Here is a 72,089-nt window from a genome sequence, read left to right on the forward strand (position 1 = left end):
ATGCAATTTTGATATTGACGATATGCTTCAGCAAAGACGCATACCAGTTAAATGGCCTCTCTATCAGTTTCTAAAAGTAACATGCTAAAATTTACTTGACTCACATCCAATAATAAAAATAAAACATAAACTCAAACATGACTCACATCTAATAATTAAAATAAAATATTAAGTTAGATTTTTAAAAACATTAAGGAACGCAATAACTAGTCATTGCATCCAATCCTGACAGCAAAAGGACTTGAATTTGAAAATCTAGATTAACTACTTACTATTTAGTCTGCCTCCGAACACTCACATGTATTGCCTCATTTGACCAATCAAACTCATCCCATTCAGTTGTTCGACCATAATAAAGAAAGAGAAGTATGGTAAAATTCCCTGAAAACTGTTGGAATCACATTTTTAGTCACAACATGCAAAGTTCAGAATCACAAGCCATAAGAAACTCCATCTCACCTCAGCATCCTGCCTATCTTCCAGAAATGCCTCCAAAAAGATGTGTATAAGGATGCACCCTTCACATATACGTTCAGACACAAACTCATGCATACTTAATGCACACTAGAAAGGTTATGCTTTATTAGTCAATGTGGCCCAGTTGCTGCACACTACCAATGTGGCCTTTCTCCACACCTCTAGTAGGACTATCAACAAAATGCTCCTTGCCACGACAGCCTACACATCGATGGTGGTTCCCAAAATGCTCATCCACATTAGCAAATCCACACTAACAAATCATATGCAAAAGGAGAAAGCAAAAAGGAAAATGAATGTATTTTTTCCATTTTTAACAAGGGTTACTATAAAACCCAAATAAAAATGTAAACGAGGGGGAGATTCAAATGTAGAAGAGGGGGTTGACTTTTTCTTTTCTTTTTCTTCATCTTTTCCATTTTAGAATAAAAACAATGAAACAATGTAAAGATCTCTTTAATTCTCTTGTCGAAGAAAAGAACTAAGCAATAGAAAAACAAAAAAAATCTTTTTGTATTTGTTGTTCTATTTTCAGTTCCATATTCGAACTATAAAAATGATGGGTCATTTTATTTCTTTGAGGGCCAACGAAATAGGAAGGGAGAGGGGATTGTTACCTCGTTCGCTTGAACCTCTCACCGAAGTCTAGAAATCGTCATTATTCGTCGCTTGTCATCGAGAGGAGGTAGACTGAGGATCGTCGGAGCAAGGACTGAGTGGGTTTATAACTTTCTTAGATTTCAGTTTAGAATCAATATCACTTTTTTGGAGATTAGACAAGGGAAATCTAGGGTTTTATTTGGTTTATGCTTTGGGAGTCTTCTCAATGGCCACCGGTTGTCGACCGTAGAGAGAGAACTGCATCGATGAACGATATTTTAAGCTGGCTTGGAGCCTTTGGGGGTCTCACGATCGCGTGGGAGGAAAGCTTCAACCTTTCTAGTCATGAGGGTTGGTGGTTGGAGAAGAGGGGCTTCAACGAGTACGGTGGTCAGAGCGACGGGTTTTGGTCTCTAAGGGAGAGGCGACCGTGTAGAGAAGTAGGATATGAGAGTTTAAACAAAAAGGGTTTTATTTTTTAGGGGTTTCTAAACTTTTTTACGTGAAATAGAAATCAAAGAAGGCTATACTTAAAATTTGTAGCATTTTTAAAACCAAACGCCACAAACATACCAAACTGTTGCGGCGTTTGTAAAAAAAACGATGCTATAGTACTACTCTATTGTGGTGTTTTTTGAAAAAAAAACACCACTATAAATGAACCCTATTACGGCATTTGTATAAAAACTCCACTAAAGTACTACTCTGTTGCGGCGTTTATTAAAAAAATGTCACTATAGATGAACTCTATTGTTGCGTTTGTACAAAACGCCGCTAAAGTAATACTCTGTTGCAACGTTTGTTGAAAAAATGCCACTATAGATGAAACCTATTACGACGTTTGTATAAAAACGCCGTTAAAGTACTACTATGTTGCGGCGTTTGTTGAAAAAAGCCACTATAGATGAACTCTATTGCGACGTTTGTATAAAAACGCTGCTAAAATACTACTCTGTTGCGGTATTTTTTGAAAAACACCACTATAGATGAACCCTATTGCAGCGTTTGTTTAAAAACGTCGCTAAAGTACTACTCTATCACGGCGTTTTGTGTAAAAACGCCGCTAAAGTTACCATTTTGTGGCGTTTGGAATATAAATGCCGCTATATGTTTAAAGTTAGCGGTGTTTTTTCTCAAAATGCCGCTAAAAACGTCGTTGTAGAACAGTTCTGCTGCTGTAGTGTGTTTATTGGTTGATGGAAAACAAACCCATTGGTTAACACCAAGGGGAGCTCGAGTTCCATATGTGACGAACCACGTATAGTATCTATATGGATTTTCTGCACCGGCAAAAAGGACAGTAATGCAAGCCAATATTCCAAGTAAAAATTGCAGGAAAATGGCATGTTGCATCATTTTTATCTTCGATTTTTCCCCACTCTTTGTTGCCCTAAAGATTCAAACAAAAAGAGAACCTGTTTGAGTTCTGTGATGTCAACAAGAACACAACTCATTGCCTTATATACATGCATTAAGATCATGCAAATGGAAGCATGGACACGATTATCCATGCATGCAGAAGCTGTTTTGCGGCGTACTTCATGCTAAAACTTGAGATCCCAGTAGTTTTTGCATCACATATGTTCAGCTGAAAATATTCCCAATAATTTAACTCCACAAGTTGATCATACTTGAACTGGTGTAGAATTTCTTGAAAACAGCAGATCCATAACATGGATCAATTCTTTATTATTATTATTATTATTATTTATTCTATATTGAATTTCTTTGTGGATTAATATTTAAGTAAGCATTATTTTTGGAAGGTCCGTTTTGGCCTAAAAGAAACGGGGAGGGCGGGACGAGTACGGATCATAATTAATTATATGTAACATACTACATATAAAATAATTAAAATAATACCGTATATCTAATGTGATAATTTAGATATTTATGTAATATCAATAAATTAATTACATAACCAACAATCAATTTATTTAATGAGATGAGACACTAGATTCTTTCAACAAGGTCATAAGTTTAAATCTTAGTATTTGTGAATGGAGTAAATTGGGTTAAAATAATTGTTCTCATGCTCCCGACATATGTAGTACCTTATCTGAATTAATCGATTAATAAATTAAATATTAATGATTATATTAAATATAAATTAATAATTCCTATCATATATATATAAACGCAATAATTTTAAAATAAAGAAATATAGATGAATTATATGAAATAAATTTCGATCTATATTTTTAATCCCCTGTAGTCCATAACTAAGTGAAATTTAATGCAAGTTATGGATTTCATCTGGAACACATACACAACACGTGCCTAATAAATTCTCACGTGTTACCTTCACTAACACTTAAGTTCAGTGATCGCCACACTACATTAATGTACTACACTTGATTACTTTTTTAAAGTATTCTCGATTCCGGTCTAAAGTAAAATGAAATGAAGCACTTTCAATTTTTGTTTAAAGTAGAACAAAATGAAGCATAACACTTTTGATTCTCGTTGATTCACCTAAGTAGAAGGAAGATAATTTTTAAAGGAGTTTTAGATTAAAGAGAGAAGAAAGTCGGAATGGTGAATGAAGAGAAAGTATATTTCTATATTGAGAACCAGCTCATTGTACCAAATCAAGTGTCTAAATTACTGGTTGCATATTTTTGCAGCACTTTGTTTGCATCTTTTATTCAAGAATCAACTACAAAGAAGATCAAGAGCATGAAGAAAGAGGGCGAGTGAAGACATCGAGTGTGAGAGAAGAAAAACCAAGGTTGAATGGAAGGAAGAAAACATTTTCTTTTCGGGTATCACGTTAGATGACAGCAGGATGTTGACTGATCAGAAGATTTTTTTTAAAGAAAATTAAGAATTTGAAGCAGGGAGAATCTTACAAATAATTAGTTGTTAATTTGTTTGAGGTTACTAATTAATTAGATCTCATTTTGTTGGGTTGTTTCATTTCTGTTAGTAGTCTGGGTTATATAATCATGCATATTGTAATGGTCAAAGCACCCCTTTTTCTTTAATAAAGTTTCAATAATAATTCTTCATCAATCTTATATTTTCTTTCTCTACTCTTGTAAAATTAGATCCGTAAAACACTTGGCGGTTGCACATCTATTTTTTACACACCGATCACTGTCGTTCATCGATTGTCCAGCCACCAATGACTGCTTTCTCACACTTTTTGCAATTAATACTTTCAATGCTGTTGCATCTCTCAATTTTCTACCCTAAATAATTTCTCATTTTTAGTTTAAATTTTATTAAATTCCCTCTCTCTTTTTTCTTATTCCGAGTTTAATTTAATTTTCCTTCCCCCACTTCACGCAAAAAGAAGATTAGAAGACCATCCCGCCAAAGAAAAACATGTCTTTAATCTTTATTACTAAAAATAATAAAGTATCTTGATATAATACATGAATTTCACCAAGGTAAAAAAAAATCACATTTCTATAAAACCCTAAAGAGAGAGTTTAAGTGAAGGTATATAATCCCATAATAATTCTTTCTAAATAGATATAAAACATTGTCAAGTCCATGTTAAAAAACTTTAAAAAGGGATATATATATATATATATATATATATATATTCAACTGCATAAAACATAACCAAGCAAAAAGTACACGAACAAATTCCAAAATACAAATGAAGAGGGTTCGACGATAGTTACCGACATGTGGAAGTTTGGGAGATGATCATATCCAACAATGAACAATCAATCTTTTTTTCCCGGTGATCATCCCCTGTGAATTACTATTAAAAATCATTTTCTTCCACAGATTTATACTCAACGGACCATGACAATTTGGAACCAGCATTGTGCAACTCTACCATAAATGCAGCCATGTATGTCTTCACGCTTAAGATTGCAGGGAACAACTGCACCACTGCAGGGAAACTGTTTTTTTTCCTTCCATATTACATCGCGTAGACTATCTCTCCGCTGCTATCAACATCGAGTTCGGATTCAGAATCAAGGTCATTCATCTCTTCGTCATCAAGGGGGTCAAGCATGTAATGGTTTAGGCTTGGGGCTACCGCAGCTGGAATGGTGGCCTCGGCAATAATCTGCATAATCGTGTCTGTGCTCTGCATAGGTTGATCAGGCTCATCGAAATGGCTACCCATTGTGTGTTCATCCATCAGGTCAGCAGGAAGATTCTTCAAGAACCACTTGTGGTTTCTAATTTCTGGAATTGTGATTCTCTGTTAAACAAAAATCCATAATCAGAATGGCTTAATCACTTCCGAATCACCATAGTTTTCAAAAGTTACCACAACATGCAAAACAACGCCACTCCTCGTTTCCCTTCTTGGATGTTCATGTACCAAGATAAAAAGTAAACTCTGAGAAATTGAAGAATAATTTACGAAGTTGAAGCAAACAGAAATTACTCACAGCTGTAGGATCTGCAACAAATATCCTTGAAATCAGGTGTCGACACTCGGATGATATTTGGACAAAATCAGGAATTGCATACTGTACACTAAGGATTCTCTGTACAAAAAAAATGAGCAAACAGATTCATTTTCGGGAAATGAAAAAAATGACCGATGAAATAACAATATCGGACGACATACTTGTATTGTCTTCCGAAAGTCTCTTGGCTCCTCAGGATCCTCAAAAGGGTATGCCCCAACCAGCATTACATACAAGGTAACCCCGCATGACCATACATCTGCAATCTGATATCGCACAACAAAGTCATTAACTCATTTTTACCAAGTTCATATTCTTAACATAAATGCACAGAAAAGTATGACTCACTTGGACAAAAGACAACCAAAGGATTGGGCGACACTAACTCTGGTGTTTTTATTTGCCTTTGAGTATCAATAAGTTAACTATTGCTCAAGGCTTGATGCCCAGTAAGAAAGAAAAATTAAAACGTCTATAAAGAAAAGTACAACCAAAAGACCCATTCTTATTCAACAAGAAATAAAAGAGTAAATAAACTCTTATATGGGGTAAACGCTCCTGTTGAAGCTGGCCATATTACATGGTTTACCACTCTACGCATCCTAGCTACGGACTGACTACAAGGAAGAGGATCATCTATATCCAGCATCTTTTGCAACTGTCATCTCAAACAGGGTATGAATACTAAATTGAAGTTTAGATCAACTAAAGGTGAAAACCATCAATTCAATGACATTTTCACCCTAAATACAACCAGAAAGCAATGAACGGCCCATTGAACATATACCCTTTACGTCTTAACCAGAATTGGGTGCATATTGTAAACCGACATTCTAAACTAATTTGAGCGTCTCGTAAATATACCTTGCCGTCGTATTCTTTCCTTAGGAGTACTTCAGGAGCAATGTATGCAGGAGTGCCAACAGTGGATTTTGGTTGCGAATGAAGAACTGATGACTGAAAAGGACAAGTGAACACAAAAACACGATAATTAGAAAACCAAAGGGAACATGTTTCAAAAAATAGAAAGTATAAGCCTTAACCATGCCAAAAAGAGGGATAACAACAAAGGTATATATACCTTGGAGTACCCAAAATCACATATCTTAAGCCGTGGAGCGGGACTTCCATCTAACAAAGTGTTTTCCAACTTCAAATCGCGGTGGCATACTTGCTTCATCAAGTAAAACAAACCAAATCGATGAGCAAAATAATCTATCAGGCTAGACACCATACAATTCAACACATTTTTACAAAGTGGATAAAGTATATCTACCATCTCGTGGCAATAACTAACGCCTGATATAAGCTGTTGGAAGAAGAACCGAGCCTGCACCGAAACAATAGATATATAGAAATTAAAACAAAAACAACACACAAATGAAACGGCGCATAAACATGAATGTAAAACATAGGAAAATAAACCTCGTCTTCATTGAATCGACCGGCAGCACAAATTCGCTCGAAAAGCTCTCCTCCAGAGGCATACTCCATTACGATGGCAAGATGCGTAGGTGTTAATATAACCTAAAGCATTTATGTCCACAGCCAGTTAATCAAAACATTACCTTAATTTCACTATATATATATATAGTAGTAAAATGAATTAAGTATTAACATTACCTCCTTAAATTTAACAATATTCGGATGCCTCAATGATCTATGATTAATAATTTCTCTTTGAACATTTTCATCAATCTGTAAAACAGCAAGGTAGCACAAATTTAATGCGCAAATTATTTTTTGAAAAAAGTCAGTTAAGTAGTTGTGTTGTGAGAAACCAGAGAAGTCGGTCCTTATGCGTTATATCTTTTGGAATGATAATTAATTAATATACCAACAAACAAACATCAAATAAAATACTTCCGAAATTAACATCGAAGTTATCCAAACGAATATATTTCCAAAAAAAAAACTAAATCAACAACAACAAAAAAGGAAAGACATCGCTGTTTATGAACTAAGAAACTAACCTTATCGCCTCTCTCGATGTACTTGACAGCGACGAGCTCCTTAGTAACCTTATCTCGCATAAGCCGAGCGACTCCGAAATTACCCGATCCGATGTCCCTAACGAAATCGTACCGGTCACTATCGTGCATAATCGGCATATCCATAGCCGGTCCGACCGTCAAGTCTGCTCGATCTATTTTTTGCATCTTTTCCGGTTTCCAATTCTACCCCTTCAAAGAAAGAAGTAACTCACCGCCACATCACCGGACTCAGCTGTTTCGTAAGGAATCACTGAGTTAAAACGATCCGGTTTACAATAAAAAGAACAAGTCGTCGATTAATAGACTGGTTCAGCAACAGTAGAGGGAGGAGGGAGAATGACCTTTTGGGGAAGAGGAAGAGATAAGTCCAAGGAAATATCTGGTAGAAAAGCTGAGGATAAGAGAAGCACGGCGTCGTTTGGAGGTTGTTGCGTGGTGGGTAACCAATAGGATTGGCTGATTTCTATGGTTATCTTATTATTTTTACACCTTTTTTTATTATCTAGAACCCGAAAAATCACATTTTTCATTTAATATTTTCGATCAAACACCGTTCAGATTATATTTTTTAAATTTAACATTTTTTTACAGAAATACGCGCTCTTTACAACGCGTTTAACGTTGATTTGGCGTCACGTGAGGTAAACCGCGTTCCGTGAGGCGCGTCTTAGGCTGACATTGGATACACGTGTGTATAGCGTAGCCCCTGGGGCGCGCCTTAGGCCACGTAGGTTATAGCGCGGGGCAGGAGTCGCGCCTTAACTATGAATCTGACACAATTATATTCGGCGCAGTCTTAGGGTCGCGCCTTAGCTTTATCTGATATAATTATGTAAGGCGCGGTGCAAGTACCGCGTCTTGTATAATTATAATAACTTTTATCCGCTATAAATATCCTTCCCACGAAACTCCTCACACTCTCAACAGAAAAAAATTAATACAACAATCTGGTAATCTTCTCATATTTGATTCAGAAGTTCGTTCGATTTTTCGTTATAAGGTAATTTTTTTATTATACTTATTGTTTATTATGATTATATGAAAAAATATTATACTAATTGTTGTCAATTAATTTCTGTGTTTGTAAAATTGGAAAGTAGGAGCATACGTCAAAATAGTTTTGCGGTGCAGGTAATAATATAAAATTATATTATTTAAATTATTTACGTTTATGTGTAAAAAATTTATTGTGTTATATTTTCGTTCAAATATTATTTATTTAATTAGGTTTGTTTCAGTTGTTTTTTTTTTTGCAGATATAATATTGCCGCACTTTTAAATTTAAAGAATGGTGCGACTTTAAGTTATTGTTTATTATGATGGTGAAATTCGAGAAGATGAAATCGGAGTTGTTTTCGTATCAAATGAGCGTGTTAAAATATCATTTAAGAGAAACATAACTCTTGAGGAGCTGATAACGAAGATTTCGAGGAAGATTCATGTTGGAAGTAGTAGAAGAATGTCGTCGTTACAGTACAGATTTCCAACATCATTATTGCCATTAACTTATACAACGTTCGAACTTTCGAACAATGATGATGTTGAAATGATGGTTGAAGCTCAAAGTAATTATTCAAACGCCGATATTGAGATGTATGCAAATTTTGTTCAAGTGCGTACTGTTCGGGGTCAATCATTAAGCTCCCACTATGAGCTGGCTGAACAAGTTGACAGCCTAACGATAGTAATGTGTAATGATTTTAATGTCATAATGGGGAAACATTCATCAGCAACTCCTTACGATATGTATCGAGGTGGGTCGACGAACAATCCGTATGGCAACATCGCGTCCAGTTCAAGGGGAAGGCATTCATCTGCAAATCCCTTTGACCTTAATATGGAGATTCCATCGATGCAACAATCTGTGCAGTTTTCATTTGACATGATGGCTTCAAGCCTCATGGGGAGGCATTTGACTGCGAGTTTTTTCGATCTCAATGTCGATATGCCTTCCAGTTCAAGGGGAAGGCGTGCAAATAGTAGGTTCTTCGACCTAAATGTGGAGAGCATGGAGGAACCATCATCTCCACCAGAAGAACCGCTTCGTGAGCCTGGTGCGGATGGTGCTGAGACTGGACTATTCATTCACCCAGAATCATCGTAATTCAACTCCGATGATGATGATGATGTAGATGAAGTTCTAGGAAATGTGGCACAAACTGACCCTCCAGCACACATGTATGAAGCTGATTATAGTGCAATGTACGGGCCAGAATTTGCAGATATGCCTCATCTCAGTGACTATGGATATTACTCATCAATAAATAATGGTGAGTTATCTTTAGGCATGGATGTCGCAACCGTCTTTCGGTTGGGCCCGAAATTGGGCTTCGACTTGGGTTAAATGATTAGGAGTAGCCACCGATCATTTATTTTAAACAAAATAGGCTGACTGGATACCTTATTTCTTACATGATCTGCATCTTACTAGTGATGTGTCGGATTCGGGAGTCGGTTACAGTCAATGAAGGGTTAGCACCCTTGAACTGCCCTTTCGGTATTATGTAATTTCCGATTGTCTTAAATTAAGAAAATTGTAAATTAAAATTAAAAGGTAAAAATACGATCACAATTACTTACTTTAGATAGTTTTAAAGGTGTGTCCTTAAGAATGTCAAAAAATCATGTTAGATAAAAAGGTAAGAAATAAATAATTAAATTAAATTAAAATGAAGAAAAAACAAATTAAATAAAAGATAAGATAAAGAAAGTAAAGATAAATAGTAAGTAAAATAAATATAAAAAAATATAGAAAAAGAAGAAAAAAATATATAAATAAAACAAATAAATAAAATAATAATAATAAAGTAAAAATAATATATATATATATATAAAATAAAAAATAAAAAATTGTAAATAAATAAATAAATATAAATTAATAAAACTGATAATAATAAAATAATATATATATATATATATAATCTAAAAAAATAAAAATATATACTAAAGTAAAAAATAAAATGCATAAAATGTAAAAAAATATTACATGAAAAAAAAAGAAAAGAAAAATAACAAAACAATTAAATAAAATGAGTAACAAGGGAAATGTGCGTATAAATAAAGTTAAATAAATAAAATAATAATAATTAAAACATAAATGTAAGAGACCGAATCAAAAGTAAAAAAGATGCTACATTTTATTTCTTTTTCAAATCGTTTACAATAGTTTTGCCTTTGTATTTTTCGTGCTTTCCTTTGTATTTTGTATGTAAATCGTGTTACAAATGGGGAGGATTACATGTATTTATAGTGAAAAAAACTAACTATTTTTAGAATTCTATTAACAATAGAATCCTAATGTAACTAGACTCCTTGCTCGGTTGTTGCACGTTTGTTGGTGTGGTTGTTGCTTTAAAAGATATGGTGGTGAAAGAGTTCTCCTAGGAGAAGAACTCTTGCTAGTTCTATCTTTTAAGAAAATAGATGTCTACAGCTGCCCCTCTTTGTCCTTTTTCGTGGAACGTAAAATATGACAAAGATAAAAAGACACAAATTTTTGTTCAGTGGAGTTGAAGAATAACTCCTTGTCGAATTGAATTGCGGATGGCTCCTCCGTCGCGAAGTCGAGTCCATCTTGAAATGATTTGAATCAGAATGTGGCTTCTCATTGTAGTCCAATTTGGTCTTCTTCTCGGTTTAAAGACCTTGGCTAAAAATTCGTCTGGAAAGTAATCTCTTGACTCCATAATGTGGTTGATATGCACTCGAGCTGAATGAAACCGAACTCGAAAAGTCTTCGCTGACATATAGTTTTTCTCGACTTAAGCTATGCTGACGGGAAAAAGGCTTCTTGCTACTAAGGCACGGCTAACCCATACCTTCTTCTCGGCTTGAAAAACCTCGATTGCAGTCGAACAATAGTGTGATTGAGGTGTCATCGAGCTGAATAGAATCGAACTCGACAATTTTATTGACAGATAACCCTTATTGCCTTGAGTTATACTGTAAATGATGTGCCTTAGAGCTGAGCATAGTCGAACTCGAAGGTCTTTTTGTGACAGATAACCCTTCTAGCCTTGAGTTATGCTGTAAATGATGTGCCCTCCAAGCTGAGTGTAATCGAACTCGAGGGTTTGGTGTTTCAAGAGAAACATTTTCAAAGGTTTTGTGTGTGTGTGTTTCAAGAGAAACAATTTCGAGGGTTTTTTTTGCGTTTCAAGAGAAACTGTCTCAAGAGGGACAAAATTTGTTTCAAAAGAAACTGTCTCAAGAGAGATAAAACTTAGTTCTAAAAGAAACTGTCTCAAGGGAGATGAAATTTGTTTCAAGGAAAAGATATTCAAAGATTTTGTTTCAAGGGAAACTGTCTCAAGAGAGACAAAACTTGGAATTGTCTTAAGAGAGACAATAGTGAGCACGATTCTCTTTGTCGTGAAGTTGAAACCATGGATGGCCCATTCGTTGTGAAGTTGAGCCTTGGAATTGGATATCCTTCGTCGTGAAGTTGAAATCCAGTATACTGTTTCGAGGCCAATATCCTTCGATGTGAAGTTGAAATTGATTTCGAAATTGGAAAGTTTGTTGACAGACACTCCTTCTCTGAGTTGGATATCCTCCACCGTGAAGTTAAAATCCAATCTGGATATGGATGCTGCTTGTGTGTACGATTCCCTTCGTCGTGAAGTTGAAACCGTGGGTAGCCCCTTCACCGTGAAGTTGAGCCATGAATTGGATATCCTTCGTCGTGAAGTTAAAATCCAAGTAAGTTGTATTGTTCCGAGTCCAATATCCTCCACCGTGAAGTTGAAATTGGCTTTGGAACTGGGAAATTATTTGTTGACAACCAGTTGTCCCTTCACTGTGAAGTTGAACTTGTGTTGTCTCAAGTCCAATATCCTTCGCTGTGAAGTTAAAATTGGCTCTGAAACTGGAAAGCCCCTTCGTCATGAAGTTAAGCCTCAAAATGGCACGATATCCTCCGTCATGGAGTTGAAATCGTGGATGTGTGGGTACGATATCCTCCGTCGTGGAGTTGAAATCGTGGATAACCCCTTCATCGTGAAGTTGAGCCTTGACTTGAATATTCTTCGTCGTGAAGTTCAAATCCAAGTATTGTATGTTGCGGGTGGACACGATTCCCTTCGCCGTGAAGTTGAAATCGTGGATGACCCCTTTATTGTGAAGTTTGACTTCGAGCTAAATATCTTTCGTCGTGAAGTTGAAATCTACTCTCGAGAAAATTGTGTCGCTTTGAGTTCAATATCCTTCGCTGTGAAGTTGAAATTGACTCTGAATGAAATTGGAAAGTTATTTATCGACAGACAGTTGCCCCTTCGTTGTGAAGTTGAGCAAACACCATCAATTTCTGAATGTGCTTTGAATCGAGTATCTTTCGTCTTGAAGTTGAAACTTGACTCTAAAGCTGCAAAAATTATGTATGTGGAAAAAAATGATGCTCTAAAATGCATGCATAATGAATTAGTTCTTATTTTATTCATCGGACATAATATTCTTTTTTGTCTGCTGGTTCCTGCACGTGGAGGAAAGACCTTCGGAAGATCTGATAACTCACATCAGGATATTAAATTCCCAAAGATGCCCCAATATTCTATGTTGAATCTCAAAAAATGCCCCAAAATTTGATGTTAAATCTCAAAAAATGCCCCAGCATTTGATGTTGAATCTTTAAGATGCCCTTATTGTTCCTCATTTCTTGCTTTAGCATTGATTCTAAGCATGAGCTTGGTGTTTGAGAGCCACATGTCATTTACCAAGATCCACTCTAGAAAGATTGTCTTGTTTTGAAAAAAAATGTTTTTCTTTCTATTTTAAAGGAAAACATCAAAAAAGAGTTTCGAAAAATGTTTAATCAAAAGTTTTGAAAATATTGTCCATTTCACGGTTTTACAATTGAGACAAATCATAAAACTAGAGTTCATTGGATATCAAAGAATTAATTACATTGTTAATCCTTCAGTAAATTATAGCTATTTGACTCGTGCCAAGATCAAATCTATTTTTGGGAAATGGTTAAGTAAGAAAATGATAAAAAAGTCTCAGGTTATTGTGTTTGGTCAAAGGTTTGGCATTTTTGTTTACTTGATGCTCAAAGGTTTGATGGGGTAGCTTGCATGCTCCTCTATTGGAAGTGTTCTCCGATTCCCAGCTTTCATGGTCACGCTCGGATTGTGCGATGCCTTATCAAGGAATTTGTGCGATCGCCTCAGTTGCCCAATTTTTGTATTCGAGCCGCCTTTTCAGGTTTTCAACTCGAATCCTCCTTTGGTTTCAAGATGTCATTCGGAATTTACATCTTGAATCCCCCTTTGTTATTTTTCTCTATCATGTATTAATTACACTATTTTTGCAAATACAGATTAATCTTGATGGGCGGGATGAAATCTGAAGATAGTCTCTTCTGTTCAAAACTTCATGTATGATTAGAAGGGACTTTAAAGGCACGTAATGTAGGCTATGGTTCATGGTTATGAAAGAAAATGATAAATAGGCCCAAACAAGTATTTCAGGGTATCGAACCAATGATCAATTCATTATGATGCCTTCAATCCTGTCTTGCTCAATTTGAATTTGCTCGTATGTGTTTATCTTGATTTTCTTTGGATGTTCCATGATCTTCGAGTGAAGTGATTCTAGAATGATTGTGCTTGATCAATCTCATAATTTGAATCTCGATGCATTATTTGAATCGAGTGAATCTTTGCATATGCGTCTTGTTTTTTTTTCTTTATTTTTGCTTTTTGCTTTTTTGTTTTCTTTTTGCTTTTTGCTTTTTTTTGTTCTGATTGGATCTTCGCACTTGGCATTTAGTATCTCATTTGGATTGACGTCTTCACTCATGTGAGCTGATTTTTTCCACCTTGCCCCCCAGTGTGGAGGGTGTCCTTGGTTAGGGTTGAGTTAGAAGAAAAATACTATAGGCTCAAAAGGGGACGTAAGGGATATATATTTTCTCCTGTTGTGAAGGGATGAAAAAAGAAAGTCATTCATCATTTCATACATGGAAGTCTTCACACAAGAGGTATCCCCAAGGGGATAGATTTTCAGGATTATTTTTATTCACATGAAACAGTGCAATTAATGCATGGTAGAATTATTCCGAGTGAATTCTTCTTTCTGCTTCTTTCCCCCAACATGTCTCAATGTTCATGCTCCCTGCGAGATGCCCCAAGTTGTGTCTTAGAAGAAGGCTCATGTTCAAATTAACAACTCAATGCCTTGGGTTTTAATGGCATAACAATGTCAATTTTGAGTCTAAAAAGACAATGGTGTGACTTTATTTGACTCAAAGAAAGGTATGGGTGCATCAAAAGATAAAGGCAATGTTCAAAAGTTTCAAAGGGATGTAATGTCAAAATTTGGTCTTTTTGGTAATGATCATGAGTTATTTTGGGTAAAGAATCAAGGTATTTTATTTTGGGGTTTGAGACAGGATAAGAAAGGTATAATTTTGCCATATGTCAAAAATCTATAATTCTTGAAGAATTAAAAGAATCCTTAATTCATTTAATATTCGAAGAACTAAAGATTAAAATTTGTTTAATTGCTCCACCTTAGAAAGTGGCATAAATTCAATCGTTTAAAAGATTAAGCAAACATGAAAGATCAAAGACGTGTTCAAACAAAACAATCCTCTAAGTGCAAATGATATATGCAATGCCCCCTTCTTCGGCTGTCCATGCCCCTGAATCCATTAGGTTTTGGATCTTGCGCTTCGGTGCCTTATAGTTCTTTGAGGAGTATCTGAAGCTTCCTATATGGTAATTGCACACAGCTTCAACATCGTAGCCCTTAGGATATGGGGATTTTGTTCTCAGATCATCTTGGCAGGCTTTATCCTACAATCAGCTGATCAGGCTCCCACTGTATTGATTTCAGTTTTTTTAATTGTTAAAATCTCGCTTCTATGTGGTGTCACGTGATTAGGACCACTTCATCGAATCCTCCATGAAGAAATGTCATGTTTATGAAAATGCTTAAAAATGAAATGTAGATGCAAAAATGCATGAAATGCTCGAGGCATTGATCCAAAAACATGTATGTTATTATAAATAATCCTTATTGGGGACAAAAATGTATTATCTTTTAAGAGGCAAAAATATCCTGACAGCTTCTGACATGTTGACTAGTCTTCTGCCTTCGTCTGTCACCGGTTGAATAACCTGTCAAACTGCTCCGGCTTCTCTGGATGAACCGTGCAAATGTTGAGTTGCTTTTTGTACTAGTCCAAGAAGTCTTGAATGACTGCATCTCTGGAATTTATCTTCTGTTGAACATGTTCTCAACGAATACGTCATTGGAGCCCTCAATTGATAAGAACTATGTGAAATTCATTTGTTTATTTTTTGAATTCGTCAGCAATGGTCTCCAATTTCAGCTATCGTTTTTCCATTGTTGTATTTGAAGGGACCCCCAAGATCAGTAACCTTCATCTTGCCCCTGCAACCTCTACCAGTCAGTTCTTCCAAGATAGACTTTCATTGTGCTTGATGTTGACCCGGTTCATTATGAGTCCTTTATAATACAATAGAGTAATAAACTATTCAATTGTGGGCACCACGTCTTCTGGATTGAATGTGGCACATAGTCTCCTTGTAGACTGTCATCTGCATTTTCATCTCTTGTATTACAACCCCTTTGCCCATTAATGCAAATTATTTATGTCTAACAAACACGTTTTTGGTGGATCAACACCTCTTTTGAATGATGCAAATGATGAAAATAAAATAAAAAAGAACAAAAATGAAAAAAGTTAGTGAGACAAAAATAATTAAATCAATCATGAAAATAAAAGTCCTACCCCGCATGATATATACCCCACATGCTCATAATTTCTACCCGGACATGACCTCTATCTCGTAAGTTGATTTTGAACAAGTCCTAACCGCATAAATTTCTAGTTCACATGCTTTGAATATAAAATAAAGCATGAAATAATATCAAAGCAGTATAGGGTTTGGAAATGAGGTTTTAGGATGGGCTCTAATTCCTTGTATTCTCTTGGTTTAGGTTCTAAAAAAAAGGTACCCGAGTTCTCATTGCTGGTGCCCCCTTGGGCTTGCCAGACCCTTAGTCCTAAGCCTATTACAAGCTTGTGTGGACTAAGTTAAACTCGAGAGGACACATTCCCTTATGTCTGTGCAGTGAATAAATTCACACGAAGACATAAGGTATATGAATCCCAAAGGCTACTTGCTAGGCCTGTGCGATGAATAAATTCACACAAAGGCGTCGCTTTCACCCCTACTTAAATAGGGTTCGGAGCTCAGGTTTAGAGCCTTAAGTGAAAAACAAGTTTGGGAGGCTGAAATCATTAGAAAACGGTTAGTACAACTATTTACTCGAAAATATAATCAAAAGTAAGCAATAAGGATCGAAATGTTAACTTAAAATTTAAACTTACCCTTTTCGTTAAAAAGACAACTGGAAACTACCTTAGCCTGACTCATTTACCTGTCCCCAGCGGAGTCGCCAAGCTGTCGCAACCGTCTTTCGGTTGGGCCCGGAATTGGGCTTCGACTTGGGTTAAATGATTAGGAGTCACCACCGATCATTTATTTTAAACAAAATGGGCTGACCGGATACCTTATTTATTACTTGATCTGTATCTTACCAGTGATGTATCGGATTCGGGAGTCGGTTACAATCAAGGAAGGGTTCGCACCCTTGAACTGCCCTTTCGGTACTGTGTAATTTATAGTTGTCTTAAATTAAGAAAATTGTAATTTAAAATTAAAAAGTAAAAATATGATCACAATTACTTACCTTAGATAGTTTTAAAGATGTGACCTTAAGAAGGTCAAAAAACCATGTTAGATAAAAATGTAAGAAATAAACAAATAAAGAAAATTAAAATAAAGAAAAAACAAATTAAATAAAAGATAAGATAAAGAAAGCAAAGATAAAATAGTAAGTAAAATAAATAAAAAATAAATAAAAAAAGAAAAAAATATATAAATAAAATAATAATAAAAAGTAAAAATAATATATATATATATATATATATAATAAATAATAAATAAAAAATATTAAATATATATATAAATTAATAAAACTAATAATAAAAAAATAATATATATATATATAATCTAAAAAATAAAAATATATACTAAAGTAAAAAAGAAAATGCATAAAATGTAAAAAAAATATTACATGAAAAAAAAGAAAAAAATAACAAAACAATTAAATAAAATGAGTAACAAGGGAAATGTGTGTATAAATAAATTTAAATAAATAAAATAATAATAATTAAAACGTAAATGTAAGAGACCGAATCAAAAGTAAAAAAGATGTTACATTTTATTTCCTTTTCGAATTGTTTACAATAGTTTTGCCTTTGTATTTTCCGTGCTTTCCTCTGTATTTTGTATGTAAATCGTGTTACAAATTGGGAGGATTACATGTATTTATAGTGAAAAAAACTAACTATTTTTAGAATCCTATTAACAATAGAATCCTAATGTAACTAGACTCATTGCTCGGTTGTTGCACGTTTGTTGGTGTGGTTGTTGCTTTAAAAGATATGGTGGTGGAAGAGTCCTCCTAGGAGAGGAACTCTTGCTAGTTCTATCTTTTAAGAAAATGGGTGTCTATAATGGAGTTTTCAAGCAAAGAAGAAGCGATGATGGCTATAAAAAATTACAATATTCGTAATTCTGTTCAATCCAGAATCGACCGCTTCATGACAAAAAAATATGTATGTCACTGTGCCCGACGCGAAAACAGATGCAATTGGATGATTCGCGTATCGAAGAGGAAGAGGAAAAACAACAGATGGGAACTAACATTATACAACGGTCCTCACACATGTTATGCTAGAGGGGTCAACCAAGATCATCCCAACTTAGACTCTGAAATGATATGCCAAGTCATCATGCCCATGGTAAAAGCAAGCTCTCATATAGCTATTGATGTGTTGATTTTAGCTATACAATCGCAGTATGGGTATATTGTCTTCTACAAAAAAGCTTGGTTGGCAAAACAAAATGCTATTGTCAAACTTCATGCGAATGGGATGCATCTTACAACGAACTTCCAAGTTAGTTTAGGCTGGTGCGGGGGTTGAATCATGGGACAATTGTGGACTTCAAAACCTCCTATGCATACCATAATGATCGAGTTCTTCGCGATCGATGCCAATTCTACCGGGTTTTTTGGACTTACCCACAGTGCGTTAATGTTGTCAAATACTGCAAGCTTGTGGTCCAGATTGACGGGACTTTCTTGTATGGAAAATACAAGCAAGTTTTATTATTGGCAGTTGTCTAAGATGGCAATCGCAACATTCTTCTAATTTCTTTTGCTCTTGTCGAATGAGAAGATACAGATTCTTGGGCTTTTTTCCTCCGAAATTTGCGTGCATTATCACGAGGGAAAACATTTGTGTCATTTCATATCGCGGAGCTGGGATCAAAGCAGCAATGGAGTCTTTGGGTCCAAAGTGGCAACCACCCTTTGTCCAACATAGGTATTATCTCCGACACATTGCTGTGAACTACCATGGAAGTTATAATAAGAATGATGAGCATCAATTAATTGTGCACATGGGTAAGTGAAACTGATGTAGTTTGTTTTCTTTCGATCCTTTTAATTTTGCAAAAAAAACAAGTTAGTAAGTTATACATTTATTTATCAGGTTACGAACTACTTTCTCGAATGTTTGAATCAATGCTTTAAGATTTGCGGGCGAAGAACAAGGAAGGATACGATTACATCAACCTCATCGATAAAGAAATATAGACGAACGCATATGATGGTGGATATCGATATGAACACATGACGACCAACTTGGCAGAGGTAATAAATTTAACCTTAATGGGTGCACGTCACTTACCAGTAGCGGCTTTGGTAAAGACTACATATTTTCGTTTTGGGGCACTTTTTGCGAAGCTCGGGGGACAAGCTCAAACCTGGATGCAAGGCGGTCATGTCTATCACCCTAGATTAGTTGCAGATCTACAGAAAAAAATTTATGCATCAAATGGAATGTCTGTAACAAGCTTCTTTAGAAGGCATGAAATGTTTTGTGTCACAGAGTTGCCGCGACCTCTTCAAGGGATTGAAGTTGTGTCGTTAAGAGTAAATCTAAGTGATTGAGGATGTGGTATTTATAGGGAGGGATTGGGGTGTGAAGCATCGAGGTAAGTGGGTAATTAAACCTAAGGCGCACCACAGGGGGCGCGCCTTACTGACGCGTGGCAGATTCAAAGGTAAGGCGCGGCCCCTGCCTCGCGCTATACCCTACGTGGCCTAAGGTGCGCCCCAGGGGTCGCGCTATACACACGTGTATCCCATGTCAGCATAAGGCGCGCCTCACGGGGGCGCCTTACCCCACGTGACGCCAAATCAGCGTTAAGCGCACTGCAGGGGGCGCACCTTTTGTAAAGGGTGTTAGATCGGGAAATATAGTCTGAACGGTGTCTGATCGTGAATATTAAATGGAAAAATGATTTTTCGGGATAAACGCCCAGAACTTGTAGGTATTTTTTACTCAAAATCATCTAAATATATATTATTTATTTATCATGCACAGTTTCTACAAATATAACTGATCTAGCATCCTTTGGCAATAAAGTTTGGTCGACCAAACACACCTTACACAAGTGGATGAAAGACGCAGATCATCAAGTATATCTTCCGTCTGAGTTGATGTCACAGGGGTAAAGTATGAATCCTCATGCGCGCATTCGATGAGATTCTGACACGTGTTAGAAGGCATAATTTAACCGCCCAACCGTCCCCCTCCCTTTTAATTCCACACATCCCCCTCCACCTATAAATACTTCATCATACAACCCTCAAATCACACTAAAAATTTTCTCTTCTTTTTATCAATTATTCTAGTAAGCTTTAAGTAAGTTCTATTATCGTTTTTATAAAGTAAAATTTTATAAATATATTATAATTATTTAATTATTTTTTTTATATTTTTTTATATTTTTTTATTTTTTATAATTATAAAATAAAAAGTAAATTATTGCGTTTAGATGGAAGTATATGCAATATACATTTGATCAATCACGGAATACTGTCAAAAAGATGTTATATTAATAAAATTTAAATAAATATTATCTGACATATAAATAATATATATTTAGCTAATTTTTAAATAAAAACGCCGAATTCGTGGAATTAGAAACTTAAATGTCCTTTTGTTTGGATAATATTTTCAATCGCAGCGAGTCACGTGATTTTATGACAATTTTATTCGGCATTATGCTGCCTTTTATCTGTAAAATACTAAAATTTGATCGGGACGGTTTTGGCTTTATTATTGTCCGAATCAACACGCAACCATATCATTTTTTTATGATTATCCTCTTGCCCTTTTTTCTCTCTAGAGACTGCACCCTTTTAAGTTTAAAAAAAAAGACGGTTTTATTTTTATTTTGTTAATTGATGTCTATAAAAGTATTTTAAAAATTACTTTTCAAAATATGTATTTATTAAGGTATTTTTATTTTCAAATTCTTAAAAATGTGGGCCAAAATTGATATAATAATTTGTTCAACTTTTTTGTTGTTGAAAGATTATGTTCTACCTTAACTCTTTATGTAAAAATCACTTTTATATAATATTATTTTGCATCAAAATCGTTTATTTTTGTAATAAGTAGATTTATAGCATTGTTAAAATAAATAAATATATCGTTGTCTTTAAACTTAAATGCTATAAATTGCTTAAAAAAATTAAACACCTTAATTGATTATTTTTAAGTCATAATAATAAAGCATCATGCATCTGTCATCATGAGCTAACCATGTTTCATTGTTGTAGGTAAACATTTCAAATTGATATGGATAATTATACAATGTTACTTGATTTTTTTCACAAATTGTATAATCTTACTAGTATTTTAACAGTGAATTTATAAAGAATAAAATAAAAGAATAAAATATTAATCATTAATTTATTTTTTATATATTAATACATATAATAATATTCTTTGATAAATATGTATGTTGATTACATATAATTTTAAAAAATATTATTAGAGTTTTAACTCTAACATCTGTGGACTATAATTAAGAGTTTAAATAATCAAATTTCATTCTATTTTGAATTTAGTAATATTTTTTTTCATGCATAGTGCATATATATATATATATATAATAATCTTAAATGAGTATTTACAAAAATAACACATTTGTAGATAAACATAGATGGTCGAACATATTTTTAAAATTATGATATTGATGCATGAACTAACATACCTCAATGGTTTAAGAAATTATTATTGTTTCTAGAGGTTACGAATTTGAGAACCAACGACTGCATTAGGATGATTGAACGTTGATTGTCAAATGATTGAAATTATTTAGAACCAATAATGCATTATCAAAAGAAAATATTTTTAGTATTTGACATAAAGATATATGTTAACATAAACAATGTTAATATAATGTTTTTTTACCAACACAGGAAAAGACAAAAGTGTCTACAAGCTTAACCTATTACCAGCTTCTTCATCACAACAATCTTGGATCTCTGCTGGGACCCATTGTGAATTCGTAGACCATCGGGTAATCTCCAAGCGGTTCTCGCCAAGCCATCAGCAGCTCGGTTAACCTCCCTTAGCACGTAACATATATGAAGACACCGGCAAAACTCACGGAATTATGCATTGAAAATAAACAATTCACCATATATTGTTCTCGAAGAATTAATTGTTGAAATGAAACGATTGTTACAGATCACCATATATGCCGTGCCTTATAGGTCGCCATAGAAGTAGTGCGACCTCATCCCTGATTCTACTTCAATAATCACATGCTTAAAAAATTGGTTCCACTAATCATGACATTTTGCAGCCATTGCAATTTTATATATTAATATATTTTGTTAGTTTCATTTTTATTTTTTTAATGTAAAAGAAAGGCTAAAAACAAAGATCAGTCTTAATCCGCAAATAATATGTATATTTTCATTAAAAATATATTTTTTTCTAAAAGATTAAAAATTTAGCCAAAAAAGTATTATTAAAAATTAAATTTATCATTAAATCATTACTTTTTTAACGATTCTGATGGAGTCAACGATGAGGGTCACGAATCGACAATGGTTGATCGACTATGAAAGATGTAAAATTTGGGGGGTTTTGGTTTTTTTAAATGTATAATATTAAGTTTTTTTAAATAAAATAATTTTTGAAATTTTATATGTGTAAGAGCATACACAGGATATTATCCATGTGCTCATGCAGTCGCTGCATGTATGTATGTTGGTGTAAGAGCATACACTTATGTTGATGAATGTTTTCACCTACATAGGATATTAAATGTCTACAACTATGCGTTAAGACAGATCTCAAATGAATCATATTGGCCCAAAAAGGATCATGAAGAATGGCTGCCAAATTCAATGTTTCGTAGAAGTCCAAAGGGTCGACCTGAGTCCAGCCGTATTCATACCAGTATGGATTTCCATGCTAGAGAGAGGTCAACCAAATATATGCGGATTATGTATCAGTGAAGGTCATTCAAAAAACAAATGTCCTAATTTACCAAGATATAGGCATCCTCATTAGTAATCATATATGTATTTCTATGTTTTTTTAATAATATTTAAGTTCATTTTTAATTGAATTATTTATATTTTATTTATATTTTATATTATTATTATTTATAAATAGTCGAATTTATTAAATTTAAATTGAATTTATAAAATTTATGTATAGGTAAAATGGCCTAAATAATGCATGGGGTTATTTTTTCACCAAAATAATACAGGAGAGAATTATTATTAATAATTATTTAATAATGATTGATTGATTATTAATATTATTAATAATAATTTAATAATTATTATTAATCTAATGATTTGATATTTAATGATTTAATAATGATTATTAATAATTATTTATTATAAATATTTAATGATTTTGATTTGATACTAATGATTTAATAATGATCACTAATAATAAAATTATAAGATTTGATAATAATTTTTAATAATGATTACTATTAATTTGATAATATTTTTAATTTTTTTAAATACCAAATAAATTTGTTAATTGATTTTTATAAATTTTAAGATTATTTTCGATTCAATTTTTACTCCTTATTCAAATGAAAAAAATTTACTAAAGGTTTTGAAATTTAATCGAGTAAAAAACTCAATTTAGACTAAGTAGTATCGAAACTGATAAGACAGTACCGAAACCATAAAAACAAAACCTCAAAATGATACCGATACTACTACTGATTTATTATTAATGTTTAATAATTTGATATTTAATGATTTAGTAATGATTACTAATAATGATTTATAAATACATACCTTATGATACCCATCCTCTTCATTCATTAAGGGTATTTCAACTGGTGTTGTAAATATATTCCAACCACTATACTCTGTCATTCCACCAGTTTGCTCTTCCATCCCATTTGGAAACGATGACTGACAAATACTGGTATTTGACATCATAAATGTCATTTGGTCAAAGTCATATGTCGACTCAAACATGAGAGAGTATATGGGTGACTGAGGCTGCACAAACTCTGGTATGTATGTCGGGATAGTAGAGTCATCAAATGCGTGATACAATGATCCCGCATCTCAACAACCTGAAGCGAAAATAACACATGTGGATAATAGCGCACCACAACAGTTCGACGATGCAGGATAATAAATTTGACTATTTATAAATAATAATAATAAAATAAAATAAAAATAAAATTTAAATAATTCAATTTAAAATGAGCTTAAATATTATTAAAAAACATAGAAATACATATATGATTACTAATGAGGAGGCTTATATCTTGGTAAATTATGACATTTGTTTTTTAAATAACCTTCACCCCTACATAATCCGCTCTAGCATGAAAATCCATACTGGTATGAATACGACTGGACTCAGGTCGACCCTTTGAACTTCTACGAAGCATTGGATTTGGCATCCATTTTTCATGATCCTTTTTGGGCCAATATAATTCGTTTGGGATCTGACTGAACGCATAGCTGTAGACATTTAATATCCTATGTAGGTGAAAGCATTCATCAACATAAGTGTATGTGCTTACACCAGCATACATACATGTAGCGACTGCATGAGCACGTGGTTATTTTTATGCCTAAAAGCGACCACAATCACACGTGTCACATATATAAAATTTCAAAAATTATTTTATTTTTAAAAAATTAATATTAAACATTTTTAAAAAAATCAAAAATCCCCAAATTTTACATCTTTCATCGTCGATCAACCATTGTCGATTTGTAACCATAATCGTTGATTCCATCAGAATCGTTAAAAAAATTAATGATTTAATGATAAATTCAATTTTTAATATTACTTTTTTTGGCTAATTTTTTATTCTTTTACAAAAAAATTATTTTTAATGAAAATATACATATTATTTACGACTAATACTGATCTTTGATTTTAGCCTTTCCTACATTAAAAAAATAAAAATGAAACTAACAAAATATATTAATATATAAAATTGCAATGGCTGCAATATGTCATGATCAGTGAAACCAATTTTTTAAGCATGCGTCAATTGGAGCAGAATCAGGGACGAGGTCGCACTGCCTCCATGGCGACCAACAAGGTCGCAAGGTATATATGACGACCTACAAGGTCGTTTAGACCACCTGACGACCTATAAGATTACTGTAGCAATCGCCTCATTTCAACAATTAATTCTTCAAGAGCAATATCTAGTGAATTTTTTTTTTATTTTCAAGTTTTGCCGAAGACACCAATCACGTCTCACCATTTTCAGTACGTGCGGAACCATCGCAGCTTCGTTACCTCTTTCAATCTCACCACGGAGGATAGCGACTGCCTCCATGCTATCGGTTTCGCAATAAGCTTTCGAATATTTCGATTCCAAGCCATCTCAAGTCCTAGATAAATCCCTCATAATTCGACATCTAACACCGTACAACGGCCAATACGCTTCAAAAAACCCGTAATCCAATCATACATATGGTTCCGGATAAATCCACCACACGTTGCCCACCCGATGGATGTCTCCATCGCCCCATCAATATTAAGCTTGTACCAACCATCCGGCGGTGCAATCCATTTACCGTTCCTATCCACCTTGTGTATCTCGTTAGAACCTCGAGCTATTCTTCTAGCTACCGCTGAGGAAAACTGAAATGCGGTTTGATTAACTGAGAGTGCATGGAAATTAGTGTATACGAAACGCGCGATATAATTACCTTAGAATGGTTGTTTTGGTAAATTCAAATGGCATAGTTCGTATTAATTGATTCTATCTCTTAGGTTCTGCAGGTGATTTAACATATTAGGAGGGTATTTTGATTGTGCATGTCATTTTTTGTTGTTGTTTTGATTGTGTTGTTTCGTTATGTGACGATTGTGTTTTGTTGAATTGTTGTCACTTGTTATTCATGTGTTTGCTCCTGGTTGAAGTGATGTGTTTTGGGTTTTTTGATGCCGTATGATTTTGTCGTTTTGTTAATTTTGTTGGGATTGACTCATTTATTACCGTAGTTTATTATGCCCAATTTGATTGTTCTATTTTATTTTCAAGTATGTTTTAAAATGTGATATTGGTAGATGTTTTAATATGAAAATGTTTATGTATGTTTTCAAATACTACTAGTATGTTTTAAGATTGTATTTTGTTATTGTGAATGTTATATAAGTTTTATTAGGTGATTCTGTTTAATTTGTTTTTTTTATTTGTTTGGTAACAGTTTCAACATGTTCATAAATATGTTCGCGAACACTAGAAGAACATGTCCACAAATGTTATACGAACACTAAACAAACATGTTCACAAACGTTAAAAGAACATTAAACTAATGTTAAACGAATGTGTTCACAAACGTTTAACGAAAATGTTCGCAAACGTTAAATAAACGAACATGAACACCTTCAAAAATAAATAATCGAATTCGAACACAATATTAAAAATTTAAACGAATACAAACCAAATATAAATATCTTTAAAAAATACAAACCAAATATAATTTTATTAGTTGAAACTCAAAAGATGAAACAATAATTCATCTCCAACACTATCTCTATATTACCACTATCTCTACATTAAAACTAACTCTACTTTATTCACAGTGTTTAACTATTAATATGTTTATTTATCTAATTTTAATATATTTTTATCTATATTACAATTTAATTTACATGAATTTATTATATTAAGTAGAAATTCAAATAAAAAACATAAAAGATAAAATAAAAGAAAATAATATAATAAAAAAATAACAAAATAATAAAAATAAAAAATAACAAAAATAACAACAACAAAAATTTGTAACGCATCTATAATGTTACTCCAGATGCAGAGTATCACTGTAACTTTGTTTTACTATAACATTGAAAGTATAGATAGACTGAAATTAAAATTTATCTCAAAAGTAGAAACTCTAACGATGCGCCTGAGATTATCTTATACTGTACATCTCAGTTTCGCAAAATTCGCCTCAAACATTTTCATTTATTTCCACTCATGTCCTCTTTATTTCGCAGCTCTTCAATATTATCTTCACTACCCGACTCACTAAGTCGGGGGAAAAACGAAGCTAAGTACTAGACTTGGACCCTCACTGAAATGGTGACGGAATCGGATCTAATCTCCCTGCTCCGGGTGTTCTTGGAGGAATCGGATCTCAACACAACGACTACAGCAATTGTGCGGCGGAGATTGGAGAAGGATTTCGGCGTTGACATGTCGGAGAAAAAGAAGTTCATTAGGGAGCAAGTCGATTTATTTCTCCAAAACCAGTTCGAAAATGCCGAAGGTGAACAGCAAGAACTCGAAGAAGATGATCAATCGGAGAAAATTAAATCCGAGGAAACCGACGGCTCTGATTCGAACGAGGACGATGTGGAGAGTAAAAAAAGCCAGAAATAAAAGGGCTCCCGTAAAGAAAGGGTCAGTTATTTACAAAAATTACGTAATATTAAATAAAATGCATTCTTTTCTACAATCTGCTTATTTAGATTCCTGAGAATTTTCTACAATCTGAATTTCTTGTTTCCTTGTCAATTCATTCCTTGATGTTCTGGGAGCTGGAAAGAAGGAAATGAGTTAGTCTTAAAATGGTACAAACACCATTTTTACGTTGCAAAATAAGATAGTTAGCTTGTGTTTAAAGATTTATACCGATTTAAATGGTTTCTTATATAAAGTGCATAAGTCTTACATTTTGGGCAGACTACTTGTGGTTGCTAAAGCTTATGCAGTGCTATTTCACATTGGACAGTGAGCATATTTAAAAGTGATTATCGTGTGATGTGCTAATCTTATATCAGCAGCTTATTGTCTCCCTTGAGTCCAACTGATTTATTTAGAATCTACCTAGACTAAGAATTTCTTGTTTTCAAATTTATGGTTGTTTCATTTTGCATGCAGGTCAAAAAGAGTCGATAATGAAGTTAAGAAAAGGGGAGGTGGTTTTAACAAAGTTTGTAATTTTTCCCCACAATTTCAGGAACTTCTAGGAGTCCCTTCATTGGCGAGGACTGAGGTCCCTCCAAAGTATCCTTAAGTTTCTTTTTAGCTTATTTTTTAGTTTCGTAGTTAAGGAAGCTGCCTTGTTATAAATTTTCTGTTCTAATTTGATGCTAGGTGGTCAAGCAAGTATGGGCTTATATCAGAGAGACAATTTTGCAAGACCCAGATAACAAGAAAAATATAATTTGTGATGAATCATTGCATGCACTTTTTGGTGTTCATTACATTGATATGTTTCAAATGCACAAAGCCCTGTCAAAGCATGTTTTACCCTCGGATTCCGATGAGGGTAATATCATAACTTTCCTTTCTACCAATCCGTTTTGCATTTTGCTAACCTTATTAAGATCTTGAGCTCTAACTTTTTTACTCGTATTAAAGTTGAGTGTAAAAATTGCCTCCTGTTGTCATCTTGGAATTTTATTGTAATTCTGAATAGCATGAATTGGCCGTTGTTGTCACCTTGGAATTTTATTATAATTCTGAAAAGCATTTTCTTAGTTTTATCCCACACACTCTGCTCCTATGGCATTGTTCACATAGTTTTTGACAATCAAGGAATGATATTATTTTTGTCTCTTGGTCAATATGATGCAAATACATGTATATTAACTTAAAGCACTCCACTGTTCTTATAAAGTGCTAAATTTAACTATATTTTCTTTCATGCCACAGTTGTTTCAGCCAAGTTAACGGAGAAAGAAAAGCCAGACAAGCATCAGAGAGAAGGTATGAATATGCTAAATGATTCTATTCAGGTCTTCTACGTAGAACTCGTTTTGCATTGATACCAGTGTAGATTATACTAACAACCTGTATACCATTACTAGCATTAGCAACTTGCAGCTCGGTTTTTGCTTCTTGCTATCATTTCAACTGCGTAAATAGGCCTTTTTGGCTGCTGTTTCTTGAAAGAACCTTGTCTTAACCTTTCCATTTTTATCTGTTTTCTTCTATGCTGTTTCAGATCCGGATGAACCACAAGGAAAGGAAAAGCGACAGAAGGGATTTCTTGCACCTCTTCAACTTTCAGATGCACTAATAAAATTTCTTGGTACCGGAGAAAAAGAGCTCAATCGGGCTGTTGTAATAAAGAGGCTGGGGGATTACATAAAAGAAAATAACCTCCAGGTATATGATTGCCCACCTTTCAGGATTGCAGTATACCATAGTAGCTGTTTATTTATTATTAGAGATGATCATAACTGCATAATTAATATTACTCCGCTGATCGTACTCAGTCTCTATTGAGGTCCCTGCTATTTTCCGACTTGGATATATGAATGTACTGTGTTTAAAATGTTTTCAAACTTCGCTGGCTGTTTGGTGAAGGATCCGTCCGGCAAAAGGAAAGTAATATGTGATGAAAAGCTGAAAGAACTCTTCCATGTGGAAACGTTCCATGGCTTCACTGTGACAAAACTCGTAGTTGCTCATTTTCTCAAGACATGATATGACAGTACGAGCCCCATGCTCCGATATTTGTTGCTGTAAATCTCAAGAGAGAAGATACTTGAAGACGAGCCACACATGATACAGAATTCTTCCAAGATTTTGATTGTGCAAGAATAATACAAGAAATCCTATTCAATGTTAAAACAAAAACCAAACAGTACCCAACACCTGCCCACCGATTATTCGACCAATCATTTTCTCTATCACGTACTGTTAGATTATACAACCCATCATTCATTACTAAAATTAATTTTTATTATACTTAAATTGGGATCAATCCAGTAGGATAAAAGATTTTTGTTCTCAAATTTTTTATTTTACAAAAGCATTCTCAGTGAAAGATAAAATAGAAAGCATTTTCTTGACAATATAGGAGGGGATGCCAGTATTATAATTAGAATTCTACTTCTTGATTTAAGATTTTGATATAAATGAATAATAAAATAACATCGTATCAAATAATCATCCAAATTCAATTAAAAAATAATAAAATTTGATATGATATTTATGTGAATACAATTTTTAAATGAAAGAGAGAGGAAGGGAATCTGAAAAGAAGAGAAGGAAAAACCAAAGGATTTGGTTGAATTAGAGGAAGAGTCGATTCTTTTGTAAGAAGAGACGAATCTTTGGCATATTAAAAAAACACGGGCAAAAGAATCCATCACCTGCCTCCCACACCCTTCTTTTGTTATCTTTAAACCAATAAAAGATAAGCTTGCACTTGTCAAACAAAAACTGCTCTATTTCTTTGCTATCTTCTTTGTTACTTTTCATGGCTCAAAAAATATTATTTGTTACGTTTCACTAAATTTATCTATTATTATTTTTTATAGAGTAAAATTTCAGAATTCATAGGAAAGTATAGAGACTTAAGACTATTGTAGTCGAGTAGTTAGCGGTCACAGTCATACGGTGTAACTTCTCTGTCCTCTTTTTAATATCTTTGTAGTAATTCTCATGACTTCTACTTTTTAAGTTTCTTTTATTGGATTTTATGAACGCTTAGAATTAAGGTAGCGAAGTGATGTTGCCTTAATTTATGTTTTAACTCATTTGACTTTATTCATTCTTGTAGTTTGCTACCGTTGACTTCTGTGTATCATTCTTTTCAGGTTTCTTCTTTTTAAATTTAGTCAGATCTTACGTTTCTGTCTATATGCAGAGATTTATTTGCAGGTATTACTCCTCGTTACAAGCGCGCATATGAAGACTGCATATGAAAAATATTCAACTATGTATTTATTTATTTATACATGCATTGTATTTTATCTTTATTTTTAATTTTTCTGATTGTCAGAGGTCTTCCACGGAAGCTACTCTCAACCTTGTGTTTAGGGTCAGCCTATTACCCTACCTTCCCTTATCCCATTATATATGGGAATATGATTTTGTTGTTGTATTTTACTTGTAAAATATCAAACACCAGTATGATTTATCAGAAGAAGAAGAAAATATCAAATCTAAATTTGATTCCGATAGAATATTTGACGGTACTATTTTTGTCTTTGTAATTTCGGGTTAAATCCGTGTTTTCATTTTGTTTGACAGCAACACTTCCGTCTGTGTTGGGTAAGAAAAATATTTTAAAATAATATTTTAAAATAATTTGAGTAAATTACACTATTCTCACCTAACTTTATTATCTCTTATATTTTATTCATTATACTTTTAATTTTTTAATTTACTGAATTTTTAAATTATTCATGTTTTGATTACTCTGAATTATTTCATTATTATTTTCGTATGATGTGGGTATTTTCTTTATTATTATTTAATATAAAAATTTTAAAATATAAAATAAAAACAAAATATGGTCAGACAATACCACCAGTCACCGCTGTAGGTGATGACCATTCAGTCCCAAATTTTATGGATCCCAAAGTCCAATGAGAAATGATATATTTGATCAAAAAAAAAAATTTATAAATTTAAACTAACGATGAAATATTAATGACACAAATGTTTCTAATCAGATTCACATCATTCATATTTATCACAAGAAAGGAACCTCCAACACAACATTTATGTGATTTAGTATCTTATCTCTCAATTTTGAATAATATATGTAAATTACAAAATATTTAATAAATTAATTGTCTTAAAGGTGGTGTTTATTCGATTTCAATTAAATTTTAAATTATTTTTTTTATATTTATATTTTACATATCCATTTTTTTACAGTTTTATATTATATTTATTAGAAGATTGTGCTCTATATAATATTGATATTAACCAAATGTTTGGTGATAAATCTTTTATCATGATAAAATAATTATTTTGTTACCTATTATTTTTATTTTATTAAAATTAAATGTAAATTATGCTTTTTTATCATTTAATTTTGATTATATTTTGATTTTGATAGTTAGATTATAAAATTTTGTAATTTGATTATTAGTTTTGAATTGCTCCGGTTTTATCACTCAGACATTAAATTAGAAGCAACATTATGACGTGGTTTGTTTTTCTGCCAACATGAATGGAAGCCATCTAATTATTTTTTCTCATTTTTTCCTATTTCATCACATTCCTAATAACTTTAAATTTCTTAAAATTTCATATTCATTTCACGCTGTCTTCGACGTCGTTGTTATTCAACCCTTTAGATACTTATAAATTTGTCTCATCGTCTTCCATCACTCTATCAATTTATATTTTTTGAATCTCTTCAAAACTCGTGAAACTTCAACCCAAAACTTGAAGGAAAATAACTCTAATCTATAATCTAAATCGTTCGATCATTGTTGAGATTTGAAAAAAGATGTACCAACAACGAAAAATTAAAAGAAACCCGAAAGATTGAGTTAAAAATATGGGAAGGAAGATTTTATGGATAGTATCACAAATTAAAAAAAAAAAAGATATTTTCATAATTTTTAAAAGATGAATGTTTTATCATAATACTATTAAGTAATTAATGATGAAGTGACAAAAAAAATGTCACAACTGAATAATAAAATTAAAAGATATAAAGTTTAACTATCAAAATAAAAATATGATCAAAATTGAGTGATAAAATTCATAATTTATCCTTAAACCTAATCCAAGAATAGTTAGGATACCGTATCTTATTATAAACATTTATTATTTAGGATGAACATTAAAAAGACTAAAATACCCAAAAAAAATCATACTGGGGAAGCATCCAAAAGACGTGGGTCAACTGTTTTAATTTTATGGTCTATTTTTAAAACTGTGGACACATCCATTCTATAGTCCACACCTAACCTTAAGAATCTTAAGACACCGCAATTTCATTTCCAGTAAAATAAATTTTAGATAAACAAAAGAGAATATTTATTGGGTAAACCACATATTTTTATCATTTATTTATTATTTAATTTTTTTAATAATTGAACTATTATTATTTAAAAAATTATAATATAATATTATATTTTAGTTTTATTTTTGTCACTCATAGTTAATCTTTTAACGATGATACTGAAGTAATATTTTTTTTATTTTTAATGCTGACGTGATATTATCTTATGACAACTCATCATTATAGCTATTAATTATTTTAATAATGAATGATCGAAATATAATTAAAATGTAATATTAGGTAAGGTTTTAAAAAAATAATAGTTAAGTGACCAAAACGAAATCATGTAATAGATAGATGACCAAATAAGATAATTTACCAATATTTCTTGAAACAATTCTCCGCGTGGCTCGTACGGAACCTAAAAAATCTCACCGAGTTTATAACACCGAGTCACCGAGTTTTAAAATACGCGAGGACCCGATTGGGGGTAATAAAAGGCAGGCGGCGAATCTTGAATCTTTCTTACATGTCTATATAAAAAAACAACTGGGCCGTTGCTTGTCATGTTTATCCTGGCAATGTTAGGAAAAGAGAGAAAAACAGGAAAATAGAAGGGAAAAATAATAATGGATTTGAGCTTGGATTTGAGTCTGGTTTATGTTCCGAAAAGTATATCTGAGTTTCTGCAGGAAGTTTCGAAGATCAAAAATGGGTTTCAGAGATTATCAAAGATCAGTGATTATATCAGAAGATTGGAAGATGAGACGAAGAAAATCGATGCCTTTAAGCGTGAACTTCCCCTTTGCATGCTCCTGCTCAAAGACGGTACCTTTTTTTTCTATTTTAATTATGTACCTTTTTTTATCATTATCTGTGGGGTTTAATTTGATTTTTTTAACGGGTTACAGTGATTGAGAGATTAATGGAGGAAGAAATACGGTGTAAGGAAATGAATGATGGATCGGTGTTGCCATTGAAGGGAAATACTGAGGAAAATGGAAAAGAAACTATGGAAAACGATGGCGGTGATATGATGAACTGGATGAGTTCCGTTCAGCTATGGAACTCTGATTCCGACAACGTTGATCCCGACAAGAAACAAAACACCGTTCCTGAACTCAAACCGGTAATTCCCAAACTAACTTTTTCTCTCCTTAATCTTATTTTATGGGGGCAAAATTTATAACATTTCTGATTTGAAATTTTGGCAGAGAAGTGGAGACCAAGGAGAAGATCTGTGTAAGAAAATCAAGGGAGGGGCTTTTGTGCCATTTAAGGAACATGTTGATAAGAAAATTCCAGGCCTTTCCCTTATGACACCAAGCACTAAACTACCTTCCTGTATCTTGAAGAACAATGGCGGTTGTGGAATTGGTTCAGGCTCTTCTTTATATGCACAACAGAATCAAATCAAGATTCAGACAAAGTCACATAACCGACACGAGGAGCAACAACATCAGCAGCAGAATTCTAGGAAACAAAGGCGATGCTGGTCGCCTGAGCTTCATAGACGATTTGTTGAGGCACTTCAACAGCTTGGAGGCTCACAAGGTTAGACCTTTTTAGAAATTGGAAATATAAATGTTTCAGATTTATGGGATTTATTTATCGTCTTTTATGAACAAGGGATTGGAATCTTTGTTTTTCAATAAATCTGATTGGTTTATTTCTCTCTTTTACAGTGGCCACTCCAAAGCAGATTAGAGAATTGATGCAAGTTGATGGTCTTACCAATGATGAAGTGAAAAGCCATTTGCAGGTTAGTCATTAGCCTTTGAAAATCTGTTCATGTTTATTATCTTTATTTTGTTTCTTTTCTGCTTACTGATTTTCTGTGTGAATTCTGGTTTTTGTGTAGAAGTTTAGACTTCATATCCGAAAAATTCCGGCTTCTCCACCCGGAAACAAGCTATGTTCAGTTCAAAACCAGTCCAATGAGCACAGTAAAGCAAGCATTTCGCGGTCTGGCTCCCCACAAGGACCCCTCCTTGCTAGTGGTTCAGCTAAGGATACGTCGAGTACCGTATGTGAAAGCATGGGCGCCGAAGATGAAAATTCCGACGGACACAGTTGGAGAAGTGGGGCTGATAAGCCCGGAGAGATCAGTGTATAGTCAGATAAGTTATTCCCCTATGAATTTTGCAGAAACATGGGGGGAAAGCATCACGACACCCAGAATAATTTAGTAAACAACTAGAGGAAATTGAAATCAATATTCGGTTTGAGGTACTTGAGGAGATTTCGAAGAGATTATGCAGGTATCATAGACCGGTTTAGGTTGTCTCATCTGTGTTCCTGCTGTGATATATACGAGTCTGTTTAATTCCCGATGATGAATTGTAGGAACCAAAATGACAAAGTTCTTTCATTTATGTTTTAGACTTGACCCTCTTTTGTTTACAACTGATTTACTTATTATATATGATATTTGAGGTTTGGTTTGCTCGGTTGCCATATTTTTGTGAGTTTTCGCCATTGGGAAGATTAGTGATGACCACTCCGCCAAACATTCTGAAACCCCTAATAATGCAATTCAATGATTCTGGTTAGATGTTTGTGTCTTGGTATTTTTTTATTTATTGTTTTGCTTACTTCCTCACCAAGAATAATCATCAACCGGGTAAGGAGAAAAGAACGGCATGCATTGCTCCCAACTTTTTTGTCAAAAAAAATAAGGCGAAATTGCGGATTCAAGCCTTTCAACATCAATAAATTTAGACCAATCAATTGGCCATCAGCTTTGCATCTGCACATGTTCTTTGCATTATCACCGTTCGTCAATAATCTTCAATAAGAACCAGCTTTTCTAGTCCATTAAAAAGAGAGAAAAACTCGATACTCACTGTCAAAATTACATTACTCGGTCGGATACGAGTATATATAAGACAAAGTAAAGTTGCTCATAGGTCTCACACATGGTTATCTAAGCTCAGCTATAAATGATAATACATGCTTACTTAGGGTCAACTATAAATAACAGTGTCAATTATACTAAAACTGGATTAAATTTGATTACAATTTTAAGCATAAACAATTTATTTTTAATATTTATATCATAATATTATATATTTAATTTTTCATATAATATATAAAGATAAAAAGAAAATGACAGTGTAAAATTAAAAAATTATAAAGACTTAAACCTTTATTTTACTGTGATTTGCATCGATGGCAACCCGTCCCAATCAGAAATTAAAAACGAATAAAATATAGCTTTTCTAAACACGTATTATTGGAACTCTTAAACTTCATAAGAAACAGAAAAGTATTGTTTTTTTAATATAGTCTATGCATAAAAACATGTGTTAAATTTAATGATCGAAATTCTAAACTCAGTTTGCCAATATTTAATACCAAATACTTGCATGTAACTTTGAAAAAGACAAACAACAAAGGAATCTGATATATGTCTATTTTAATTTATATGTAATTAAATTCCATTGATTAAAGTTGCAAACAGCTACAAAGATGATTATTTCATTATATTTTCTAAGTTTAGTATTGAATTATTAATCATAAACCCAACTTCTCCCAAAATCATTACAGATAAGTACCTCCTCTTAATTATACGTTTCAACAAAAGCTCTGCGACATCCAACACCCAAATGGCTGGGGAGCTACACCATTTCCTTGTATGAGAGCCTGCAACAGAAAAATATGAAAGAAAGATCAGATCTTTATATTCATATTCGAATATGTATCGTATTTTTTTATATCTGAAAAATATTTGTATTTAACCATCATAATCAAATATGTGTTGACATTTTCAAAGGAATATAAGATATAATTTTGTATACTTGGGCAGGCTAGGGGCGGTGAACCTATAGGTTAACTGATTAATTTACTTATATTTATTGTAGCGTGCGGTACTGAAAAGCAACCTTTTTTTTTCCTCATTTTCACTGAAAACAAGGTCCACCTAAGCAAGATTAAACTTTTAAAGTTTATAGATAAATGGCGAATCCATAATCCAACAAAGGAACGATCATGCAGAAGCTGACCGGAACTTCTCGTCTCATGCAAGATTGTCAATGCACTTCTTCCAAAACACACTACTATTGTATGATATTATATTATATTTCAAGCTACTTAATTTTTTATTTTGTCGATGAAAACTCAAAATTAGGGTGTTTTGTTGGGTTGGTGAAAGGAAACTATCTAAGAAGGGCACAGTTATCTTTCAAGGAAGGCGTGAAGCAATATCTCAGAGGAAAGGTCAAGATCATGGGATTATACTCACACCAAATTCCTACAGAAATCCAATGTAGTTAACCCCTTTTGTCTCATGAATATGCTTGCCACAGAATCTACTGCTGTGATTCATTTTCTCGGAAATTTTCATCAAGGAAATAGATTAGGTAGGTATAAAATAAGAGATTCAAGTGCCTAACATATATTGCACACACAGAACCATCAAACACCCTTAATACAAGCATGAAACAGCGAGTTAATGAACCAGGGAAAATCGAAACACTTTACCTAGAATGAAAGATTGATGTCATGAAAAAGTGGGAAGGCAGGCAGCTGACATTTAATCTGCGAAAACAAAGAGAAAAAAATGAAAAGGCTTCTTGTTTAGTCAACAAGGACCAGAACTCCAGCCCTCCTCACTTTTTGATCCTTGGAGTTGTTGATTTTGTTGTTGTGGCTCAATCAAAAGCTGTGCTGGAATAGGAGGACTTCCATGAGAGGACTGATGATGGCGATGATCTAGCTGTTGTGTCTGAATCTGATAAGGGTTATCAAAGTTGCCTAAAGCCAAAGAAGGTGACATGGTGGCTGCAGTTGGTATTTGATTAAAACCAGTTGCAGTGACTGAACCAGCACCACCTTCAAACCCACTGTTAAACCTCACAATCTCTTGCTGTTGACCCTGTTGCTGCTCCTGCTGCTGTTCATATCCTCTAAGCAAATCTTGTTGTTCCCTTGCTGCTACCACTGCAGCCAATTGTTGTTGAGCCTCAAATATCTGTTGCTGTTGTTGTGGTTCTCTTATCACTAACTGTCCACCGTGTGAAACCGAAGCCGCCGTGGGAATCCCCATCATCGGCATCACATTTTGTTGCATCATGGAATTAGGGTTGCCACCGACGTGTTGTTGTTGTTGCAAAAACACAGGCGGTTGTAGAATAGGAAGCAAAGCTTGAGGACCGATGTAAGTGGCGAGCTCTTTCTTGGCGTTGGTGAGATCGTGCTGCATTTGTTTGAGCCTGTGTTGCAAGATGGAGATGAGGCCGACGCAGCCGTATACGGGGTCTCGGAGGCGGGCCTCGGCCTCGTAGGCTAAAGAGTTGACGGCGTCTTCACGTTGAGAAGGGTTGAGCTCGTTTAACAGCTTGGCTACGTTGCTGGCACCGAACACCTTGTGGACGTTCTGGAATTTCTGCGGGTTGTCCGACGGAAAATAGGGTGCAAAGACGCATTCTTGAGTGCATTTCCGACGAAGAAACTTGCATGCCGCGCAAGGAGAGCTCGACGATGACATCTCCGATATCGAATCCCCCTCTTTTATTATTATTTTTTGTACTGTAATTAAACTGAAATAAACCAAGATCATCTATATTCGATCATATTCGTGGGTTTCCACAAAATTTTAAAAAATCGAAAAGAAAAAGAGAAAAGAAGAAAGGAGAGATCTAGGAACAGTGAGCGATATGAGATTTAATGTAGTGTTAAAAGTGCATTGAGATGGGAAATCAACGAAGAAATATTAAAAACCATACTTTCTGATTCAATTTAATTATGACCGAAGAGCAAGAAGAACATTCCATGAAAACAAAGATTTTGATCTTTGAAAAACCTTACCTTTCGCTGAAACTGCCCAGATGAAATGTTCAAAAAGAGAAACCAACAAAAGTTGGTTCATTTCTAAGGATAAACTTCATTGAAAGATCGAGTCTTTGCATCTCCCAAAACTTACAGATCAAAACTTCATGTGCAAATCTCTCTCTCTCTCTCTCTAATAAAACAAAATTTTGTTTGTACTGTTGAAAACTAAAAATATTCAATAAGAATAAATCTATTATTATCACACTGGCTGACTGAGCAATCAATTTACTGGATGTGTTACCTCTTTGTCCCTGCACTTTCTGCATCTATTACCGAAATTGCCCACTTAATTAATGATGTCAAACAATGGAGAAATTGAGGAAACTAAGAGAAAGGTATATTTTTATTTTTGGTCAAGAGGGTGAATTAATTGTCAGACGAATCAAATATTGTAGATCTTTTTTTATAAATATGCAATAAATTATGATAAGGGAAATTATTGTTATTATCAATCTTGATTGTATGATAATATTAAATTATTGCATTATAATTCAATTAATACCATAATTAGAAATGGTATAAATTAACAATCGACTCTCAATTTCAGTTTGACGCATCAGTATGTCAACTCCAAGATATTGAGATTATATGGTCATGCTGCCATTATATGTGATTTTTTTTAATTTAAATTTGGATTAATACACAACACATCTAAGGTTGTGTGTGTTAGGAGGAAAGAATATAGAAAGAAAAGTAAATACAAAAATTTAAAAATAATTTATTGATTTAGATAAATATAATAATTAAAAAAAATATATGAAAAATTTGAAGATATTGTTTTTCCAAATTCAATTAGGCGGTTTTAAAAAAAATCATTTTTTCTATTTCATATTATCCAATTACACGTAAAAATTTAAACCAAAAATATCATTTTATTTAATTTTAATATATATATATATATTATTTGTTTTATTATATTGATATATTTTAACAAATCTAATATATCCATATTGTTTTATATATATATATATATATATATACCTAAATATTTATCCAACTAAAATAACTATGAATACAAATGATGCATTTTAAAAATATTTTAAATTTATATTTCTTTAAAAAATTTAAAATCTACCACTCAAATGCATTGTATTTTTTTAATAAATAAAATAATTTATTTTTTAATTAATTTTACATGGGAAACTTAAAAATTAAAATTTGATTAAACCATTGTTCACTTTCTCATGTTTTAAACACAACACAACTAATATTCATCAAGGCGACTTTCGCTTGGCTTATAACAAGGGTGTAGGGTTGGTCTGGGTCCTTCACATAGAATTTTGGGGTGTTTGTGAAGGACTTGAACTCGCGTGGAATTGTGGAATTGAGCGAATTTTGGTGTAAACTGATAATGTCGATGTTCATGATTTACTTTCACCACCTTCGCATGACAGTCTACTTTCTTTGGTTCGCTCCATTGCTGCTTCGATCGACAAAGCTTAGTTCGTGGACTTCGTCTTAATTCTGAAGGAGGTTAATTTTGCTGCTGATTACATGACTACTCTTGCAACCTTTGGATAGTTCGCTTCATGTCTTTGATTTTCCACTAGCTAATCCCTCGCAGATTCTATTAAGGGAATCCATGGCCCTCCTTACATCGTGTAAGAACTTAATTTCTGGCTTCGACTTCATATGCATTAAAAAAATGTGTCACGCTCACAAACCCATCAAGTTAGTGAATGAGGGATTCTAGAGTTTCAATTAATGGAGTTGTTCGGAATTTGGAAGCGGAAAAGTAAACTAAAACGATATCAACATAAAATAAGATGGTTCAGTCTTACTTACCTCCACAGGGGAGATGAACAATAATCCAATATAAACTTAAAGAATATGAAGAGAACAAATACATTATATCACATGTATCCCAAAACCCGATATAGATCCAAAACATCCCTACAAAGCTATCTCTATAATATAAACCCCAAAAGTCAAAAATTACATAGATCCTAAAAATGATTACATATGTCCCAAATAATTCTCTCTTCCACCATTCTAAAGATTAAGGCATAATCTCTATTTATAGAGCTAAACACTTGGTCACCAAGAATTCTTACATGATAATTATTGCCAAAAATAAATATTTACTTAATAAATCTAATTACCAAGTAATCTTCAACCACTTGAATTATAATAAAATCCAACTTAATTATCAATTATAATTTGGTTCAAAATATAACAAATATCCCAATTGACCTAAATTTTATAAAAAATGGTTTTCAAGTATTCAACAACTTCATTTTTTACAAAAGTCACATATTTGTTGAAACACCTCTGTTAAGTCTTCAGCAACTTCAATTATTACGCAATATCCATTGAAGTATCACTAGATCAATCGAGAAATATTTTCTTGCAACTGAAAACTCATTGCAACAAATTCATCTTGCATGTTTCTAAAATCGCTAACAAAATCCGCAACAACAAATTCCTTCAAAACTCCACAGCCTGAACCATAACACTGATACCAATTTATTATAATATTAGAATGATTATCGACAAACAAATAAACACAATTGAAAAAGAAAACAAAAATAAAGAACACTAATATTTACGTGAAAAACTCAAAAGGGAAAATCCACATGCAAATGAGAAGAATTTCACTAATGTGAAGGAAGAAAATATAAGAAAATATTGGAGAAAATAACTAATATCTAACTCTTACTCTTAGTATCTATTTATAGGGATATATATTTGATTACAAAGGAAACTAAATAAAGTAAAAGCTACTTTAACAAAGTTTTCTACTTTTAATCAAAGGATAAACCATGCTAATAGTCCCATTTGTTTTCGGTTTGACCAACTTTTGTCACTAATTTAAAAATTAAGGGCAAATGGCAACGTTATCATCCACAGTTATCGGTCTGTCCAGTTTAAGTTCCTTCACCGTTAACTTTCTTTAACTCCTTGACGGATATGTGACATGGCAATTTAAAAAGAATAAACAAATCCCATAAGTCACCAGTTGTAAGTGACATGGAAATAAATTTCAATATATATTACAAAAACCAATTAAGGATTAGAAACTAAAAACCCTAACAAACTTTTTACTAAAACATAAAGAAGTAATGAGGCAGATGTAGAAAAAGAGATATAAGAAGAAGAGGTCAAAGAATAGAAGGCATCATCGTCCTATTTGTCGATTTGGACAACCAACTAAGATTGTTACTTCTTGGACAGAAGATAACTCATATAACATATTCTTTGGTTGTAAAAATTATAGGAAGGGATCAAACACCCATTGTCGATTCTTTTCTTGGTACAATGCTCCTGTGACACCTCATGTAAGAGAGGTCATTGTTGGGTTGTTAAGAAAAGTGAATAAAGTGGGAACGACAAGATGGAAAGAGAGAATGTGTTGGTTTTTTTTTTTGTTGATTTTATGTATAATGATAATGTGGGTGATAATCGAAAGTAATTAGTGAAGGAGGACAGTAATGGTTTGTGTATGGGTGATGGTGGAAAGGAATCAATGAAATGGTTTTGTGTAATCGATGAAATGGTTTTGTGTGAGAGTGACGGTGGGAAGTAATTTTTTGGTATAACCACTAGTATCCGGTCCATTGATTGACTAATCTGGATCAGGTACTACAGAGGAAAAAGTGACCCTCCCAACCTAGTTTACTCCATTCACAACTGATATTGGTGATAAGTAATGTGATTTTGTGTAATAGGTTGTATTAGCAATGTAATGAAAATTATTTATATTGGTAATGTGAAGTTTTGTTGCTGAAAACCCCCTTTTATTATACTGGTAGATTGCCTTATTCAAATTAAACCCTCACTTTTGATTCTTGAATTGAATTAAAAATTTATATTGTCGTCATTAAATTATACTTTAATCTGGAAATTCGTATTTTTGGACATAAATTTAGACGACGTCATTTTTTACATGATAAATCAAACCGAGACCAAAACTATCCGAGAACTAAGTTATCGTCTCCTCCGCTATTACTAGCAAACTTCGAACCGACCCATGCAAGTCGTATTGACCGTGAATGTTAATTGTCAATTTTAGCATATTCTGTTGCGTCGTTAATTTAGAATTATTTATTTATTTAAACTATTTCGTAGGTTCTGATTTGGGGTGATCAACTGCTCGAGTTGACATTGGTAAAGGTTATTGTCATTCTTAACTGTCTCTCTAGTCGGTGCTAAATTTGGTTGTTTATTTGCTTGTTTGTTTGGTTGTCTGGTAAATTACTTGAAAAAATGTTTGGATGTGAATTTGATTGAGTTTAATATATTTCAGAAAAATACTATGTGATGCATGATGAACTGTCGAAATTGGATTATGTGATGTGCATATCGAATATATTTTTCTGTACATAAAAGTTTAGGTTAAGGGTGACTCTCTCAGTCTAAGGTCATGACATACTTAAAACCCAATTGGGATTTACATAGGAATTTACAAATTGCCCACCAAGAGTAACAGTGGTAGGATTTGAACTTGGCCTTACAAGCTCAAATTCCTGAATCTCATCCACTTGTACCAACACTCGTTAACACATATTGAATATATAATTGTATTGAATTATCACGAATTAGATTATATGCTTCGAAATATCTTATTAAGTAATATTTTTATTCGAATAAAATCAAAAATCAGATATGTATGTCATTCTGCATGTCATGTTAAGTCGGATTCTGATAGGGGAAGTTTAGTGCATTCACTCGGCGAAGTGAATGTCACTTATTGGATTTTGTGGCATACTCCACTTCCGATAGTGTGATTTGATTATAGTTAGTGTGGTTCTGGAAAACCCACTCTTCGGATGGTGTGACAGAAGTATGGGTAGGTGTATTGCATAACATTCAAATTTATGATTATCACTTTTTGATTCGGGCTGTGATTATTATTGATTTATTCAGACTATGCTATGTATTTTTTTTTTTTTGCATTTTAGAGACATACTAAGCTTAATAACTTATACCCATGCAGTTTTTATTTCAGATACTCAAATTTAGGTGGTCCGATACTTAAAGCGTTGTTTCATTTTTTAGATAAAATTATTACAAACAATATGAGATTTTATTTGAATATCTCACTTTGGATTTTCATTTTTATTACTTGTAATTGGGACTTTGGATATTATAATTTATTTTGGAATTGTTTATGTTTGTTTTGAATATTTGTCACCCATATCGGATTTTTCTCGGGCATTTGTTTTCAACAAATTTTGAAGTTTGAATTTGAGAAATGTTTCTGTAATATTAATATTAAATTTTAAATTTTAATTTGATAACGGTTTCATGAGGGACAAGTTTTCAACATGACAATCTAGATTCGACCTAATTTCTTCTAGGTCGAATCTAGGGGTTACATTTAGTGGTATCAGAACCCAATTCAAATCTCGGCCTATGGAGCTCGACCATAAATATTTAATGAAAAATTATTTTTTTCATGCATACAAATATTTTTAATATTTGCAAGATTTCCGAAAAAAGTCATAATTTTGAAATTTTAAAAATAGAAATTTACTTTAGATTATTATTATTGATTTTGATTTGGGTTAATTGGGTGACAAAATTGAATAAGTTCAAATGTGTAATTTTAGTGATTAAAATAGAATATGATAAAATTATTAAAATCTATGAAGCGATTATACCAAGAGTTGATATTATTTCTATTTTTCATATTTTGGTTTTAATCTATTTTTGTAAGATTTTAATATAATTTTCCATTTTATTTAATTTAGATATTATCTTTTTCTATAATGTTTTGATGCTCATCCAAATCATGTTCATTTTTCCTCTTGTTTTCTCTTATGGCTAAAATTTTCATTTCCTTCCTCTCAAATCTTTTTGCTCATCTTATTCTTGATTCATCCCATTTTCTAAGCTTGATTTTCAACCTTCCATTACTTCCTTTTACCGTGGACTACACTAGCTTTGAGGAGTTTCCTTGTTTTCTTCCTTTGATGATTTTTTTCATCTTCAATCAATTTCCAGCAAGGTAAACTTCATTTTCTATGTTCCTTTATGCTTCACCAATTAAAAATATCCTTTCTATATTGATGGGTTATAGTTTTCATTGAGATGTTAGTTTTTGAATGGCTAAAAAATTATTTTCGGAATAAACGAAAAGTTAATTTTCTTTAGTTGATTTGAGGGTTCTCTTGTGATAAATTAGATGTTAATGATGAAATTCAATACTTTAACATTCAAAAACTTATAATTTCATCATCTATTTTCCTTACCAAAAATATGATTACCACGAAAAAATCTTGTTTTAGGCAAAACTGTTCTTTTACGGCTAAAATATATAACTTTTTAAAATTACAATTTTGGTCCTTAAATTTTCACAAAGTTTATACTTTAGCTATTAAACTTTTAAAACTTATATTTTAGTCACTGGCCAAAATTTGGGGTATTATATCCTTTCTCCCATGTTTTTATTTTTTATTGTGTTTACATGCATTGAGCACAATGCACATATCAGGTTTGAGGGTGTGTTGTTCGTTTGTCTCGTTCATTAAGTTATGTATCATTTGTATTATTCATTCCAGATTTCCATGACATTAGATTTGCATGACATTTAGATAGAAAAACAATTACCTAGACTTTAAATTTACCTATGATGAGATAATTATCGACAAAAATCTAATGCTGAGAATCCTAGAACGTTTACTAATGTTAATCAAGGTAGTGACCCAGATGACAGACGCTTGGTCTTCGATTATTGTTTGTACCTAAAAAATCATTTGGTGTGTGGAATTCTAAGAAGCAACGTTCATTATCCAAGTCAACAGCTGAGGTGGAGTATCGAAGTCTTACTAACGTTACCTCGGAAGTTGTGTGGATAAAGTCCTTACTTGCTGACATGGGAATCCAACTTGATCATCCACCTATAATATGGTGTGACAACACCAGCATTGTTGCAGTGGTTGCCAACCCGGTTTTGCATACAAAAGTGAAGCATGTAGACCTAGTTGTGCCCTTTGTTAGGGAAAAAGTGTTGATAGAGATCTGGAACTGCGTTATGTGTCTGTTCAGTTCCAAGTTGCTAACATTCTAACTAAACCTCTTGTTGTGGCTTAGTTTCAGGAGTTGAAAGCATCTCTAAAGGTTCATTCGTTTCAGCAGCTGAGACTTGCACATGATCGTGATTTAGTTTTTTTGGGTTCAAGGTGTTGAAGAGGGGTGAATATTGAGAAGAAAAGTGGTATGGTAAAAAAAAGGTTTTTGTCTTCTACTATTGGTTGTTGTTAGTTGTTTTCTAGATTATTTCTAACCGTTTTCTGTTTGAAGTTAGTTGGTTCGGTTAAGTCACACCTGGGTCAAACTCTCAATGTTGATCCATTAAACTTAAGGGTAAAATATAGTAATGGTCACTGAACTTTTTTAAAGCTTTCATTTAGGTTCCCCAACTTTTAAAACTTGCAATACAGTCCCCCAACATTTAGTCCGTTTGTAATATGGTCCCCGACGTAACCGGTCGTTTGACGTCGTTACACTGCCGTTAGTACATTTGCAATATGGTCATTGAAATTTTTAGGTGCTTGAATTTAGGTCCCCCAACTTTTAAAACTTGTAACACGACCCTCAATTTCATTCTAAACCCCAAATTCCTTTTCGATCTCAAATTTCATTTTTCGCTTCTTTTTTCTCTTTTCTCATTTCCAATGTAACTTTTCAGTCGGGGATGTATGGGAAATTCTAATCTAACTTTGAATTATGTGGAGGTGTTGACTTGAATAAGGGTTCATTAAAAGAAGACTCGACCAAGAAAACCATCAACGATTCAAGGTGTAATGTTAGATACAAGTCATCTCAGGTGAATCATAGATGTTTGATGAAATTCTTGTGAGAAAAAATGGGGTTAGAAATGCAGAGTTGACAAATACTACTAAGATGAAATAAGTATCACTGTTGAAAGTCACCAACAAAGCTGTAATTATTTTGTATAAATGACATACAATAATTTATTCGTTTAATCCTTGTGGTTAAAGATTTTCCAACAGATGATCAAATATAATAAAATCCCAAACAGCGCATTCACCTCTCAGTCTCTTTTGCTCACATGCACTCTTGTTTGGTTTTTGTTCTTCAATTTTCCGCCATATAAATTGTAAACCCAAACAGTCCTCCGTCTTTCAGCTTTTTATTTACAAAGAAAAAATGAAGGAAAAATTACGAAACTCAACACTGATTGTGATTATTTCTTAGCCTCTCCCCTCACTTGCAAGAATGTATTTATTTTCTCTTTTGGACTATCCAGAAGTAAGCTTTTCCTCTTTTGCATTTTCCTATTTTCAGCTCGCATTGTGTGTTTTTTGTTGAATTTTTTATGTTTCTGGAACTGCATGTCAATGATATGGATATTCAGTGTTAGTTTTGAACCAAAACTATCTATTTTTCTTTCTTTCTTCTTAATCAAAACTTTTAGTACTCCTTATAAAATATATTCAGTCTAGTAGAATAAAAGTGAAATAGGGTCATATGCTAATTTTTTTAACTTCTTGTTTGGTTTTTCTTTAAATCAGGGAATTTGTTGTGAGTATCGACATAGTGAAATCGTCTGGCTCAATCTGAGAGACTGCTAGTATTAGTTTTCTGGGAATTGTATTGATCCGAACTATGGTTTTTGGCGTCATGTGAGCTCGTATTTTTTTAATAAGTTCATGTTGATTATGTGACTGATATATCGTGAACGAATTGGATTTTTTTTTCATGTTTTAGAAATTTTACTGTTCAATTGTATTGAATTATAGCTTTAGAAGATAATTCTGCATGCACGCAACTCGAAAGGCATCATGACAGGGTATTATATTTGGAGTTGCGAAAGAGACTGAGAGGTGAATGTGTTGTTTGGGATTTCATTATATTTGATCATCTGTTGGAAAATCTTTAACCACAAGGATTAACGAAGAAATTATTATATGCCATTTATACAAAATAATTTCAGCTTTGTTGGTGACTTTCAACAATGATACTTAGTTCATCTTAGTAGTATTTGTCAACTCTACATTTCTAACCCCATTTTTTTCTCACAATAATTTCATCTAACATCTATGCTTCACCTGAGATGACCTGTATCTAACATTAAACCTTGAATCGTTGATGGTCCCGATAGTCCCTTGGTCGGGTCTTCTCTCAATGGACCCTTATTCAAGTTAACACCTCTACATAATTCAAAGTTAGAATAGAGTTTCCCATGCATCCCCGACTGAAAAGTTACGCTGAAAATGAGAAGAGAAAAACGAAAAAGGAAATTCGAGTTCGAAAAGGAATTTGGGGTTTAGAATGAAATTGAAGATTATGTTGCAAGTTTTAAAAGTTGAGGGATCTAAATGCAAGTGCCTGAAAAGTTCAGTGATCATATTGCAAACGTACTAACATAAGTGTAACGGCGTCAAACGGTCGGTTACGTCGGAGACCATATTGCAAACAGACTAAATGTTGGAGGTTGTATTGCAAGTTTTAAAATTTAAGGGACCTAAATGAAAGATTTATAAAAGTTTAGTGACCATTATTATACTTTACCCTAAACTTAATTAAGGCTATATAAATTGAGCTTTGTTGAAAGGGCTAGTCATCTTTTAGCCCACATTTCTTCCTTGCACCCGTTTAGTTACTTTGCTAAATTTCGTGTGCTTTCCAGCTGTTGCTTATAGGTCAGTTTGTTAGCTAGATTCTCGGGATGGTTTGCAACAGTTTTCAAGATGCATCGAATGAGAGTCATGAGTTGTATTCAAGCATTTTATATCCCTTCGATATTTCAACAAAGAACACCAAAACAATAGCTAGCCCTTTGGAATTAATATATTTTAAATTTACTCTCGAAACTATGTTACTTCATAATTTACTTGAAATTTGTTTGGAATTAATATACACCAAAAAAATATAAACTAATTAATGACAAAATAGAATAAAAGGAAGTATATAGCGTATAGGGATGAAAATGAATAGAATAAAAACATGAAGAACTATAAGAGTAGTTTTTCCTTCTATCAAAATCAGGTCCTCATGGACAACACATATCTTATTATGCTCTTCGTTCTTCGTATTAATTAAGTGGGAGAGTGCGTAGATTATTATTAAATTAAATCCTTCGTCAACGAAAATAAAATTGCTGCTTATGGACAGGTTTAAGGAATATGTTTAATTAAAACTTGAAAAACAAAAACAAATACACCTAATAAATTTATCCCAAACTTTTTTTTCATTTAAAATTTATCCCGGAAATTTCTTTTAATAGAAGCTGTATGTATTATTAAAAAGTAAAAATATCCAAAATTGTAATAAGAGTTTGCGATCATCGTTGTAAACTAAATACATGATTTGAACATTTTTCTGTAATATTGAAACTAGTCGTTTTATATTATATAAAGAGCATACATGGGAAAAGTTAAAAACTCACCAAAAGACTCTAACAAAAAAATTAGATACAAACGAATTTGATTACATCGACAAATGAACCACAAAATATGATTAAGCTATTGAAAGACCACCGAGAATCCCAAATCGTAGTCAAGCTTTGTGAGAAACTATCCACAAATATAAAATCGCTCATTCAAATACAACCAGAGGGTCCATAACAAGGAATAGGGGTGAGCATTCGATCGAGTCGAATCAAAAAATTTCGCGTTATTCGAGTTGACGAGTCATATTTTACAACTCGAACTTAACTTGAAATTTTTTCGAATCGAGTCGAATTTAATAAATTTGATTCGAGTTATTAGAGTTTTTATACTAATTTTATAATAATTATTTATAGTGTTATGCAAGTATTTGTTCCAAAATTTTGAATTTCTCTAACCATAAAAGATATATATATATATATATATATATATATATATTATTTTCACATTATAATGTTATTTAATATATCAAATACAATATAAAATTATAAAATATATTCATAATATTATATTTTAAAGAAATGATTTTGTGGGTAAAATATTGATGGAGTATAAAGGAGCAAGGAATTGATTGGAAGAAATAATTTGTAAATAATTGTTGTCAAAAGACTAAATTGAGTAAAATGCAAAGTTAATGGACTAAATAAAAAGAGAGAATACATTTTTTAGTAAAAAAAGTAAGAATTGAAGTTACATAGATATTCCATTGTGATATATGAGCATGTGGTTCAAATTTGATAAAAAACAGATTTATAATGAATTGAAGAAATAAGGAAATTATGAAAAATTAAGGTACTAAATCAAAAAATATAGAAAATTAGTTATCAAAAAGAGGAATTGAAAGTACATACGTATTCTACGATGGTTTAGGAGCATGTGATTCAAATTTGGTTAAAAAATGAACTTAAAATGAAGGATGAGTTGAAGAAATAATGAAATCAGGGACTAATTGTAAAATTATCAAAATAATTAGTCGAATTTTTAATTTTTCGAGTAACTCGAAATTTCAAAATTTCAAATCGAATCGAACTCAAAAACCAAATTTATAATTCGAGTTGAATCGAATAATTCAATTTTTTTTAAAAAAAAAATCGACTTTTCGAGTCGAGTCAAGTTTTGCTCACCCCTAACAAGGAAGATCAACAAGATTATAATTAAGCGTAATATTGGTCAGTCGTAGCGTCATCAAATCTAACTATGAAAAAACATAAATAAATTAACGGTGAAACGATCAAAAAAGAAACTAAAAAATGTGTCACAAATACTAAAAAAAATGTCAAAAAAATAGAAAATATGTCATAAAAATATAATTATTCTTATTAAAAAGTTAAAAGAGAAACAAAAGAAAAAGAGAATCGACAGATGACAACCGATATTAATATTAGTACCATTATCAATTAAATAAAATTAAAAAATTAATCTAATTTATATAAAACGACACAAAATTTAAAGAAGAAGGAGAGAGAGGAGAGGGAGAGAGAGAGAGAGAGAGAGAGAGAGAGAGAGAGAGAGAGAGAGAGAGAGAGAGAGAGAGAGAGAGAGCATGTAGTTTTTTAATATCCAAAATTCTGATAAATTTATCCCACAACTTAAAATGGGTGTGAGCTGTCTTAGTTCATTGAAACCTAATATTTAATTTTGGTGTGCTACAAATAAATTGAACACACAGAAGATATTAATTATTCCAGTAGGTATGTGCATCACCTAAGTTTGTGGGCTACCGACTGCCGTAGTTCATGATTCATAACTACAAAAACCAAACGTGTTTGAATTTTGTATTTATTAATAAAATAAAATAAATTAGAAAAATTATCTTAAACTTTAAAATATCTGAATTAATTGATAATGAATTAATTATCAAAAATTATAAATAAATAATAATTTATATGATTTAAAATATATAGAATTAATTAATTATTTTTTGAATAGTATGAGATAATTAAAAGAATTTATTTAGAATCTTTTTTAATTATTGAAGATACACATTTATTATACATACATAACTACAAGAATCCGAGATATATAAGGAGAGCAATACTTTTTTTTAATAAGAGAACAACACTTAATTTTACCGTTAAAATCAGTTAATGGGAAATAAATGTGAAATTAAAATAATTTCACATTTCTTAAATTTATTAATCACTCATTTTATTTTAATAAGATTTGATTCAATTTTCAAATTTATTAGTATTAATTTTGATATTCACTTTTCTTTCGTTATTCTCGTAAATAAATTTATTTCGTTTCATATTTATTTGATAAATTTTTAAACTTGTCCTATATTTTTATTGTTTAAATATAAACAGTTTGTATGATATTATAAAAATAAAAATAAATTACAAATAAAATAAATTTAATTTAAATAATTTTTATTTTTTAATTAAACTAAGGTGATTACAAAGTAATATTTATTTTAAATATTCTCAATCATTTGACAATAAATGTTCAATCACATGGACCTAGGTGGGGTGAGTGAGAGCGTTTGCCCTAAAAATCTAAATTTATCATATATTTTAAATTATTTTTCTATGTTTTTCTATTGAAATTTATTTTCGCCCCTTAAAATTTTAAAAGTTAAAGTTTGCGAAGATAAAATCCTGCATCTGTCAATGGTTGTTAGTGCTCCAACCCATAACTATAAGAACAACAATAATTCTTTTAACTATTGAGTTAAAAGTCGGTTCGTATTATAATTTATACATTTATATTATATAAACCATCCAAATATTATAATTTGATTTTCGATTCGCTAGGCATTTTCCCTAGACATGGCAAATTTGACTTGAACCTGATTACCCAAACCGAAGCTCGAAATAGACTCGAATATGATCATCTAAATTTGACCCAAAACTCGAAAAAAAACCCAAAATATAATCGAATCTGACCCGAATTTAACCAAATCGAAAGTAACGAACCGAAAGTAATATAATAAAAAATAACCTGAACCGAAATTAACCTGAATTTAATTTACCCAAACCCGATTTTTTTACAAAAATATATCAATAATTATATATATACTTGATTTAACTTATACCCAACTCTACTTGAATTGACATGAAGATCTAAAGTTTACTCAAACCGAAAATAATTGATCGAATATTAAATTGACATGAAAATTAACTATTATGAATTTATCTGACCCGAAATTAACCTATCAATATGACCCAAATCGACCTGACTTACTATAGACCCGAATAAAACCAAAACTCGAAATGACCCGACCCGCCTGGACCCAACTCAACTTACTATAAAACCGAATAAAATCAAAACCTAAAATGACCCGATCCAACCTAGACCTAACCCGAATTAAGTCTAAATTAAAATAACACAAACTAAAATGACCCAAACCAATCCCAATCCGAATAACCCGTTTACCTCTCTAATTTTTCCACCACAAGAGTAAGCAAATTAGCATCGAAAAGGAAAAATGTGCACCACAAAAATTTGTCACTAAATTACTTCGTATTAAGGTAAAACAAGACACTTTACAAAGTGATACAAGAATAGTGAGCAAACCAAATAATTTAGCAAACTGTTTAACTATATAATTATGATTATAATGACTAATAATCTTTTACTAAATAATGGATATGACAATACGTGACCACCAATAAACTAATCAAAAAATAAATATTGTCAGGATCTCTGTGCAAGCACCAATACAACCACAAAGATATGTAAAACAAGAATCAAAAGTCATAAAAAACATGTCACAAGAACATAGAAAAAAATGTCATAATAGTATATAAAAGCATGTTACAAGAACAAATATTTTTATTTAAAAATAAAAAAACTCAAAAAAGGTAAAAAATAACATAGCATAAAAAAGAACAAGAAAAACAATAACTATTTATGGTCTACAATCAATATTAAAATTGATGTTGTTACCGTTAAGTAAAAAAATTAAAAGAAAAGAGGTAGAGACGACCTAAAAATATAAGGGAAAAAATTTTGAATTTACTTTCTGAAATTAATTAGTATATAAAAGTAAATATTACACTGAATATGATGAAAAACATTAATTTACATTTTAATTAAAGAGTACCGAGTTGAGAATTTTGAAAAGTAATATTTTTATATAATTAATAAAATATATTTTAAATCAATTCAACGTTGAATTGATTAATATAGAGTAAAATATACAAATAGTCTTTGATTATATAATAATATTTTGTTGAATCATCTAATTATTAAAAGTTATAAAATTTTACTTTAAATATAGGATATTACTTTGTGAGTCATCTGACTATTAAAAATTTACAAAATGGTCACTCAACTATTCTTGTTTCAAACTCATCATTTTTCGTTTAAAAAATAATTGTAATATGAGTAGGACGTTAACATGTTGACTAGGATATGACAAAATCTGATAAAAAAAATCTCAAAAGATTGTCATATCTCAATAAACATGTTAATGTTCAGCTCAAACGTCTATCAATTTTTAATGAAAAAAGAAAAATTTGAAACAGGTAAATAGTCAGAAGATTATTTTGTAATTTTTTTAGTAGTAAATGGATTAAACAAAACAATATCCTATAATAATGATATCATTTTGTAACATTTAACAGTAAAAAAAATAATAAAATAATAGACTATAATTAGAGACCATTTATGTACTTTACCCAGTAATATAATAATTACGATCAGTATTTACAAAATTTGGAACAATCCAATATCAATGATATAATCTATAATTGTTATATTTATGACGAATAAAAAATACTGTTTTAAATAATTATTAATGAGCGAAAAAGTTAAGACCTCGTCGTTTCGTTTTAATAATCATATGGGCTCCTTTTATCTCTCCAATAAGCACTTCCAAACACCATAGACAACAAAAGCTTCAGTTTTCCATATAATTTCTTTTATTTTTCCAGTTCAATATTTTACTCCTTTGAAATGGTTTAAGGCTTTGAGGAGAGATTCTCTGGGGGAAATAGAGAAATAGGCTTACACTTCAATGGGTCTTTGCACTTCCAAACCCTCCCCGAACCCTTCTTTTTCTCCTCCTGATTCTAGAAATACCCATATCCCTCCCCGGAATAACCGTATCCACCGTAAGTCTAACCCTTACTCCGAAACGGCTTTTCAGGAGGCCGTTCCCTCCTCCGTCTCCGGCTAAACACATTAGGGCCGTTCTTGCTCGGAGGCACGGGTCTGTGAAGCCTAATGAGGCCGCGATTCCCGAAGGAAGCGAGGCGGGAGCCAACGGTACTGGACTGGATAAGAGCTTCGGGTTTTCGAAGCACTTTGGGAGTAAATATGAGCTCGGAGACGAAGTAGGAAGAGGCCATTTCGGTTATACCTGTGCGGCGAAGTTTAAGAAAGGAGAGCTTAAAGGACAACAGGTTGCCGTTAAAGTTATACCTAAAGCGAAGGTTTCATTTTAATTTTTGTTTTTATATACTTTATTTTATTTTCAGGACTTTGTTCTTTTTGTGTTTATGGATTTGAGTTTAAACCTTTGACATTGAAGAAATGGGATCCGTTGAGAAGTACTTCGAAGGATTTCATAAACTAAATTTAAATATTGAGTTTACTGGAATTGTTTAACAGAGTATAGAAATGATCATAGCTCAAAATTAAATATGTTCAACTTACGGAGTTATGTGTGGAATACAGCGTCTTCTACAATTTTATTTCCGGAGAGTATCATTTTTATGCCTTGAACTGACGTGTTGTGATTGTTGATTTTGCTTTTTTGTTGACAGATGACCACTGCAATTGCTATTGAAGATGTTAGAAGGGAGGTAAAAATATAAAGAGCTCTTTCTGGACATAGCAATTTAGTACAATTCTACGACGCCTATGAGGACCATGATAATGTCTACATAGTTATGGAGTAAGTACCATTTGAAAACATGAACTTAATTTTGGGTTTGTTGTGTTTGGGATCACTGGGTTTGATGATGATCGTGTGTTTTCTTTTGGTCAGTTCTAATTAGTTACTATGTGTCTTTCAGGTTATGTGAAGGAGGGGAGCTCTTGGATAGAATTTTTTCAAGGTATTTCTTCTAATAATAGCTGCTTCTGAGTCCAATATAGGAGTTTGAGGATGAATGAACTTCGGATTTGATTAAAGTGAATGCTTCTATTCATGCAGGGGTGGAAAGTACACTGAGGATGATGCAAAGGCTGTGATGATTCAGATACTTAATGTTGTTGCCTTCTGCCATCTTCAGGGGGTTGTGCACCGGGATCTTAAACCTGAGGTGAATTTCTTTCCGATTCTGATAAGGTTTCTGATATTGTTTACTGAGTGGTATCTGGTTTTGGGGTCCAATATAAGATTTCTATGGTTTATGTAAGGGTTTCATTGAGGATAACTTGGGCCAAATATTCTGGTTTTGCTGTCAGTCACCAAATCAATAGCCAAAGAGCTACTGATTATTTTCTTGGTTGTGCTCCCTTACAGTATATTGCAATTTCATCCTTTTAGCATCACAAGGTTTTAATGTTTATATAATAAAAAATTACCTGCATAATATTATCTCTAATTTTGCTATTTTTGTGTTTCAGAACTTCTTGTTTAAGTCAAAGGATGAAAGTTCACAATTGAAGGCCATAGACTTTGGCTTGTCTGATTTTGTGAAACCAGGTTTGTGCTCAATTTTTTTTTTGCTTAAGCTATACTACTTCAGTTATTTGATTAACTTGTTTGTGTTTTCCTTTTCCATTTCAGATGAAAGGCTTAATGACATTGTTGGTAGCGCATACTATGTAGCACCTGAAGTTCTACATAGGTCTTACAGTACAGAAGCAGATGTCTGGAGTATAGGTGTGATTGCTTATATTCTTTTGTGTGGTAGTCGACCATTTTGGGCACGAACAGAGTCTGGGATTTTTCGAGCTGTTCTAAAAGCTGATCCAAGTTTTGACGAAGCACCTTGGCCATCTCTATCTTCCGAGGCTAGGGATTTTGTGAAGCGCTTACTGAATAAGGACCCAAGGAAAAGATTGACTGCTGCCCAAGCCTCGAGTGAGTGCCTCATCTTCTGTTATACTCATCATTCTTATGTTCTTGAAATATTAGTCACAATTTCTTGGTACAGGTCATCCCTGGATAAAAACGTGTAACGATGTGAAAGTGCCCTTGGATATACAGATATTCAAACTCTTGAAGGCTTACCTGCGCTCTTCATCTCTTCGGAAGGCTGCGTTAAGGGTATGTATATGGTGATATATATCAACATTATTCTATTTTATATCACTCTTCGGTGTTAACAATAGACTTCGGGTAGGCTTTTATTTTCCAGAAAAATTAGTACGTCTATTAGATATTCAATTTACTAATTTTATTACAGGCAGATGTTTTTATTGCTTGAAGCCTTCTCCAGTTACCCCTGATAGGTTTCCCATTTTTTTATAGTAAACTTTTCCCTCATTCTGCATGGGATTTGTAGCTTCGATACTGTTTGATTTGCTTATTTTCCTTTCATTGGTATTTTTGCAGGCCCTGTCTAAAACCTTGACTGCGAATGAGCTATTTTATTTGAAGGAGCAGTTTCAACTATTGGAATCAAACAAAAATGGCACTATAAGCTTAGAAAATATTAAAGCGGTTGATTGCCTTCCCCCCTAACCCGACACTTACACACACAATCTTGAAAATTTTCAGCAGTTTCTTGTAAGTTATTTAGTTCTTTGGTCTGGTTAGGTTCTGATAAAAAATGCAACAGATGCCATGAAGGAATCTTGCATCCCTGAGTTCCTTGCATCAGTAGGTGCTTCATCTTTTTTTTTTTTGGGTGGTGGTGGTGTAGTGGAAATGTGTATAAAATTTAAGTGGTGGTCTGAATCTCTAATTGTGTACACTTTTTCCGTTTGTGGTAGCTAAATACACTTCAATACAGACGGATGGACTTTGATGAATTCTGTGCAGCTGCATTAAGTGTTCATCAGCTAGAGGCTCTTGACTGGTGGGAACAACATGCACGTTGTGCTTATGAACTCTTTGAGAAGGACGGAAACAGACCTATTGTCATCGAAGAACTAGCTTCGGTATGTTGATCTTAACTTGCATGACCCAGGATACTTCTTGCATCTATGCCTCATTTGGATGATTATTTAATTCTTATTATTCAACATTTTTCACATTATATATAAGATGGGTAGGTTGACAGGCATGAAAAACTTAATGAGTCGTATGTATGGCATTTATATTTTGGTCCTTTATAAGAATCATACTTCAATTTTCACCTGTTTTAGAAATTGATTTGCCCTTTCAACTTTCTTATGAACTTATTCTTGGTCTACACATGCTATGGCACTTCACTGTTAAGAAACATTGAAAGTAGGGAGAGAACAAATACTGTTGAGAGAAAAGATTAAAAAAATATTACTTTCTTGCTAGTTAGCATCAATTCTAATTAAGAGAGTTGTGCAGTCCGTATAAAATCCCTTGCAGTTAAGCCTCATTTAATTCTCGTTTATTTTTTGTAAATGTTTCCAACTACTATTGATGGTGATATTTATTACTTGGACATGAATGTGAGTGTTGGGCATGGATATGTGTGCCACCCAAATATGTTCAGTTTTTTCCATAGATTTTTCATTCATTTGGAGGGTTTGGATGATTATGCACCCGTATGCTCCAAAATGTTTTCGACACGGCACGACACAAGTACTTAAAGAAAAAAGAAAGAGTGAAAGTTGCGTAGATCATTATAGTTTCTTATAATGTTTTTCTAGGCACTCTCTCTAATGAGTGCAATTAATTTACTGTTTATTGTAATAGCATTATATGAAATGTAGTTGTCAATAAATTTATCCATACTTTGAACAGTGCCCTCAGGCGCTCATTAGCAAAATTCGTTTTTATAAGTTTAACATTGCAGATTTTTAATGTTCCATGTTATCTTGAGCAAGAAGTTTCCATTTCTTTCTTTTGTTTCCCTTTCTTGGGATGCTTGCAAGCTTTGAAGCAACAGAAAGACTAATCTCTAGCTTCTCTACCATTGCTTTTCAGGAGCTTGGACTGAGTCCATCCGTTCCTGTTCATGCTGTTCTTAATGACTGGATTAGGCACACTGATGGGAAGCTAAGTTTTCTCGGATTTGTCAAACTGTTGCATGGTGTATCTAGCCGAACCCTTGCAAAAGCTCAATAGAAGCCGTAAAACTTACAAAAGAGCTCCAAGAATTACATCTCTCTTGAGCTGGTTTGCATAAATAAATGAATCAGGTGAGGTATTAGGTAGCTAAGCCAGATTATGATAAGTGGTAGAGTGAATTTTGCCATCTCAATCACCGCGTCCCACCTCAAAGCGCTTCGGTTATGGCTTATTTCCTCCTCCTGGCACAAGCTTATATTAAAAAATGAATGAATGAAAAAAACGCATGATTGAAGCCACGAGTCTTATGCAAGTGCAACTTAACATTGACAAAGCTTTTAGTCATTTTTATGTTTTTCCCACTGTAAAGTTGTTTAAAAAAAATTGTGTTCAGGTCATATATACATAAATGGTTACAAGCGACTTGAAAAAACTGACACATTTCGTGTAGCTCTCGTGAGACCATTGTTGTTGTATCATCAGCTTCTCTTATGTGTTCCATAATTTGTAATGGAAAGTGTTATTGCCTTTAAAATCCTTTGCACGTCTAGTTACGGCTTGAGATTGAGTCACATATGATGGATGGGAAATTCATTCAAATCGATATCTTTTTAGGATTTTGATGAGACTTGAAGTTTTGCTATTCTACTCATCTTTTAAATAAAGGCAGATCTTATTAAAATCATAAGGAAATAAGGGGTTGTTTGTTTACTTCAGAAGAATGATTTAAATGTTGAATAATTCAGTCTCTGAATGAATTAGCTTTGAGTGACATGTTGTTAGATAATGACTCTGAATCATTCAGAATGTATTTTTGTGTTGAATTATTTAGCACTGTTTAGTTGAATCAGTCAGCATTGAATTATTCAGAGGTGTGAAACAAACGTGCTGAATGTTGGACGGTTCAGCATTCAACGCTGAATGATTTTACTAAGAGACAAACAAACAACCCTTAAATTACTTGAAGTAAAATCACAATAAAATATCTAATCTAAGGTTTACTTGGAGAAGTGAAACTAATGGCTTTTCCTAATTCCTAGTAGGTACGGTACGGCCATCAAAGTATTCGTATTTCTCAACACTATTTTACTTCTCACCTTGAAGCTTGAAGTCAAGACAATTTTAATATCCCCAATACAAATTTAATAGATAAATCGTAGACGACACCGACCACATCCTTATTTTTCGCACATTATTAACAATCGAAATTTATAGCATCATTTATCCAAAAATAAATTATAGTATCAACAAAATGCTCGGAAATTTTCAAATAATTAACATATAATAATATTAAATATTTTTTTCTCTTTTTCCATATTCCACTTTTAGTTAAATTTATTTTTTATGTTTTAATAATACATGCTTATATTTGTCTTTAAGAAAATTTATTCATTGATCTTGTGATTCGTTCTGGTTCAATTGTGAGTAATTTTTTTTTCATATAATATATTTAAATTTAATTATAAAATATATAAATATTAATATAAGGTTATATTCTTAATATTTTGTTTTTTTTCAAACAGTAAACTAAGTTATTTGGGCATTTTGTATATATATATATATATATATATATATATATATTGTTCTTATAACTTGCATCTAATAGGTTATCATTGGGCCGAAATTGGTATGCACAGTGTTCGGCCGAATCGGTTACTAAGAAATTTGATTCGAGTTTATAGAGGTAAAATTCGCTTTTCCGTTGGTGACTAGGAGCTCAGTCAAATGGCTGATGAGAAAGGCAAAGCCAAAGACACTGTGATTTCCCTCTCTTCTTCTGAGGAAGAAGATGAAATAGAAACAGAAGAAGATGATGAGGATGAGGAAGATAACGACCTTTCCAATTCCAGGTACTCAATAGACATTGATGTTTGTACCCAATAACTTCAAGTTGCTTTATTGCCATGGGAAAGTAAATTTCTAACATAGTTTAGAATAAAGGTTCTTTAAACCAATCTGGTTTCGTACTAATAATCTGTTCTTGTGACTTGGCAGCATACTACTGTCAAATGTCAATCTCTGGAGATTTATTTATTATATAGCTTCATTTATTCTTCCATTTACCATATTTGTTTCTCTTGATAGTTTCCATGCGGGGCAGCAGCTTCCATATGTTTTAAGACTGGACTTGCTCACCTTGAACAAAATCAACTTCCAGATTCATTATCCTGTTTTGATCAAGCTTTTCTGGCACTGGCTAAGGATAACTCGAGTGGTGATTTCTACGGAACAAGGCTACTGAGTTTGGGTACATAGACCATTATTCGTGACATATAATTCAGTTTTGATCTCTACAATCTGAGTAGTTTATGCTAATTATGATACTTTGGCGATACATAAATTCTAAAGTCAGTATCTAAAGGGTTGTTGCGGATAGGTTAAGCTTACAAATAGGGTTTACTTTATATGCCCATTTACTACTAGTCCCAAGCCTCGTCCTTTATGCTATAGTTGGGAACATAAATTTGTTTTCATGACTTGATATTTATTGCTTTGGTCCTCTTGCAGGAGATTCTGAAATTGCAGAAAGTTCAAGGCCCAAGAGCACTCGTGCAAAAGATGAGATGGCTAGACTATCTAGACATCTTGGTTCTTTGCCTGCACAGGCAAAGCACCGAAAAAATTGCATCCACGCTGCCATTAAACAAAATATGGATGTTCAGAACTATGCCTATGCGAAGCAGATGCTTGAACTTCTCCTGTCGAAGGCACCTCCCAGTAAGCAAGAGGAATTGAGGAGCCTGATTGACATTTGTGTCCAGAGGGGTTTAACCAACAAATCCATCGAAGAGCCTGATATGATGTTTGTGATCTTTGTGGTGCCAAATTTTCCGCACTCTCATCTCCTGGATGCATTATCTGAGGTATGGAAAGTATTAAAAGATCAGATTCGCTTGGAAGGGCTGGGCCAGTTCAGTCTCCGTTCGGCTGAGATCACATATGCCGTTTCTGTAATCCATCAGACTCTCCTGGAACCCCATCCTTGCATGTCGGATTGTTTTTCTACTATTGCCAGATGCCTCGGACACTGATCTTCCTTTTGAAAGTAGAGTTCCATCAGCATTGAGAATCTTGCAGGGGCCACCAGGTTATATGTATAATTTCTCTTTTCATTTGTATGTATATGATTCTTTTTTCAGATTGTGCGACTTCAGACCGTCATCTATTGTAATACATGTAATTTCACAATGATGTTTTCATTTGTTAGGAACAAATAATAGCGGTTTGTAATTTACCTTTATGCAATTTCCATGCCTTGTAACCAAAATTTTAATTGGAGCTTTTGCTGGAGATGGTTTCAACATTGGCTTCGTTTTTGTCTCGTTAAAAGTTTTCGTAGTTTGTATTTCAACCATTACCAAAATTAGCATTCCATATATACGTACTAAAAAATCTTGATAAATACTTTCCTCCATTATTTTGTAGGAGAAAAAAAGCTCACCAACCCCAAATCCGCGAACTCCTTTTCTAACCAATGCATCAAAATATAATTCTCAACGGTGTAAAAGCAGTCTGAAAGTGAAATCATATGGCATTAGCTGCACAAGTTGTGGAAGGGGCTCTTTCCCTTTTCTCTCCAAGCATTTCACTGCTTCCTTCCTCCCTTCATCTGGCAGCTGCAGACAAACCAAATCTATCAAAGATTCCAAACCCTTTACAAAGTCCAGCAGATACCAATCCAAAAGCTTTGGAATTATTAATTCGTTTGTGCTCGACATCCCCACTGCTGCCTGCAGGTAGTCTCTCTTTGCTGTTTCCAAGTCTTCTTTGACACCAGCCGCCGTGTATACTCTCACCTTCATTACCGAAACCGGCATTTCAGCACTTAAAAGAATGAACCCGAAGTTTTATATATTATTCGTTTCCATAGAGGATTGGGTAGTTAACTAAGAGTGTTTCCGACTATCTATGAAAGGAGATCGATTTCAAAGCAAACTTACAGCAGGAGATGACCAGCTTCCACATGCAAGAGCAAATGTAACAAAGGGTTCGGACCACTCGAGACCGAACATATTGCGTGATTTCACCTCATCACTTTTGGCTGCTTTAGGACAGGTCTTTAATAGAAAGAGAGAAAAGGGGTATATTTCCAGTTAGCAATATAAATTTTTTCAAGCAAAAAGATTATGGATGAATTTAATCCTCCCCTCTGCAAAAGTAAATATACAAGAAAGAACACTTTTATATACTTAAAAATTTCAAATGGAAAGGAAGTCCTAATATAAAATGCTCAATTGTTATTGCATTTAGCAAGTGTCCTCCCACAACTATTGTAGCCTGGGGCACCATAACCATAGACGAATATTAAGTCAAAGCATCCAAAAGCCGACATCAACAGTAGCTCAAAATAGCAACCATTATTTGAATGGGAAAAAATATGGATGAAACATGCCTTTTGCATTAGTGCTTTAAGTGTTTCAGGAAACTCAGGAACCCCATGCTCCAAAATTGCCTAACAGGCGCATTGCAAAAGAATTATGCTCTTGTGTTTTGCATATTAAGGTCGACAAACGTATCTTAATCCCAGAACCTATTAAAACATTAATCAAAATAGACATACTTACATTCATCATGCAGGAATTATAAGTGTTTATCCAAAATGCAAGCTTCTGCTGGTGGCTGAGACCCTCTAAATTGACAGAGGCTAGCTTCTCGAGCAGAAACCTGAAATCATAATCACATAGATAGGCTGAGTAGAAAATGTGACAATAACATATTATGCAAGAGAAACTAACCCAAGATCTTACTTTACTTTATGATTTAGAAACAAAGCATTTGAACACTGGTTTAGGTCAATGGTTTTCGCTTCAATTGCACAAAGATGTTTATAGGGGCCAATATCTCTACTTTTAAAATCTGAACAGATACCATAAGGTTGCGTTTGGAAGGGGGATTGTGAGATTACCGGGGGAATTTTTTTTCCAGAATGTGATACCCATATTTGGATTGCAAAGATTCCCGGTAAGGGGTAATAAGCTATTCCCAACAGTGAAATTTTGAGGGTTTATTACCGGGAATGTCATTCCCCCAATCTCTTAGATATTAATCTTTTCTCATGACTTTGGACTAAAATGACCTTAAAATAAATTTACTTTTTCAAAAATATCATTCTCCTAACCGTTGAATAAAAACAATTCTACGAAGGATAAATTGTACCTTAAACTATTTTAGATTTACAAAAAAATCCACAATTAAAATTTTATATGAAGTTCAGTGGTAAAAATAAAATTAAACCCTTTCATTAAACTAATTTATCTTTTAAATTTTGTAAAAAAAATATATAAATTCTATGAATTTAAATTTTTTAAAGAAAATATATAAATTAAAAATAATAAAATTATATATTTTCTATGATATTTTATACAAACACTTTCTTTTAAATATTAGAATTTAACTTGTTTAAAAAATAAATATATAACAAGGATAATTTGATAAATTATATATTACAATAATCTTTTATTCTTTTAACCAAACATTGTAATCTTACATTATTGCTAAACAAATTAAACACAACAATACAACATTCTTAGTAATGTGTTAGGTAATATTATATCCCGGTAATCGTATTCGGAGGTAATGTTACATTCCATAAACCAAACGCACCCTAAAAGTTTTGAAATTCACATTCTATAGGTAAAGTCCTGGATTCTACGGCTTTATCTTTCGAGGTGCTCTGTTGAAAATTAAAAAAAAAGAACAAGTTGGGCTGCTAAGTAGCAGCCGGCTGCTAAAACAAAATGGGGAATGTGGTTTTTTAGTCCTTTTGCACTTTAGGGTTAATTACAAGTTTAGTCCTAAGTTTCAACTATAAATACCCTAGCTCATTTAGCTTCAAAATCATCCCAAAACATTTCTTTCTTCATATATTAGAGAGTTTTCTTGTGAGTAGTGAGTGTTTTGTAAACACCTGTAAATTTTCTCTCTTAGTAAAAGATCTGCAGTAGCCGGAGACGTAAGCACAATTGGTTGAACTCCGTTATCAATTTTCGGGTATTATTTTTCCGCTTTTATTTCGCATTCTCACTAATCTGGTTATAGGGAAATTACTTGTACTCGGTTTATTTCCTAAAAACTGGTATCAGAGCTTTTGGTTGTGAATTTTATCAATTTTTCTGTGAGGTTACTATTCATTACTATTCACTTGAATAGTGAATTTCGTGAATAGTGAAATTCAGTCACGATACGAGTTTGTCGACGGTGGTGTTCTAATACACGATGGTTCGCAAGAATTGTCAGAAACGATCCAAAAGAATCCAGATTCGAGTGGAAGCGATGGCTGCAGACGAAGGGAAAATGAAAATTGAAAAGTTCGATGGTGCGGACTTTGGCTTTTGGAAGATGCAGATTGAAGATTTTCTATACTAGAAAAATCTTTATCAACCTCTCTCAGGAAAGCAACCAGAGGGCATGAAGAATGAAGACTGGACTCTTCTCGACCGACAAGCCCTCGGAGTCATCCGACTGACGTTGTCCTGAAATGTTACTTTCAACATAGCAAAGGAAAAGACCACGGCGGGTCTTATGGCGGCTCTCTCCAGTATGTATGAGAAGCCATCGGCCTCAAACAAAGTTCATTTGATGAGGCGATTATTCAATTTGCGGATGACGGAAGGGGCATCGGTGACACAACACCTAAATGAACTCAACACAATCACAACCCAGTTGAGTTCAGTGGAAATTGAATTCGATGATGAAGTTCGAGCTTTAATTCTCTTATCATCTCTACCAGACAGTTGGAATGCTACTGTTACAGCAGTCAGCAGTTCTTCGGGAAACAACAAATTAAAATTCGACGATGTTCGGGACCTGGTATTGAGTGAAGAAATTCGACGGAGAGAATCAGGTGAAGCATCAACCTCCTCAGCCTTGCACACGGAGTCTAGAGGGAGAACTTCAGAAAGAAATTCAAATCGTGGCAGATTGAAATCCAGAAGAGGAAAATCAAGAACAGGAAATAAAGATTTTACCTGGTATAATTTCGGTAAGAAGGGTCACTTCAAAAGAGATTGCCGAGCACTGAAGAAAAATACCGGCGCACAAGAATCTGCCAACATGACAGAGGAGACAGGTGATGCCATGATTCTAAGTGTCAACAGTCCGATTGAATCATGGATCTTGGATTCAGGAGCATCTTTCCACTCCACCCCGTGCCAAGAAATCATGGAGAACTATGTCAGTGGTGATTTTGGGAAGGTTCATCTAGCTGATGATGAAACCTTGAAGATCGTCGGAAAAGGAGACATCCGACTAAAGTTGCCAAACCAGACCACCTGGAAGCTGACATGAGTGAGACATATTCCTGGCCTCAAAAGAAATCTGATTTCTGTTGGACAGCTTGATGGAGAAGGATACAGTACAACCTTTTCAGGTTGTGAATGGAAGATTACCAAAGGAGCACTCGTCATTGCTCATGGTAAGAAGACTGGTACTCTTTATGTAACCTCAAATTTAGAGAATATCTTTGCAGTATCAGATGCTGATGGAAAATCAAATCTATGGCACCAAAGGCTTGGCCATATGAGCGAGAAAGGGATGAAGACACTTTTGTCAAAAGGGAAGCTGCCAGATCTAAAGAATGTAGATGTCGGACTATGCAAGGATTGCATCTTTGGCAAACAAAAGAAAGTCAGTTTTGCAAAGATTGGCAAGACACCCAAGGCAGAAAGGTTAGAATTGGTTCATACTGATGTATGGGGACCATCTCCAGTTCCATCTCTTGCAGGCTCACTATATTATGTCACATTCATCGATGATTCAACAAGGAAGGTGTGGGTTTATTTTCTGAAGAATAAATCAGAAGTGTTTGATACCTTCAGAAATTGGAAGGCCATGGTGGAAAATGAGACTGGTTTGAAAGTCAAGCATTTGAGGTCTGACAATGGAGGAGAGTACAGAGACAATAGATTCAAAGATTTCTGCGCAAACAATGGGATCAAGATGGAGACAACAGTTCCCAAGACACCGCAGCAAAATGGCGTAGCAGAGCGCATGAACAGAACTCTGAATGAACGTGCCAGAAGCATGAGGATACATGCCGGATTGCCCAAATTTCTATGGGCTGAAGCTATCAACACTGCAGCTTACCTGATCAACCGTGGGCCCTCAGTTCCTTTGGATGGTGGAATACCAGAGGAAGCTTGGAGCAAGAAAGATATAAACCTTTCACACTTAAGAGTGTTTGGTTGTATTTCTTATGTACACATAAACTCTGCTGAAAGAAGCAAACTTGATGCTAAGTCCAACAAATGTGCCTTTGTTGGTTATGGCGGTGATGAGTTCGGTTACCGGTTTTGGGACTACGAAAATCGGAAGATCATCAAAAGCAGATACGTCATTTTCAATGAGAATGTGATGTACAAAGATAGGTCAACCGTAGAATCAAGTAGTTCCAACATCGAAGCTGAAACAAAGGAATTTGCTGAATTCGAGGAGATTTCTGGAAATGATGTTCAGATCAGTCCTGAAGCAGTTCAAGAAGAACCATGCACACCGGAACTAAGACGCTCCTCCAGAATTCCTAAACCAACCCAACGGTATTCTCATTCTTTGCACTACTTGTTGTTGACTGACAATGGTGAACTAGAGTGCTATGATGAAGCAATGAAAGTGGAGGATTCGGTCAAGTGGGAGTATTCCATGAAAGATGAGATGGATTCGCTTATGTCAAATTAGACGTGGGAATTAGCTGAATTACCACCAGGCTAGAAAGCACTCCACAACAAGTGGATTTACAGAATCAAAGAAGAGCACGATGGGAGCAAACGATACAAAGCAAGATTGGTTGTCAAAGGCTTTCAGCAAAAAGAAGGTATTGACTACAATGAAATTTTATCTCCAGTCGTAAAGTTGTCTACAATCAGACTGGTGTTGAAAATTGTAGCTGCAGAGAATTTACATCTTGAGCAGTTAGATGTAAAGACAGCTTTCCTTCATGGTGATTTGGAGGAAGAAATCTATATGAGGCAGCCAGAAGGCTTCATAGAGGCAGACAAGAAAAACCTGGTATGCAGGTTGAAGAAGAGCTTGTATGGTTTAAAACAAGCTCCTAGACAGTGGTACAAGAAGTTCGATAGCTTCATGAGTAGCAGTGGTTTTATCAGATGCCAAGCAGATCATTGTTGCTACATCAAGAGGTTAGACAACAGCTTCATTATTTTATTATTGTACGTTGATGACATGCTCGTTGCAGGCTCAGACATGCAAGAGATTATACACTTGAAGCAAATATTGTCGAAGCAGTTTGCTATGAAAGATCTGGGCGCTGCAAAGTAGATTCTTGGGATGAGGATCAAGAGAGACACAAAGTCGGGGACTTTGATGTTATCACAGGCTGAGTACATCAACAAAGTACTCTCCAGGTTCAACATGCAAGATGCTAAACCAGTAAGTACACCTTTAGGTGTTCATTTCAGACTCTCTATAGAACAGTAACCAAAGACGGAGGAAGAACGTGCACACATGGTGAAGGTGCCGTATGCCTCAGCAATTGGAAGTCTGATGTATGCCATGGTTTGTACCAGACCAGATATTGCTCAAGCAGTGGGAGCTGTTAGCAGGTACATGAATAATCCAGGCAAAGTACACTGGGAAGCAGTCAAATGGATCCTCAGATATATGCGAGGTACCACAAACAAAGCACTTTGTTTCAAAGGTGGAGATACGATACTGATAGGCTATGTAGATGCTGACTTAGCCGGAAATGTTGACATCAGAAGGAGCACTACAGGGTATGTCTATACTCTAGGAGGAACTGCAGTGAGTTGGGTTTCTCAACTACAGAAGATAGTTGCTCTCTCCACAACCGAAGTAGAATATGGCGCTGTTACGGAAGCCAACAAGAAGATGGTCTGGCTCCAAAGTTTCTTGGAAGAGTTAGGCAAGAAACAAGAAAACAATGTCTTGTATTGCGACAGTCAAAGTGCTATCCATCTAGCAAAGAATCCGTCTTTTCATTCCAGGACGAAGCACATACAATTGAGATATCATTTTATCTGGTCTCTTCTGGAAGATGGGATTTTGAAACTTGAAAAGATCAGTGGAGCTCAAAATCTGACAGATATGTTGACAAAGACGGTGACCACGGACAAACTGAAGTTGTGTTCAGCTTCAGTTGGCATGCTAGAATAACAATACCAGAAATGCTGCTGCATCGATCGAGGTATGAAGATGGATTAAAATCAGTCTTCAATTGGGAGATTGTTGAAAAAAAAAAAAAAGAACAAGTTGGGCTGCTAAGTAGAAGCCGGCTGCTAAAACAAAATGGGGAATGTGGTTTTTTAGTCCCTTTGCATTTTAGGGTTAATTACAAGTTTAGTCCTAAGTTTCAACTATAAATACCCTAGCTCATTTAGCTTCAAAATCATCCCAAAACATTTCTTTCTTCCTATACTAGAGAGTTTTCTTGTGAGTAGTGAGTGTTTTGTAAACACCTGTAAATTTTCTTTCTTAGTAAAAGATCTGCAGCAGCCGGAGACGTAAGCACAATTGACTGAACTCCGTTATCAATTTTCGGGTATTATTTTTCCGCTTTTATTTCGCATTCTCACTAATCTGGTTATAGGGAAATTATTTGTACTCGGTTTATTTCCTAACATGATCAACCTTGCAAGAATGCTAAACAAGAACCTTACAATATCCTCAGATATTTTGTTTGGTGTAAAATCAGCTTCTGACATTTTATCATCTGATGAACTTGAAGGGCTTCCTTGTTCACTTTCCTGGTTTGCTAATCTACCATCTAGCTGGACAGTAGGAAAATCCCACAATTCATAAAACCACAATGAAGCGAAGAACTACGCTTCTTTTAACCAGAAATCAGTACATACCTGCACCTTAAGAGGATTCAAACATTTTTCTGCTGATTCAAGCTTGGTTGGAAGTCTCTTTACCAGAGTCACAATGTTGGGAACTTTCTTATCCAGAGATTTTTTATCCTTCAAAGCATTGCCAAATGATTGGTTTTCTTTTCCTGTGACATCTCCAGAAGCAGAATTGAATTTTGTGGAACCTTGTCTCCCATTTGTCGTCCTGTTAAAGCACTGCCCAGATCGATTGTGAACCGTATCCAGAGGCAATAGTTTTCTGCTTGAAACATTTCTAGAGAGAGATGGTTGAGTTCTGGAAATGGTTTGTACCGGACTCGTCTCGTTCACAGACGAAGACTTTGAGCGCTGGTGGTTAGTACTTCGAGCCGAAGGCTGCTCAACGGTGAATTGATTCGAATTCTCCACATTCCTCTTGGAAGATGCATAGACAGCCTCTTGATAAAGGCCTTGCCTAAAATTCACTACTTGCTCTTCAAGCCTAACAACTTCCTCTTCCAAAACAGCTACCTCAGCAAGTAACTCTAGTGTCTGAAAACCCCTCAAAAAAAAAAATTCATTCTCGAAACCAAACATTACATAAACACGTAGAAATTTCCGATTTTCAAGTATCAGAACAAGTCTTCCTCAAATGCAGCATGCAGTTAAGTTAGACTTACATATGGAGGTAGGTAAGAAGGAAGCCGAGGAAGTGCCCCTAAAGGTCTAGTAAAAGCTCTCTCCAAAGCTCTATGCACATTCTCTTCATGTCTAACCTTCATTTTTAGCTTATCAACCTGCAAATCACACCGATAACACCTCAAATTTGTTATAAAATGCAAAATATGCAAAAAAAAAAAAAAACTAGGAGAAAATCAATTGAATACACTAAAAGAGTGTATAATATTTGGTTACATCTTGTAATAAGGCTATTTCCCTTTCCCTATTTGATCTTCTCCTGTTTGTCACTGCTTCGCCGGTACCAAGTGTTCTACTTCCCTGATTCTTCTCCATCTTCTCCTTTGTATAATCCAAAGGCAAAAACAAAAAATGGTAAATTCAGTGAAGAAAAAAGATTTACACAAAGAAATAGTTGAAATAAAGAAACTTGAAGAAGACATTACTCATTTCTCTTTTTATGACACAAGCAATAATATAGCAAATTAAAACGATTTCAGAATGGGGGAAATTCAAATTTTCTTCGAAGTTTCAACTTTAATCCTCAAATAATCAACTTTGGACATTCAAACTGAAAAATAAAAAAAAACTCCAAATCTTGTAAAAACAAATTAAAGGTGAACATAAAAAAAAAGGAGAGGGAAGAGTGAAGAGAGAAATTACTTTATTGTAGTGCCCGTCAAGATTTAAAGGAGCTTTCATGGACTGAAGAGTGTTGCGGACTCTTGTATTCATCTTCTATTCTCTTTTTCCTTTTTCTTTCGATTTAAAGAATCAATATCCAAAAATTAAACACCCTAACAATGCAACAAATATCTACACTTTTACTACTACTACTAATAATATTCCCATGATCTGAAAGAAGCAATGCAAGCAGAAGAAAGAAAACAAAGCAATAGCTTTTTGATATTACTCTGAGACGAAATTAAAAATAAAACGTGGGAGTGATAAAGAAAAGAATTTTCTTTGAATACCCTTTGTTTATTTCTAAGTTGAAGAGCGGGAAAACTTGAAAGTAAAGCGACCAGGAAATTGCTTGCATGTAAATAGGTTTTTTACACTGCAAGTTTTTGTTTATTTATATACTAAAAAAAAGTGGATCAAAGCTTTGTATTATTGTAGAATATTAATATAAAAGTATTCAAAAGAGTGAAGAAGCAGAGAAAACGACGAGGATTGGAGCTTCAAATCGCTATTGAATCCAAGAATAGCGTAACAGATGGACAAACCAAAGCAAAAACAAAAGATAAAATATTGCATACGTAAGTAATTATTTGTCGTTGATAACATCTTAATGAGATTGTTTATTTTATTGAAAACAAGATTTTGTTTAGCATTAAAGAAATGGTAGAGTGAAGACAAGAGTAATTTACTGGCTTACCGCCATGTTCAGTTCATCAGCTTCTGTATTAGATCATGAGAGAGGCTTTTGTCATCTTCTCTTCGTTTAGGTAGTGCTTCAATTATTTTTGGCTTTATAAAATAATTGTTTAAACTATAATGTCTTTCATTAATAGATGCCTAAACTATTTTTTTTAAATGATTTTGATGTCTAACGTTACAAACGTTATTACTTTACGTGCAGGAGCCATTAACGGTATTTGAAACACCATAAAATTCGGACTAACAATTTCGGGTTTACCCGAGAGGTAAGTGGATCCCGTAAAATTCATATTTTAAGCCGTCGAGTCAAGTTGGGTTGAGTTTGGAGAAAAATTTAGCTAAAAAGGAGTTTTTAAATTTTGAGAAATTAAAGAGGGACCAAAGGTGCAATTATCTCATTTTATAAAAGATGAACCTATTTATTTCCTTCATACTCTTTTTCCTACCATTTCTTCTTCTTCCATCTTCTTCATCTCCAAGGGTCAAGACCAAGCTAAAGAGAAAAGTTGGGATAAATCTTCCAAATCACCAAGTAAAGGAGTTTGGTTAAGCAATGAGCTTCATTTAGGGTTTCTAAAATTAAGGTAGTGTATTTCTAATTATTTGGAGTATCAAGTTCTCATAAATTTAAAGATTTTGCAATGATTTGATGATTTGAGCAACTTAGGGTTTAGTTTTGAATTCTTAAGCAAATCACGTTTTAGGTGTTAATAATGTGTTTTTATGACTCCTTAGGACCCTAAACAACTTACTAAAGCTTCATAATAAGATTAAGAATCAACCCAAATCATTTAGAATGATTTTTGGGTGATTCCCGAGCCTAAATAAACCATTTTTGGGTTCAGGTATCGATAATGAGAAGAACAATATCGATACTAGTTGAATTGGGGCAAAAATTAGGGATGTAGGCTGAGAGTATTGATACTGCCAGGGAGAGTATCGATAATACCCCTGCAGTCTCGATACTCAGGATGATAGTATCGATACTAGGCATCAATTTCAGAAACAAAATACATTTTTAGTACCGATACTCATAGGGGCATCGATACTGCATGTAGAGTATCAATACTACTCACTTTGGATGGTCATTTTTGACCCGTTTAAAGCCCATAAGAGTTAAGGATGATCTGGAGTAGTAAGACTTAGTCTGTGAGGGACATAAATGACCAAACATACTTAGAAACACTAATAGGAGTGGGTTACAACATATGTAACTATATTAAGCGTATTACGTCGAAATATCTTTTTTCAGTTTCATTACCACATTCCCAAAGCATTATATAAAATTGGGTTAATTACCCCATTCATACATGAATTATATCCGATTTTCAGTTTATAAAATTGGGTTAATTACCCCATTCATACATGAACTATATCCGATTTTCAGTTTCATA

At 33.4% G+C, this 72,089-nt stretch overlaps 4 protein-coding genes and 3 pseudogenes across 6 annotated transcripts; 3 read left to right on the plus strand and 4 right to left on the minus strand.

Annotated features, from left to right (window-relative positions):
* LOC120138153 overlaps nt 1-2,430 on the minus strand; it is a 14,998-nt pseudogene extending 12,568 nt beyond the window's left edge.
* A 2,206-nt stretch (nt 2,431-4,636) lies between these two features.
* On the minus strand, nt 4,637-7,796 carry LOC120138164 (serine/threonine-protein kinase SRK2I-like). Of its 3 annotated transcripts, XM_039153738.1 has the most exons (10): nt 7,436-7,792; nt 7,086-7,160; nt 6,888-6,989; nt 6,739-6,792; nt 6,544-6,636; nt 6,327-6,419; nt 5,624-5,728; nt 5,442-5,540; nt 5,318-5,354; nt 5,079-5,248 (listed from the first exon to the last, which is right to left on the minus strand). In XM_039153738.1, the coding sequence occupies exons 1-10, from the start codon at nt 7,619-7,621 to the stop codon at nt 5,226-5,228; spliced, it is 867 nt and encodes a 288-aa protein (XP_039009669.1). In that variant the 5' UTR covers nt 7,622-7,792; the 3' UTR covers nt 5,079-5,225. The 3 variants fall into 3 exon arrangements, with proteins under 3 accessions (XP_039009668.1, XP_039009667.1, XP_039009669.1); XM_039153737.1 differs by lacking the exon at nt 5,318-5,354 and having other exon boundaries at nt 4,637-5,248; nt 7,436-7,789; XM_039153736.1 differs by lacking the exon at nt 5,318-5,354 and having other exon boundaries at nt 4,637-5,248; nt 6,544-6,792; nt 7,436-7,796.
* A 19,061-nt stretch (nt 7,797-26,857) lies between these two features.
* LOC120138165 lies at nt 26,858-29,518 on the plus strand (annotated as a pseudogene).
* A 3,552-nt stretch (nt 29,519-33,070) lies between these two features.
* LOC120138090 (transcription factor HHO5-like) lies at nt 33,071-35,057 on the plus strand. The gene is made up of 5 exons (XM_039153685.1): nt 33,071-33,418; nt 33,502-33,719; nt 33,805-34,144; nt 34,276-34,352; nt 34,452-35,057. The coding sequence occupies exons 1-5, from the start codon at nt 33,220-33,222 to the stop codon at nt 34,704-34,706; spliced, it is 1,089 nt and encodes a 362-aa protein (XP_039009616.1). The 5' UTR covers nt 33,071-33,219; the 3' UTR covers nt 34,707-35,057.
* A 2,021-nt stretch (nt 35,058-37,078) lies between these two features.
* On the minus strand, nt 37,079-38,078 carry LOC120138091 (LOB domain-containing protein 36-like). The gene has a single exon (XM_039153686.1). The coding sequence runs from the start codon at nt 38,076-38,078 to the stop codon at nt 37,173-37,175; it is 906 nt and encodes a 301-aa protein (XP_039009617.1). The 3' UTR covers nt 37,079-37,172.
* Nucleotides 38,079-53,659: 15,581 nt separating this feature from the next.
* Nucleotides 53,660-58,369, plus strand: LOC120138243 (annotated as a pseudogene).
* Nucleotides 58,370-61,271: 2,902 nt separating this feature from the next.
* On the minus strand, nt 61,272-70,166 carry LOC120138244. Its single transcript, XM_039153777.1, has 11 exons — nt 69,976-70,166; nt 69,550-69,654; nt 69,315-69,431; nt 68,659-69,186; nt 68,435-68,574; nt 62,581-62,739; nt 62,398-62,497; nt 62,226-62,285; nt 62,027-62,110; nt 61,774-61,890; nt 61,272-61,629 (listed from the first exon to the last, which is right to left on the minus strand). Exons 1-11 carry the CDS (start codon nt 70,045-70,047, stop codon nt 61,327-61,329), a joined length of 1,785 nt encoding a protein of 594 aa, XP_039009708.1. The 5' UTR covers nt 70,048-70,166; the 3' UTR covers nt 61,272-61,326.
* Nucleotides 70,167-72,089: the final 1,923 nt, after the last annotated feature.

Source organism: Hibiscus syriacus, unplaced genomic scaffold (assembly GCF_006381635.1).
Source record: "Hibiscus syriacus cultivar Baekdansim isolate YM2019G1 unplaced genomic scaffold, ASM638163v2 tig00110678_pilon, whole genome shotgun sequence".
NCBI classification, from domain to species: Eukaryota; Viridiplantae; Streptophyta; class Magnoliopsida; order Malvales; family Malvaceae; genus Hibiscus; species Hibiscus syriacus.

Excerpts from the sequence above, each read along its gene's own strand:
- LOC120138164 (XM_039153736.1), bottom strand. The coding sequence starts at position 7,621 with ATGCAAAAAATAGATCGAGCAGACTTGACGGTCGGACCGGCTATGGAT. Across the intron at positions 7,161-7,435 it reads ACATCGAGAGAGGCGATAAG|ATTGATGAAAATGTTCAAAG; the intron begins GTTAGTTTCTTA and ends GCTGTTTTACAG. Across the intron at positions 5,249-5,441 it reads TTGTTGCAGATCCTACAGCT|AGAATCACAATTCCAGAAAT; the intron begins GTGAGTAATTTC and ends TTTGTTTAACAG.
- LOC120138090 (XM_039153685.1), top strand. The coding sequence starts at position 33,220 with ATGGATTTGAGCTTGGATTTGAGTCTGGTTTATGTTCCGAAAAGTATA. Across the intron at positions 33,419-33,501 it reads CATGCTCCTGCTCAAAGACG|TGATTGAGAGATTAATGGAG; the intron begins GTACCTTTTTTT and ends AACGGGTTACAG. Across the intron at positions 34,353-34,451 it reads AAGTGAAAAGCCATTTGCAG|AAGTTTAGACTTCATATCCG; the intron begins GTTAGTCATTAG and ends GTTTTTGTGTAG.
- LOC120138091 (XM_039153686.1), bottom strand. The coding sequence starts at position 38,078 with ATGTCATCGTCGAGCTCTCCTTGCGCGGCATGCAAGTTTCTTCGTCGG.
- LOC120138244 (XM_039153777.1), bottom strand. The coding sequence starts at position 70,047 with ATGAATACAAGAGTCCGCAACACTCTTCAGTCCATGAAAGCTCCTTTA. Across the intron at positions 69,655-69,975 it reads TTGACGGGCACTACAATAAA|GAGAAGATGGAGAAGAATCA; the intron begins GTAATTTCTCTC and ends GATTATACAAAG. Across the intron at positions 62,498-62,580 it reads TTTCTAAATCATAAAGTAAA|GTTTCTGCTCGAGAAGCTAG; the intron begins GTAAGATCTTGG and ends TTATGATTTCAG.